The sequence below is a fragment of the Castor canadensis genome, chromosome 10, assembly GCF_047511655.1.
Source record: "Castor canadensis chromosome 10, mCasCan1.hap1v2, whole genome shotgun sequence".
NCBI lineage: Eukaryota > Metazoa > Chordata > Mammalia > Rodentia > Castoridae > Castor > Castor canadensis.
The window spans coordinates 27,005,078-27,077,166 of NC_133395.1; positions in this window are offsets into that span (position 1 = coordinate 27,005,078).

Below are 72,089 nucleotides of genomic sequence, written 5' to 3' on the forward strand. Positions count from 1 at the left end.
CCAGTTTTTCCAGCAGTTTTTGTTGAAGAGGCTGCTATTTCTCCATCGTATATTTTTAGCTCCTTTGTCAAAGATAAGTTGCTTATAGTTGTGTGGCTTCATATCTGGGTCCTCTATTCTGTTCCACTGGTCTTCATGTCTGTTTTTGTGCCAGTACCATGCTGTTTTTATTGTTATTGCTTTGTAATATAGTTTGAAGTCAGGTATTGTGATACCTCCTGCATTGTTCTTTTGACTGAGTATTGCCTTGGCTATTCGTGGCCTCTTGTGTTTCCATATAAATTTAACAGTAGATTTTTCAATCTCTTTAATGAATGTCATTGGAATTTTGATGGGAATTGCATTAAACATGTAGATTACTTTGGGGAGTATCGACATTTTTACTATGTTGATTCTACCAATCCATGAGCATGGGAGATCTCTCCACTTTCTATAGTCTTCCTCAATCTCTTTCTTAAAAAGTGTATAGTTTTCCTTGTAGAGGTCTTTCACATCTTTTGTTAGGTTTACACCTAGGTATTTGATTTTTTTTGAGGCTATTGTAAATGGAATTGTTTCCATACATTCTTTTTCAGTTTGCTCATTGTTAGGGTATAGAAATGCTAATGATTTTTCTATGTTGATTTTATATCCTGCTACCATGCTATAGCTATTGATGATGTCTAGAAGCTTCTGAGTAGAGTTTTTTGGGTCTTTAAGGTATAGGATCATGTCGTCTGCAAATAGGGATATTTTGACAGTTTCTTTACCTATTTGTATTCCTTTTATTCCTTCTTCTTGCTTAATTGCTCTGGCTAGGAATTCCAGTACTATGTTGAATAGGAGTGGAGATAGTGGGCATCCTTGTCTAGTTCCTGATTTTAGAGGGAATGGTTTTAGTTTTTCTCCGTTAAGTATAATGCTGGCTGTAGGTTTGTCATATATAGCTTTTATAATGTTGAGGAACTTTCCTTCTATTCCTAGTTTTCTTAGAGCTTTTATCATGAAATGATGTTGGATCTTATCAAAGGCTTTTTCTGCATCTATTGAGATGATCAAGTGGTTTTGTCTTTGCTTCTGTTAAAGTGGTTTATTACGTTTATTGATTTTCGTATGTTGAACCACCCCTGCATTCCTGGGATGAAGCCTACTTGGTCGTGGTGAATAATCTTTTTGATGTGTTGCTGAATTCGGTTTGCCATTATTTTATTGAGGATTTTTGCATCAATGTTCATTAAGGAGATTGGCCTATAGTTCTCATTTTTGGAGGTATCTTTGCCTGGTTTTGGGATAAGTGTAATACTGGCTTCATAAAATGTGTTTGGCAGTTTTCCTTCCCTTTCTATTTCGTGGAACAGTTTAAGGAGGGTTGGTATCAGTTCTTCTTTAAAGGTCTGATAGAATTCAGCAGAGAATCCATCAGGTCCTGGACTTTTCTTTTTGGGGAGACTTGATTGCTGCTTCAATTTCATTTTGTGTGATAGGTCTATTCAGGTGATTAATTTCCTCTTGGTTCAGTTTTGGATGATCATATGTATCTAGAAATCTGTCCATTTCTTTTAGATTTTCAAATTTATTTGAATATAGGTTCTCAAAGTAGTCTCTGATGATTTCCTGGACTTCCATGGTGTTAGTTGTTATCTCCTCTTTTGCATTCCTAATTCTACTAATTTGGGTTTTTTCTCTCCTCATTTTAGTCAGGTTTGCCAGGGGTCTATCGATCTTCTTTATTTTTTCAAAGAACCAACTTTTTGTTTCATTAATTCTTTGTATGGTTTTTTTGGTTTCTATTTCATTGATTTCAGCTCTTATTTTTATTATTTCTCTCCTTCTATTTGTTTTGGGATTTGCTTGTTCTTGTTTTTCTAGGAGTTTGAGATGTATCATTAGGTCATTGATTTGGGATCTTTCAATCTTTTTAATATATGCACTCATGGCTATAAACTTTCCTCTCAAGACTGCCTTTGCTGTGTCCCATAGGTTCCGGTAGGTTGTATTTTCATTTTCATTGACTTCCAGGAACTTTTTAATTTCCTCTTTTATTTCATCGATGATCCATTCTTCATTAAGTAATGAGTTATTTACTTTCCAGCTGTTTGCATGTTTTTTGTCTTTACTTTTGTTGTTGAGTTCTACTTTTACTGCATTGTGGTCAGATAGTATGCATGGTATTATTTCTATTTTCTTATATTTGCTGAGGCTTGCTTTGTGCCCTAGGATATGATCTATTTTGGAGAAGGTTCCATGGGCTGCTGAGAAGAATGTATATTGTGTACAGGTTGGATGAAATGTTCTGTAGACATCTACTAGGTCCATTTGATCTATTGCATATTTTAGATCTTGGATTTCTTTATTGATTTTTTGTTTGGATGACCTATCTATTGATGATAATGGGGTATTAAAGTCTCCGACAACCACTGTGTTGGCGTTTATATATGCTTTTAGGTCTTTCAGGGTATGTTTGATGAAATTGGGTGCGTTGACATTGGGTGCGTACAGATTGATGATTATTATTTCCTTTTGGTCTATTTCCCCTTTTATTAGTATGGAATGTCCTTCTTTATCTCATTTGATCAATGTAGGTTTGAAGTCTACTTTGTCAGAGATAAGTATTGCTACTCCTGCCTGTTTTCAGGGGCCATTGGCTTGGTAAATCTTCTTCTAGCCTTTCATCCTAAGCATATTGCATCACTATTATAACCAGGGAAGTTGAACATTTCTTCTTGTATTTAATGATGATTTGTACCTCTTCCTTTGAGAATTCCCGGTATAATTCATGTGACCATTTTTTCATTGATATATTGGTTCTTTGGTAGTTGAATTTTTGTGTTCCCTGTAGATTCTGGATATTAGTCTCTTACCCAGTGAGTAGCTGGCAAAGATTTTCTTCCATTGTTTCAGCTCTTTCTTGAGTCTGGTGACGGTTTCCTTTGCTGTGCAGAAGCAATTTAGTTTGATGCAGTCCCATTTGTGCAATCTTTCTCTTAGATGCTAAATCTTTTTAGTTCTGTTTAAGTCATTCCCAATTACCTACCTGTTCCAGTGTATTCCCTACTGATTCCTGAAGTTGTTTCAATGTTTCAGACCTAATATTAAAGTCTTTGATCCACTTTTAGCTGATTTTGATACAAGGAAAAAGACAGAGATCTAGTTTCACTCTTCTACATGTGGATATCCAATTTACCCAGCAGCATTTGTTGAAGAGGACTTCTTCCTCCACTATGTGTTTTGGACTCCTTTGTTAAGGATCAGTTGGCTGAAATGCATGGGTTTATGTCTTTGTCTGTGTCTTCTAATCAGATCCATTGATCTTCCTATGTGTTTTTGTGCCAATACCATGCTTTTTTTCTTTTTTTGGAGGGGCTTGGTAGTATATTTTAAAGTCAGGTATTTTGATGCCTCCAGCATTGGACATTTTTCTCAGGATTTCTTTTGTTATTTGAAGTCTTTTTTTGTTTCTATATGTATTTCAAGAATGATTTTTCTATTTCTGTGCAGAATATCATTGAATTTTAATAGGGATTTTGTCAAATGTGTAGATTGCTTTTGGTACTATGGCAATTTTCATAATATTGATTCTACCAATCCAGGAGCGTAGAGGGTCTTCCATCTTCTGATGTCTTCTTTAATTTCTCTCTTCAGTGGTTTACAGCTTTCAATAAAAATGCCTTTGGCTTCTTTTGTTATATTTATTTCAAGGTACTTTATTGTTTTTGAGGATTTTGTAAATGAGACTGTTTCCCTGATTTCTTTCTTAGTCTATTTGTTGTTGGTATATAGTAAGCCTACTCATTTCTGTATGTTAACTTTGTATACTGCTACTTTGCTGAAAGAGTTTATGATTTGTAATAGTTTCTTTTGATAGAGTTTTTAAGGTCTCATAGGTATAGGATCATGTCATCTGCAAATAGGGATAGTTTTACTTCTTCTTTCCCTATTTGAGTTCCTTTTATTTATTGCTCTTGCTAAACATTCCAAAACTATATTGAATAGGAGTGGAGAAAGTGGTCACCCCTGTCTCATTCCTGACTTTGACAGGAACAGCTTCAGTTGTTCTCCATTTAGTATGATGTTGGCTATAGGTTTGTTGTATATAGCCTTTAATATGTTGAGGAACATTCTTTCTATTCCTAGCTTCTTCAGACATTTTATCATGAAAAGGTGTTGGATTTTGTCACAGGCTTTTTCTATATCTATTGAGAGGATCATGTGGTTTTTGTCTTTGCTCCTATTTATATGTTGTATTATGTTTGTGGATTTATGTATGTTGACCCATCCTTGCATTCCTGGAATGAAAATGACTTGATCATGGTGTATGATCTTTTTGGTATGTTATTGAATTCTGTTTGTCAGCATTTTGTTGAGAATATTTGCATCAATATTCATTAAACATATTGGTCTGTAAAGCTCCTTTTTGGTTGCATCTCTTTTGAGTTTTGGAATGAGTATAATGCTTGGTTAATAGAATGATTTTTGTATTGCTCATTCCCTTTCTATTTCCTGGAAATTTTTGAAGAGTATTCGTGTTAGTTCTTTAAAGGTTTGGTAAAATTCATCTGAGAATGCATCAGGTACTGGGATTTTCTTTGTAAGGAGGCTCTTTACTATTGCTTCAATTTCATTGCTTATAATAGGACCATTATGGTGTTTAATATCTTCTTGGTTCAGTTTTGGTTGGTTATATGAATCTAGGAATTTTTTAGTTAAATATAAGTTTTCAAAGTACTGTCTTATGATTACCTGGATTTTGTTAGCATTTGTGGTTATGTCCCCTTTTTCATCTTTGATTTTATTAATTTGTGTCTTCTCCCTTCATTTTGTCATGCTGATTAAGGGTTTTTCAGTCTGTTAATCTTTTCAAGGAACCAACTTTTTGTTTCATTGATTCTTTATATATATTTTTTGGTCTTGATCTCATTGATCTTTGTTCTAATCTTTATTATTTCTCTTTGGTGTTTTTTGCTTTGGTTTTTTTCTTGTTTTTCTAAGAGCTTAAGAAGCATCGTTAGGTCTCATGGTTTTTTAAATGTAGGTATTTATAGCTATATAACTATAAAATTCTAACTTACTACAGCCTTTGCTGTGTCCCATAGATTTATATAGGTTGTATTTTAATTTTTATTGAATTCTAGGAACTTTTTGATTTCTTCCCTTATTTCTTCAGTTACCCACTGATCTTTCAGCAGTGTGTTGTTCATTCCCTACATTTTTGAAAGATTTCCATGATTTACTTTGTTTTTTAGGTCTAATTTTTTTCCATTGTGATCTGATATGATGCAGGGTGTTATTTCAATCTTGTTGAATTTGTTGAGACTTGCTTTGTGTCCTAATGTATGATCTATTGTATAGAAATTTCCATGAGCTGCATAAAAGAATATATACTGCCTGGCTATTGGGTGAAACACTCTGTAGAGATCTACCATGTCTATTTGGTGTAATTTGGGCTTTTTTTTTGTATTGATAGTGAGAATTTTCATAAGATATCCAAGTTTTTATTTTGGTGATTTTTTGCTATGTTTTTTACACTGATCATGTGGTGGTCTTATGTCAAACTAAGGAATAAACTTTGGAAAGGAAAGGAGGCAAGAGTTGCTGTAGAATAGAAATACTTTGTGAGTGGTAGGATTTGTGAACTAGAAATTGTCATGTGATTAAAAACAGAGCTATTGAGCAGAAAAAAAAATAAGAAGTGGTTGGCAGAAAAATGGTTGAAGCCAGCATGTTTTGTACAATTCACACACCACTAATATGTCTAAAAAATGTTCACGATGTGGCCACTGTACCCAGAATGGAGGGAAAATATTTTAATTTCTGACAAAGAATTTAATAGAGATAAATGTATCCATGGGGTAGGTTATCAATATGATGATAATAAACAGTATAAAAAAGTACACTCAAAGAAAGGTAAATGGCATTAATTTGGGGTGAAGATAAAGAAAGGAACAATGACTGGAAGTCAATAAATGGATGTGAGGAGGATTGATAACAGTATCTTCAGACACTGAGGTATCCTTACTTAAACTTGTGAACTAAGAAGGAGCTCCAGTGTTTTGAACACATTGAAGGAGAAGACATTGGTTCTATTCCTAAGTGAAGTATTGTTGGGTCAGCATGGATAACATGTTTAAAGACAAAGCAAAAGTTGAAGGGAAATTAGAGAAGTGGTTGAGACATTGAAGAGTCCTGTTAATCATAAGGTGGTATTGTACTAGACTGTGAAGGCTAAGGGGATTCAAATGGATGAGGAATGACACCGTTATTTGGTGTCTTGTGTAATGAGAGAGAATGCTGTTATTAAGGACTCTGAAACAAACAGGGAGATTAGGCATGGTGGGAATAATAAAATTATTCTCTAAAATAAGCACATTAATCAATTCAAATTATACAATAGGGAATATAGCCCAAAGTGGGTTATATTATCTGAAATAACATGTGAAAAAACAGTGCAAAGCAACGTTTGTGTGCATATGTGTGCAATATGTGTGCAATTTTCTCCATGTTTGTGCAAATTAGAAACAGTTTGCTCCAATAAGTAATGTGATAGGGCTAAAAAATATATAGATCAAGTGCTAGTAATTAATTTTTCAATTATTTTTTAATTTGTTTTGATGAGCCTCTGCCTCCACCTCTGGTATGCTGGAATTACAGATGGGTATCACCACACATGGCTACTTTATGTTAATCATTTTAAAAAGGCTATTAGGCTTGGAATGTAACTCCGTGGCAGAGCACTTTCCTACCTTGACCAAGGTTCTGGGTTCAATCCTCAGCATCAAAATATTGTATGTCATCTGGCAGCAACTACCTTTTTTTTTTTTCAAATTAAGCCTTTATTTTATTTTTTCTACTTTTATTATATCATTTTTACATTTACTTACATGTGTATACATTGTTTGTGCCTTCTCCCTCCCACCCCCCAGCCCCCCATTTCCTGCTTATATGAGTGATCAAGAAAAGATTACAAAAAAATTCTTTCTAAAAAAATCAGAAAATATTCATTAAGGACTATAATTTCAAGTACTGAATGTTATTTAATTTCATAACACACTTATGAATCAAATCCAATGGCATACATATTAAACCAATTAATTAATTAAGCATCATTATGGTCCTTACAGAAATTATTTATTATAAGTTATAAATATTAATCATTGTAAGTATAATTACATCATTTGATTATGTATAATCAAAAAAATGTGGTAAGAGGATAAAATGCTTACTTTTGAAATAGAATCATATGTTGAATTTTCAGAAATTTAGTATTTTAAAATAAAACAAAGATTAAATATTATTTATGAAATAATAAATGCTAGTTCCTAACTCTAATGTGTTCAGAAAATTAAAATATAAAAATTGAGTTTAGTGATGAGTTAGAAGTGTGACTCAAGCTGTAGAGTGCCTCTTTGTGAGTGCAAAGCCATGAGTTCAACAAAAAAATTAAGTTGATTAAGAAATTAAGAAAGATATTCTTATTTCTTATTTTTCCTTCATTTCCTTTCTAAAATATGAATTTAAGGACTTAATTTATGTATCCTACTTCATATTCTGTTCTTTTCATATTAGGCTCACAGCACAATCAAGAATTACAAGATCCTCCAAATCTCTAATAAGGAAATATATATAAAATCACGTTTTTTTCATTGTATTACTTCTCTTACTCCACAAAGGAGATGTGCTGGACATCGGGGATGTAATATAATAAAGACATATATATTAAACAGCATGTATATATTAAATAGGTAAATAAAATGATTCAAAACAAATGTTGACTTCAAGTAGAAATACAATTATTTGACACCCACCACTGTTAGATCTAGGGCCCTATTTTTATTTCAACACTTCATGTAGTTTTGCAAATTTAAGTGGTCCAAATAAGGGAAATTCCTAGGAAATTAAAACTCATTATGCAGCAGATCACGTGTTTATAAGTCAGGTAGGCTGGTTTGGTTAAGGACTGCTCAACCCTGTTTATTTGCCTTTTCTGTTCTTCAACATCAGCAGTGCATATGAAGATACAGATTAAATTCTCTTCAGATGATGATGATGTCAATTTATGGTTGCTGATAATCAGTACTACTACAGTCACAGGCACATTTAGCCATACTTTGTCATATAATGTAGGATGATAAAGGTTAAAAATAACTTAAAACCAAAGAAAAATTAGGCTACCAATAAAACAGTATTTTCCTCACTTACCTAGCTAGTATAGAATTTAAATAATGCACGATTTGCTGTTGTCAAGGCACAGCAACATTTTCATCACCTTGCTGTACAATCTTAGCATGTGTATAGATTCTGTTTTTAGTATGTTAGCATGTTATTTCACTATATAGAGAAGAGGAAGGACATTCCTGGGGTCATCTTCCATTTTTTTTTTTAGTACAAAAATAAGTGATTTCTTAGAAACTTCCCTATAGAGATTCCTTCGGTCCTCATAAATTGCTGGTGCTAGACCAAATGAAAAATAGCAATAGATAAGATAATGACTATGATTCTTAACAAATTATGTTGAAGGTTTGAAGTTAGAGAGGGTTTAACCCCTGGAGAGCATGGCCAATGATTTGACAGAGAAACACAGGAAGAATAGAATAATCACACTGGGTCATCCATAAATCAATAAATAATAACTTCTGTGGTTAAAAAGAATAAGGAGAACTCTCATGGTTGGTGAGGATATCTTATCAGTTATCGCAGACACGTGCATTTTACACTCTAGGAGTCATCCTGATCACAGGTGATGGAAGTTCATATTGACATATTTTGCCTGATTCTTCACAGAATTGGAAAAAAATGTTATAGCCATCTACATTCCTACCAATTTAGAAATGGTATCAAAATTATATTCACTCCTAGCCATTTGTATTTGGGAATTGTAGAAATGGAAGAAATTATTTCAAAGAAGGAGTGAGCTTTGGTTGAATTTACCTCGATATGTGATAACAGAAATCAAAGAGGTACATCAACTTGTTTTCATCATAATCAGTAAGTACCAATAGTTATCAACAAGGTAAGAGAGAGTCTTGGTGTTAGGATGAGAAAGAAAAATGAATAGGATATATCTCTTGACATGGAGACAAGTTAGTATTATATTTCATCAATTTTATTAATCATATCTGTCACTTTTCTTTGTGAAAAGTTCATGATGAGCAGTTTGGTGAGATGTACCAAAAATATTACTAGACAATTGTGCCATTGTGGGTAGTTAAGTAGAAAGTCTTTATATAAACATAAGAACAAAGTGATATGATTGAATGTTATTTAACTGCTATTTGAAATTCGTTTCATCTGTCTTCATCATGCCCCCAATTTGCCACTTGCTCTTTTCCCTTTCTCTTTGATTGATGATTACTTTGCATAAACAGATTTATTGAACTGTAAAGACCCAATTTTATGTTTGAGTATATATTAAACTGGACAATTATCTTTTCTACCAAGATAATATGCACACCCATTATTCCAAAAGCTATATTCATATTGATTTTCCTTATTGTCTCCATGGTGTCATTTGTTTTCTATCATATAGGACTTCAAACCATCAGTGTTAAATGTTTTACTGAATCACAGAACCTTTGGAGTGGGATACCAACACTGTAGGCAGCACACATTCATTAAATGTCCAATAAATTTAAATAGTTGAACTTGTTATTCAAAGGTGTCATGTTTCATGGAATCACCACAAATTACAACTAAGTGAATATTAAATATTTGCTCATAGAGTAAACGTGCATATACGTACACACACATCAGCTGCATAGATTATGAAATTCTAAAAGAATCATAATAGAGAATGTATTTTCTCTGTTTTAGGAAAAGACAGAAAAGTTAGCATGAATAAATTGAACAGATCTATTGCTTAGCAGAATGACTACAGTTAATAATATGTTGTATACTAGAAAAATGCTAATCCGTCTGTGAATTGCTCTCATCACAAAAATGAAAATGATGTGAGTTAATTCACACGTTCCTTAGCTAGACTTAATCACTATATAGTACATATATAAGTGTATACTTTAAAATTTCATGCTGGGAGTGGGGGCAAAAGGGAAGGGGTGGAGGGAAAAGGAGGGGCCAGGGGGAAGCAGAGAGTAATGACCCAATCATTGCATGCACATATGAATAAAAGAAATAAAAAAAGATATTATTCTGAGATAATTTCAGACATAAAGAATAGTTGAAAAAACAGAACCGAGTTTCTATATACCCTCTATGCAAATCTTCATAATGTCAACATCATATACAATAGTAGTAAAATGATCAGTATTAAGAAATTAATACTGATAAAATAAAATTAACAGAAAACTTAAAAAAAAAGTCATCAATTGATTTAAATTAAATTAATAAATAAAAGAGGGATAAAGTTCACAAAAAATTTTAATTAGAAAGTAATACACCAATAAAGGAATTCATAAATAATGGCGATAGACTGTATTTATAGAAGATCAATGATGCGATATTAATTAAATGTATTTTAAAGGAAATGTCTACAATTCATAGCATTAACACTGCAACAAGTTTTCTGTGGAGGTCCTCATCCCCAGGTTGATTACATAGGAACTTTTATTTCATTACAGCTAACCAAATTGAGTTTGTGTTTGTTATACTCTTTAATTTAATAATTATATAACTTACTATTATAAGTGCCATTATGAAAACAGGCCTATTGTTAGGCACAGTCCCTAGCCTAGTCCTTACTTCTGCTCTTCATGTACTGATTTTAATTATAGAAAATAATGATGGTAATATTTTAAAAGTTGAGGAAACTGAATAATCATTATATCCATTGATTTTGAACTCAAGGTAGTGACAAATAGCCCTGTACAAATTAAAATATATACATTCCCATTTATTTAATTGCATGTAAATTAATAAAAATGAATACATTTAATGAGTTAACATTGTTACATTGATATAAATTTTGCCACACATTTTAAATCAACCTGTAGCTGTGAGAGATAACAGTTAATACCTGAGGTGAAACATTTTTGATTTACATTACCATAGATTCATTTTAATTTCATTAAATAGAAAAGTGATGGGACACATCAAATTCTATATATAAAATCGGAAAAATAACTATATTTAATCTAGTGTTAACTATATTTAATCTAATATAAATAATTATATTTAATCACCTTTTTTAGTTGTGCCCCAAGTTGTTAGGGCAATAAAAATAAAACCTCCATAAAGGAGCAAAGATATCCTTAAATGTTCAAACACTCTGCTGACCTGCACTTCTGTGTTCTTATATTTCTTGATTTCCCTTCAATAACTAACACAGTATACTAATCTATTGTAATATACTTTTTTCTTTCAAGAAATTGCAACAATTCTTTTTTCTTTTATTTATTTTTTTTTCTAGCTCTAAATTATCACAGAATAACCAGGGACCTTAGTCTGATGCTTTTATTCTTCATTTTCTGAACATTGTCCTTCATAGATTTCAGTGTGTCATATTTTAAATGACAATTAGGCATTGACAAATCTTGTGCTCACCAGTATAACCTAATCCTCTTCAATAGACACCTACAGTTGTTTCAAAAAAGTGTAAGTTTACTTTTCACTCACATTACAGTCACAAATTAGTTAGCATTTCATAGAGAATTTGCTAAAAAAGAAAACACAGCTTCAACGCAGACAGAAGGAACACTTTGTAACTTACCTTGTTATCAATGCCAGAAAAGGACCCTAGGAAGAAAAGAACATTATTTTTTATTTCTTTTATTCATATGCACATACAATGTTTGGGTCATTTTTGCCTCCTTCTCCCTGCCCCCTCCCTCTCCCCCCACCCCCTCGTTTCCAAGAAGGAACTGTTTTTCCCTTATCTCTAATTTCTTGAAGAGAGAATACAAACATTAATAAGGAGGACAAAGGATTTTTGCTAGTTGAGGTAAGGATAGCTATACAGGGAGATTCCTCACATTGCTGTCCTGTACATGTGTGTTCCATTCTAAATTGATTCTTCTCAAACTAACCTATTCTCTAGTACCTGGTCCCCTTCTCCTATTGGACTCTGTTATTTTAACGTTTCTGTATTAGTTCCTTTGCATTGAGGACATCAAATGTTATCATGTTTTTTTGGTTTCTTACCTATCCTCATACCTCCCTTGTGTACTCTCACCTTATCATATGATCAAAGTCCAATTCTCTTGTTGTGTTTACCCTTGATCTGAAGTCCGCATATGAGGGAGAACATACGATTTTTGGTCTTCTGGGCCTGGTTAACCTCTCTCAGGATGATGTTTTCCAGTTACATCCATTTACTTGCAAATAAGATTTCATTCTTCTTCTTGGCTGAGTAAAATTCCACTGTGTACAAATACCACATTTCCTTAATCCATTCGTCAGTAGAGGGGCATCTTGGCTGTTTCCATATCTTGGCTATTGTGAATAGTGTTGCAATAAACATGGGTGTGCAAGTGTCTCTGGAGTAACCTGTGTCATACTTTTTTGGATATATCCCCAAGAGTGGTATTGATGTATCATATGGTAGATCTATTTTCAGATTTTTCAGAAGCCTCCAAATTTTTTTCCAGAGTTGGACTAATTTGCATTCCCATTAGTAGTGTAAGAGGGTTCCTTTTTCCCCACATCCTCGCCAACACGTATTGTTGGTGGTGTTTCTAATGATGGCTATTCTAACAGGGGTGAGGTGGAATCTTAGTGTGGCTTTGATTTGCATTTCCCTTATGGCTAGAGATGGTGAACATTTTTTCATGTGTTTTTTGGCAATTTGAATTTCTTCCTTTGAGAAAGTTCTGTTCAGTTCAGTTGCCCATTTCTTTATCGGTTCATTAATTTTGGGAGACTTTAGTTTTTTGAGTTCACTGTATATTCTGGTTATCAGTCCTTTGTCTGATGTGTAGCTGGCAAATATTTTCTCCCACTCTGTGGGTGGTCTCTTTAGTTTAGAATGCATTAATTTTGTTGAGCAGAAACTTTTTAATTTTATGAAGTCTCATTTGTCTATACTTTCTCTTAGTTGCTGAGCTGCTGGGGTTCCATTGAGGAAGTCCTTGCCTATACCTATTAGTTCCAAAGTATTTCCTATTTTTTCCTATACAAACTTTAGAGTTTGGGGTCCGATATTAAGGTCCTTTATCCATTTTGAGTTAATACTAGTACAGGGTAACAAACATGGATCTAGTTTCAGTTTTTTGCAGACTGTTAACCAGTTTTCGCAACAGTTTTTGTTGAAGAAGCTGTCTTTTCTCCATCATATATTTTTAGCACCTTTGTCAAAAATAAGTTAGGTAAAGTTCTGTGGGTTCATATCTGGGTCCTCTATTCTGTTTCACTGGTCTTCATGTCTATAAAAAAAAGAACATTGTTGACAGATATCCTTTATAAACACAGATGAAAACATCATAACAGAATACTTAAATCTCAATCCAACAACGTAGTAAAGAACTGATGCACCATGATTAGGTTAGATTTATCACAGGAACGTAAGATGAAAAATAAGCAAATAATCAATTTAAAACACGTCATTAGTATACTAATGGAAAAAAGAAAAACTCAATTGATGCACTCAAGTATTTGACAAAATCTAAGGCCCTTTGATGATAAAATAATCTGAAAACTGGAAATAGAAGTAGCATCTCAAAATGATATAGATGTTTATGAAAAACTGACAGCTTCCATCACGTTCAATGACAAATTCTTATCATTATCTTATCTTTTCCAAAATAGACAAGAATAATATAAGAAAGCCTAAGACTTACCTTAGTATCTATTATTGTACTAGAAATTCTAAAATTCTGGAGAAATTATAGGAGTAAATTTTCATGTCATTGCAATTTTAAATGAATTTTAGACATGGCACCAAAAGCACAAGTAAGAGAAACAACAGAAAAAAAGAAAAAGAAAAAAATTATCTTCATCAAAATTGAAGAATTTTGCCTCTCAAGGACTTTTCAAAGACATTTAAATGACAAATTACAGAATGGGAAAAATATATTCAAGCTGCAGTGCATCTGCCAAGTCTAGCATTCAGACTATGGCAGTACTCACACAGACCATCAGATTGAGAAAAGGAATGGAATTTACACTCAACATTTAGACATTCTGTCACCTAAGTCCCTTGGGAATTTTCTGTAGAAACCAAGCCCAACAAACATTAGAACAAATCTACCACCATGTTCAGAATTTGTAACAGGACCAAAGTGTCCATGGGTCTGGCCAGTTTAGAGGCTTATTACATCAGGAAAGTGAGGCAGGTGGCTGGTGAATTGAGTGATTTGGGAGAATTGCATAAATTATACTCAATATGCTTTTATTTCTTAACCACAAAGATCTGTGCATAAATTCTTATGATATGTTTCTCTATCAGTATAAAATTGGCTCTCCATTAATTGTGATATTAATGATAATAACTGTTCTCTATTTATAGATTTTTCTTCATAGTTGAATTTAATCACAATAACCTTATCTTTCCATTGATTTATGTAATTATTAATTTACATCAGTATGGACTCATGGACATTTGTTTTATGGTATAGTCTGTAATGTATCATTATGATTATTTGACTTGCTGCTTACATAGTCATATTTAGCCTTGGAGGCCTTTTATATTGGCTATGACCATTTGACGTTCTCCATTGTTTTTGTAACACAGTCATAATTTCTGTCAAAGTTAAATGTGATATGTTTTGCCTCTACTTTTCTTCCTGCACACAGTAATTTTACAAGCATACCGTCCTCTTTTTTTTTTTGAGAATTCTATGTAGAAACCAGTGACTGGATGTTGCAGGTCCCTATGGTTCTGTTTTACCATTACTTCAAGGTTCCCTCAGTGAAAACAGCAAACATATGTCACATACATATGTACATGTGCATATATGCTTATGGTGTGTGTGTATATAAAGTGAAATACACATGATAATAATTTTTATTTCATTCCAACTTCAGAGTTTTCATTTTAGCTTCCCCTTTTAACTTACATATAAACATTTTCTTAGAAAAATGATAATTCTTTATCATTACTCATAATATAATTACTTTTGTTTCAGAGCCATAAAATACACATGAATTCATGACAGAATTGGTCATCTACATTCTCTGGGGAAAATTTACTACTAAAGTAAAATATTTATATACAACTTTCTTTGTTCCTAGACTTAGAATATGTACTCAAATACCATTTTCTAAAATATTTATTTTATTTTTGTTCCCCAACTCTCTCATGAGACCACTGTTTTGTTTTGCTTTTTCAGTTTTAATAAAATTGTCCCATTCTCTCAGTTAACATTTTATTTAAATACTTCCTTACAACCTGGTTAATTTTGTTTATATTTTATTTTGTGAGCAAGTGAAACAACATATTTCACAAGTTAAAAATATACTAAGAATCATGTCATTATATTTTTATTCACTTTACCAACTTACTAGATGCTCATTTTTCCTCTAGTTACCATCAAAGCCTGGAGATATGTAATTTAACTTCATTAATTTTCAGTTTGTTATTCCCAAGTTTCTATTTTCATATTTGAACAGATAAATGTATAATTCTTCTTTTTTTATGTCCAATGTAGTACACTCTATTAACTCTTTTTTATTTTGCTTATTGTCACTTAAAAAAGTATCCTGAGCACCACTTTACATCAATATACCAAGATACTTCTCTTTTCTTGGATGTAATCATACAAATTTACAGCAGCTTATTCAATCACTATTCTATGTGACATGCTTCCATTATTTTGCAGTGCAAATAATGTCACAATAAATAACCTTAGGCAGACATATCACTGTACTTCCATAAGGAAAATTAATATGTTATTACATATAATTTTTAATTTGCATATATTAATTGTACAAACAAGTTACCCCACAGTATTTCACACATCTATATATTATACATTGATCAGATTAACCCCCTATTTTGCTCTTTTTACCATCCTCCAAGATCCCTATTTTCAACAGCTTTCATTGAGTTGCCTTGTGCCACCTTCTTACCTAGACACAAACTGTTTCAACAGTGTTCCCCTTTTCATCATTCTTTTTCCCTCTTCCTCCTCACCTGTGGCCCTCAAACAGTCCCTTGATTACATCATGGTTTTGTATATATAATAGATAAATGTGTATATATCTATACATATTTCAGGTCTAGATTCTTCATGTGAGACAGAACATTCAACCTTTGTCCTTATGAACCCAGCTTACTTTGTTTATTATTATTTTATTACCAATATCATCATCATTATTATTGTTATTCTGGAGTTTGAACTAAGGGCCTCATGTTTTCTTGGCAGGCATTCAACTACTTGATCCACTCCACCAACCCCTTTGCCTATTAGTTCTTAAATTAGCTAATAAAATATACAGACTAGATGTGCAAAAAATATAATATGTGTGTATTGCAGAATGATTAAATCAAGTTGTATATATATATATATATATATATATATATATGTAGCACATTAAGTAAATTTTATTGTAAGAAAAACATGTTAAATTTATACTCTTATCAAACTTTGAAATATGTAGTACATTACCATTCACTGTAGTCACCATTCTGTGTGAGACACATCAAACTTTTATTCTGTCTACCTAATGAAAATTTGTACATTTTGACCAACATCTGATTATACTCTGTCCCTATCTCCAGCCTCTAGTAATCACTATTGAACTTTCTACTTCCTCTATTAAAATTATTAGCATGAAAATGGACATCTTGTTGATATTAATTCATTCTATTTAATAATAAGGAATATTTTCCATTTGTTCAAACTATTTTGTCTTTTAGAAATGTTTTAAAATTTCCATATATAACTGTCTGCATCTATCTGTCCATCTATCTATCTAATCTATTGTCATCAATATCACTCCTTGTTAACTTCGTACTTAATTGTTGTTTCTTCTTGCAACTGATAAAGCATTTCTCTTTTACTATCTTTTATAAGCAAGTGAGGGGATGGGCTAGTGAATTTGTGTGTTACTTTATATTCTTTTAACTTAGTCAATGTCTCTCTTGTTTTAAGAAAGTGTATCATTAATATTCTGGGGATTTCAAAGAATGCTACATATAATTCATTTGTTTTATATTTATTATGCTGTTGATTGATTTTTCAGTCTAATAACAGTGGGTAATACCTTGTAAGATTTTCTAACATCCCTAATATCGTTGCAAATATCAAATAATGATGAAGATATTTGCCAACACTGTATGTTTGATTTCAGCAGCAATGCCTTGCTGTTTCTCCAATAATTATGATATTATCATTCAGAAACTATCTATTAAGTGACAAACCTGTCATAGATTATTTGCAGATCTTATCTTATTTTCTTCCTTATAAAAAGTTTACATGGCAGCGATATTCGTATTTTAGAAATAAGGAGACTAAAAAGTAGATGTTATCAATTATTTATTTATATTCATTATACATAAAGAGTTACTAGAGATTTGCTACTTCTACATATAATTCACTAAATTGCAAGGTGCACATAGTTTCATTTAGATTATATATAGCTAGGGCATGACTGTACTTTCCCAAAGACTCTTTGTTCACCAAACTACATAGCTTGAAATTGGTATAAACAGCATGAACAATAATTTTAAAAAACAGGGGTACTAACATAGCAATAAAACTCTGCCCTATTGTCATGTCCTTTTCAGGTTTGTATAGATGTTTGAGTGGTTTAGAAAATAATCTATAACAGGAAATACTTATAATAAACCTCCCATCAGCCAGATATTCCTCAAACTATCTATAATTATATTACTGGAGAAAAAGGAGGGATGGGACAGAATATCTGAAGAGGTGTTAGCTGTGAATATTCATAGATTGATGAAGGTATAAATCTACAAATTTAAAGGAAGTTTAGTAAATAGAAAACAAAAAAATTAAAACAAAACCACATCTATTTAAACTCAGTAAAACTGGTAGGAAGCAAAAAGAAGGAAACAATCTTAAGGAACCTGCAGAAATGTTCCTGATGCTTATATTTCTTCTCAAACTTCTCCAAAGAGAAAATAACTACTAGAAATAAAGTAACATATTCCTTTTTCCAAATTTAAATATTAGTTTCCATATCAGGTGAAAATATTCCTCAAAATTCAGATAAAATAGACATGATTAAACAAAAAACAGGAGAATTTGTAACAGAGATGATTTTAAAAGTGATTCCTTTCAGATAGAAGAATCATACAATAAGCAAAACTGGGATTTCTGAGAGGAGGATAATATCAAGTAATCTCATTGAAAATATGAGTAAAATACACTCTACAAAACTGTAGTTGAAATAATTTAAATGTAGTCTATGTAATATAAATCCAGAGGAAAAATAAAATTAAGCCTAATTTCTTTTATTTTATGAACATGTAAAATATTAATTGATGTCAAACTTATTTTATAATGTGTAAAATAATTAATAACAGAGGTATATATATATAATATATATTAATCCATATTAATATTATGTGCAGCCATTACCACTTCTTTTTTGGTAACACTTCTTAGAGTATAACTGGTTTTCCTAGCACAAAAAGTTTTGCTCTGAATTATAAGTGCTCAGTACACTAATACAAAAAATGCTTTAGTACTTTAAAAACTCATGTTATACATAAAAGCATACCAAAACTCCCATGTATTATTAGAATTGATTCTAAGTTAAATATTAGTAGAGCACATGTATATGTCATGCATATGTCATCTTTCTTCCTTAGTCCCTCTATGTTAAAAAGTAAAACACATTCTATCAAATTTTTAGATGCTTGCAAGTCTATCACTTTTTTATAACTAATATGTAAGAATGTAAAAGTTGTACATTATTAATTTGGTAACATATGGTTTTTCAATACATAGCATTGAATCAATGCTTAAACCAAATTAAACATATCTGCTTCTTCAGTTTTCTTTTTGTTATAGTAAAAACATTCAGAAGCCTTTCTCTTAACTTAAGGAAATATACTGTGAATAATGGTTACCTATGACTCACTCAACTGTGCCAGCAGCACAGTGAACTTTACTCCTGTCTAACTGTAACTTAGTATCCATTGATCAAACTTTCTCCATCTCTCCCTCGCCCTACTCTCTCCAGCCTCTGGTAATCCCAACTGTACTGTCTGCTTCTATGAGATCAATATTTCAGTGTTTCACATACCGTGACATCATAGGTACTTCTCTTTCTGCTCTGGTTTACTTGATCTCCAAGCCCAAATGGTTGAATTCTATTTTTTTAAGCTAAGTAGACTCTCTTGTGTAGATGTACCAACTTTTCATCATCAGTGACTGAACATTTAGGTTGTTTCTATTTCTTGGCTACTGTGAATGGGCTGAAATAAATACGGTAGTGCAGATGTCTCTTTGACATGCTGATTGAAGTTCCTTTGGATATATACCCAATAGTGTGATTGCTGGAACCTATTGTATCTCTACTTTTAAGTTTTTGTGGAGCCTCCACTCTGTTGTCCACATTTGCTATACTGATTTACATTCCAACCAACAAAGTAGTCTAAAAGCATTCCTTTTTCTCCAAATTCTTGCCAGAGTTACACCATTTTTATTGAGACATGAAAAACTGTTCTAAGACATGTGTCTGGTAATAAGTCTAGTCATGTAGCATACATCTTACAATTTATTAGCTGTGGTGATACCAAACAATCAATATGGTTTCTCTCAGATTCCACAAGAATGAGGTTAAATATAGTACCTACTTCACAGAATTTTTAAGGATTTACCAGGCTACCAAAGTGCTGATCAGAGAATAAGTCCTCAAAAATTTGTTAATTATTATTATTTAAATAACTTCTAATTATCAAAATTTTCTCATGTCAGTAGAGATCCAAATATGTACAGCTTCATTTTTATATTATTAAACTTTAATTCCATTTATAATTTTGTTTAATTTAGGTATGATTGCATAAAATTTATTGCAATTTTATTAAATTTAAGAGTGACTACAAAAAAATCATTACTTATAGGCCTCGACCTAACGTATTTACCAATAAATTGAGAGAATGTTTTAAGAGGTTAAAAAAAAAAAAATCTAAAGTATCTACTTACAATGGTCAGTGACTGGATATTTCAGACTAATTTTCCTGAAAATTTTTATCCTGTTACAGTTATAAAAAAAATGAAATCTTATGTGTTTGTGGCTTAGAGTCATTTTATCTCAGCTAAGATTTTTAATCTGTTTCAGTGCTAAAACTGGATATGCCTCTACCAAAGCTGAAAATAAACATGTTTTGCAGAAAAAATAAATTATAAAATCATAATTGTATCTGTGACATTTCTGGTTGTATTTTATACTGCAAGGTACTTATGACTTGACATATTGTGTTCGCTATCAGGCAATACTTAATTTTATTATTTATTTATTTATTTATTTATAGTACAGTGGATAAATAAATCCACAGTGGATAGAACTCAGGGTCTTGCTTTTGGCTAGTGCTCTACCACTTTAGGCACAACCTCAATGTCAGGAAATACTTAATTGAATTGTATTTTTCTCATGTTAGTTTACTTAAGAAAAGCACCAGATGAACTCTATGACAAGTTTCTGGCTTTCTACTTCAATTCCTTGTTTTCATTACTGTTCTTGGTGGTGGTACATTTGTGTGTTTAAAAGTATTCATATTTCAATATATTAAATTCATTGCATTTTCACATTGAAAATATTCAAAGGAAGATAGCAATAGCAAGTAAAATTTTATATGTCTATCATGAGTCAATAGTTTTTAGTAGTTGTTGGCTTTGGATTTCAAATTTTTATTTAATTTTACCAATCACAAAAAGACATATAGCTTGTTAATAATATATTAAAATAAACATATTTAATTACATGAAAATTCCGTATTAGTGCTAGAGTCTAGCAATATGCATTTTTTCCATTAAATTAATAAAGAATTTACAGGATCTCCATACTTTACTATGTAAACCAATCAGGAATGGGATTGTTATTTATAATAGTTGGAAAAATGATTCATGCTAAAAACAAATTTCAGCTCTAGTCATTTGGACAAACTACATAGATGTACTTCAAATATTTCAAATAGTCAAAAACTCTATATTCCATAGATGAATATAAATAACATTGGTGAAGGGCAATAGATAAAAGAAAGTTTTTAAATGAAATAATAGTATATTACACATTGATGTGGCATTATGTTGAGAATAATTCAGTTTTCTCAATTTCTGTCTGAGAGTAAAAACAGTAAGTATTTGAAACTAATTTGTTTTATTTTTTTGTATCAATAGGCTACATATTCGACTTTTAGTTTGCTCTTACTTACCCATCTGTATGCTCCATGAGTGATAAAGTGTCTGCTGTGGAGCACACACATGAAATAATCTCTGTAAGGACCACTACGGCTTTTACTCCAACCACTCCTCCAAAGTTCTGATTTCCTTCAAGATTCCACCTTCCCATACCAAACAGGGAATTGAATGCTTTCCTCAAACCAAACAGGACGTGCAGTGTCTCCACTGTCTGCACTACTGATAAACCTCTAAATAGTTATGTTATACCTATTTTCTAATAAAATTTTTAAAAGTGGTGGAAAAGTTATGTATCATTCTTAGAGTGATAGGGGACAAAATTTGAAAACTGTGATGACAAGTGCGGAGTATGATGTAGACTTTTAAAATCTCTTTCCAGGTTAGAGATGATGCAGATCTTTGCTATAAGGGCAACATATATGAAGTAAAGAAAGGAAGGAAGTGGATTTTTTTTATTGGAGGTCCATAAGTACTATTTCAAAATGTTAAGAGAAATAAGAATTTCAAGGTTATTTAAATAAGAGTGTAAATACTATGGTGAGTGTATCATAGATCCTAAGGCAAATTTGAAAGGAGAAGTTTGGGAAAAGAAAAAGGATGGATTACGAGTATAATTTAATGATGTCTGCATAGAAAAATAAATGCCATCAGTGTTCACTGCACATATCTGTACACCTTACAGTGACAAAAATGCTAAAATTATTAAAATTCTAAAATGCTAAAATACTTTCATCACACTGCTCTACATAAAATCATCTTTTGTGTATAAATAAAATCATTTTTTAGTTTTTATTAGTGTTTATTGTTTATAGTAAAGGGCTTCATTATGACATGTGTACACATGCACACATGGTATTTTGATCACACTAACCCCTTCTATTATCTTGTTTTATCTTCCTACCTATTTTTTCATCATCCATATCCCTAATAGTCCCCTTTTACTTTCAGAAACAAAATTATTTAAAAAATACAGATGTTTTTAACATCACAAATAAATGTATTTTAACATCGTAAATATGATGTTAAATGACATCATTAACTATAAGCCATTTATTGAGCACCAGACCATTAACAGTGAAACAACCGTCAATCTTGAAAAATGAGCATACTTTAGCCAATTTCTTAGTCATAACTTTCCTTAATAATGTTTCTATTTTTATGAAGACTGATTATTTGTAACTTGTTCTTTTATACATTTTTTCCATAAAAATACTTGCCATTCTCATTGAATTTTTTGATTAATCAACATGAAATTGTTGAAAGTTCCACTTGACTTTTCTCCGTAGATCATAGTACTTTAATCTTAATTTTGAGATCTTAACTTCATACTTTAATCTTATTTTTGAGCTCTTTCATCTAAGAAAATATGAATGCTTTTAGTAATAACTCATTGTCTTTTAAGAAATACACCATAAGAAACCAAGATTACATGTAAGATGTAGTATATAATCACAACTTCATAAAATTCCCTTAACCTCAGTTATTTATAAATCCTCTCATATAACATCCCAGCAACAATTACTGTGATTTATACCTCTAAAGCATCTATCTATTCTAAAACTTAACAGGAATGTGGTAATATAGTATGAATTCTTTTCTATCTGAGTTCTTCCACGGAGTGAAGTTTTTCATCATTCATCTATGCTGGAGGAAGTAGGACACCATTCTTTTCAATATTGATGACTATTTCTATAAATTGATATAAATGTCATAATACTTACTGAAACATATTTGAACTAATGGCTAGCTTTATTTTTCTATTATGAATAAAACCACTATAAACATTTAGACAGTTTTTTATGGGCATATATTAGGGAAAGTATAGTAGGATTGGATTTTCTTTATTATATGGCAAGTACCTATTCAATTTTGTGACAAATGTCCATCTATTTTGTGAGTAGTTTCTGGATTTATACATTCTGCAGCAATGTTTGTATTAGTAATCAGTTTACTTTTAGGCATTTGACTAAAGGAAAGTGCTACCTAATTACAATTTTATTTGTATGATCAAAATGAGTAAATGATGTTGAGAAACTTTGCATAAGCTCACTGTCAAATTATTTATTTTCTTTATGTTTAGTTATTTACTTCTGTTGTCTTCCTAGAAATGAGTTTAAGCTCTTAATATTGCCTGAATATTAAATGTTTGTTAGATATTTGCATTTTACATATTTTATCCCACCCCAATTCCAGAGTTCACATCTGTTTCTTAACACCATTTTTGCAAAGCACCAGACTCATTGTTAATTAAATCATATTTACAATTTCTTCTGTCTTCTTTGGTGTTTGTGGGTGTGCTATCTAAAATCTATTGCATACAAATATTTTTCTCATGGAACGTGCAGCTTTCATATGTAGCCCTATGATTTATTTTGATATATTTTGGGGATTTTATGCGAGCTAGTGTTATAATGTTTTTTCTGTATTATTATGCTAATTATTATTCAAATTTTTTCTATGTTATTCTTAAAAATAAGAACACATTTTCAAAAAATTGAAGGACTGTTTCTAATAAATCAGTTTGTATATGTTGCTTTATCAATCTCTCTACTCACTTTTCTGGTCCATATTTCTAGGTTTACTTTATGCAAGAATTGTGAAGCTTTATTTGGTGAAGACTAGAAATATGTATCAAAATCAGTGAGTGGAAATTTAATTTGTTCTAGTTAGTAAAATTTTGTTTGTCATACATATCATACTCAGTTTGTAATATCTACAAAATGTATGATGGATTCTAATTAACTAATAAATATATAAATAAATTTCAAAGCAACAGCATTTTAAAAACAGTTTTAACCATGCATAGTGGCATATAATTGTACCCTTAATTATTTAGGGGATAGAGGTAGTAGAATAGTGTTTGAGGGTATCCTTGGCAAAGTTAGTGAGCTCCTACTCTGAAATCAAAATTTTAAAAAGTACGGAGCATAACTCCAGTGGTAGAGAACTTGACTACTTGCCTAGCCATCAGTAGGCCTGGGTTCAATCTCCAGTACATCAACAAAGATATTTAATTTTTAAAATTTCAAATCTTTGAGAATGATATATCCCTTCATTTAATTGGATCTTTTTTTGTGGTACTGGAGTTTGAACTTAGAACTTTGTACAGTACTCTATGCTTTAATTCGACCCTAGAACTTTTTTCTTTGGGTTGTTTATCTGATAGGGTGTCACACTTTTGCACATGATAACCTTGGACTGAACTTCTACATCTGCCTCCTAAGTAGCTGGGATTACAGCTATTAGCTTTCATTTGGTAATGTTTAATAGCTTCATTATGGAAGACTATTTTGTGAAATTGATTCAAAAAGGTTTCATATTTTAGCTGCTGTGTAAAATAACATCATTTGGTAACTTTATTTAGATAATAGAAATTATAAAGCCCTTTATTTAAATTAGGAAATTAACAAATATAACCACATTTATGTTCCTGAAAATTGTTTTGTTAAGACTGCTTTCCATTTTTCAAAAAATAATATCTGAGATATGAAATGTTTTTATTTTGGCTTAGTTTTGGAGATTTTAATTTACAATCAATTGGCCTGTCACTTCAGTCCTATGAAGTGCAGAATAATGTAGCAGAAGAGTAGTGCAGAACAAAACTGCTCATCTCATGGGTAGGAAGTGACCAAAGAAGAGAGGAAGGAGCTGAGTTCAAGCTATGCTTTTGTAGGTTTTTTTTTTTTTCTTTTTTTCTTCTACAATATCAGAGAACAAGAGCGTGGAACAAGTCTTGCCCAGGGGAAGGGAGATAATGGTACCACACAGTGGCAGGGGAGAAGTGGTCGGGAAAGGAGATAGAAGGGTGAATATAGTGCAAAAACTGTGTACACATTTATATAAATACAAAAATGATACCTGTTGAAACTGTCCCAGGAATGGAGGGAAAGGGGACTAAAGGAAAGGAGTATGATATATTTGATACATTATAAGAACTATTGCAAATGTCACAATGTAACCCTGCCCAGCACAACAATTTTTAAAAAAGAAAAAACACCTTTCATTAAGTCTCACATTTTAAAGTTTCTAACATCTCCCAATAGCACCATTGTTGAGCAAGACTTTATGACATAGAACTTTGGGGGATATTTAATATCCAAATTTTAGCTTTTAAGCACATAATGTCTTTAAATTTAATTTAAAACTCATAATGATTACATAAGACTGATTCTATTATGAGTCTCAATTTCTTTTACTACAAGAAAACTGAGACCCTGAGAAAGCAGGTTCTGGGCGAACATTTTCAAGCTACTAGACACAGCCTCACCTAAATTTTATATCTCCAGATTATTCTTTCAAAAAAATTTCTTTCACTTTTGTTTGCTTCTATCAATGTAACTAAATTTTCTCTTACACAAAACTTAGAAGAATCATAATACACTAAAAGAGAAAAATTTCTCAAAGTCATATAGCCAGTAAATAAGCCAGATCTGGATGCCTGGAACTAATATAACTGATTTGATATTATGGCAAAAGTAAATATAGAAATGAATCTGTCAGAACAATATGCTTTTTAATTAACTGCATCTTACTGCCTTTCTTCTATATTTTGGTAGATATAATGAGATCCTCATTTTCTATATTAATTTGATAATATAAGATAATTACTATAGAAATTTAGAATAGAATTTGTCATTTTGTATCTGATAAATTAATAATAAATAATATGGGGGCCTGAGGCATGGCTCAGGAGTTAGAGCATGTGCTAGCAAACATAAGGTCCTGAGTTCAAACCCCAGAACAGCCAAATAAATAACATGAAATCACCTTAAAAATCAGACTTATCCATACATAAGATCTTAAGGAGTACCTTTGCACCATCATTTGTTCTCATAAAACAGTACTGTGGTATAAAAATCAGTTTCCTTATTATTGTTTAATCATGCTATGCTTCAACTCTATAAAGCATTTTCTTTTTAACATTTTTAGTTTTATAAGGCATTGTCCAAGTCAGCTACACCCCAGGGATGCAGGGGTGGTTCAACATATGCAAATCTATAAATGTAATACAGCACATCAATAGAAGCAAAGACAAAATCCACTTGATCATCTCAATAGATACAGAAAAAGCCTTAGACAAGATCCAACACGACTTCATGATAAAAGTTCTAAGAAAACTAGGAATAGAAGGAATGTACCTCAACATTGTAAAGGCTATATATGACAAACCTACAGCCAACACTATACTTAATGGAGAAAAACAAACCATTTCCCCTAAAATCAGGAATGAGACAAGGATGCCCACTATCCCCACTCCTATTCAACTTAGTACTGGAATTCCTAGCCAGAGCAATTAGGCAAGAAGAAGAAATAAAAGGAATACAAATAGGTAAAGAAACTGTCAAAATATCCTTATTTGCTATACCTTAAAGACCCAAAAAACTCTACCCAAAAACTCTTAGACAACATAAACAGCCATAGCAAATTGACAGGATACAAAATCAATTTACAGAAATCATTAGCTTTTCTATACACCAACAACGAACAGAGAAGGAATATATAGAAACAAGTCCATTCACAATAGTCTCAAAAAAAGTCAAATACCTAGGAGTAAATTTAACAAAGGATGTGAAGGACCTCTCCAAGGAGAATTACAAACTCCTGAAGAAAGAGATTAAGGAAGATTACGGAAGATGGAAAGATCTCCCATGCTCATGGATTGGTAGAATCAACATAGTAAAAATGGCTACACTACCAATAGCAATCTACATGTTTAATGTAATTCCCATCAAGATCCCAATGACATTTATCACAGAGATTGAAATATCTACCTTAAAGTTCTTTTCTATTTTTAAATATAGAGGATGTAAGGTCAGAAATATCTTCAGCTTTGTATCTTAACTCCAAATTTGTTAAAATTAAATATAATTTGAAATTAAGCTTTTAATATTTACGTATGGCATATCCTTAAATTTTAACTCAAACATTTGTAGAATGTAGTATATTCAGTTTCTATAAATGTCACTTTACTAATACATTATGTGCTCTAGGAAACATAACTCTAACATAAGCTAGACAAGTTTATCAATGTGCAATTTAGTAAATCTTTTCCTAACACAAAATTTGGCCTCTATGTACCTTATTCCCAACTTTGATCACTAGTATACAGGGTCCTGTATCTTTTGACTTCTATGCCATTTTGTACCATCTCCTCTGTCATTCCATCATAATTATCTATTTCTCCTCCCCAAGACTTTTTGAATATGTCCCCCTTCCTAGCAGGCCTTTCCACATTCTCCATTCTCTGTCACAGAAATTTTTTAAATTATACAACTTCTAGAATAAAAATTTTCCCAACTTAAACTTATAACTTTCCCTCTTTTTGTTTCAAATTGTACTCTTAGAAGTTTTTTTCATTCCTTAAACTATGAAGTCTGTTTTTAGTCACCTGTTACTTTTGAATGTCTTGTGTTTGCTGCATTAATATTTGTTTACTAAACTAACAACTCCATTGATTATTAACACAATATTTCACTCATAATTGTTCCCTTATAAATATGTTTAGTAAAGAGGCACATGCAATTCAAGACTAAAATTACTAATGAATACAAAATATTGCACAATTGTTTTGTGTCAGAAATCTGGAATCATTGACATATTTTTTCCAGCACAACTAAACTCTTTTAAGTGTTGTTGATAATAACTCCAAGATATTTAAAACAGTAAATCTCTATTCATTACACATTCAAGACACCTAAAAAATTAGCTAGCATTTGTTGCCCTTAACGCAGAGAAACTAAAGCAGATACCTTAAATGCAACTGAGGCCAATAGGAAAAGGGGAACAGGTACTAGAGAAAAGGTTAGATCAAAAAGAATTAACCTAGAAGGTAACACCCACACACAGGAAATCAATGTGAGTCAATACCCTGTATAGCTATCCTTATCTCAACCAGCAAAAACCCTTGTCCCTCCTGTTATTGCTTATACTCTCTCTACAACAAAATTAGAAATAAGGGCAAAATAGTTTCTCCTGGGTATTGAGGGGGTGGGGGGGAGAGGGAGGGGGCGGAGTGGGTGGCAAGGAAGGGGGTGGGGGCAGAAGGGACAAATGAACCAAGCCTTGTATGCACATATGAATAATAAAAGAAAAAAAAATAAAATAAAAAGAAGTTGTCTCAAAAATAAATAAATAAATAAAAACTAAGGCATTGTTGGGAGAAAAAAAAATCTCTATTCATTACACATTGGAATAGTCTGACATCATCTTTCATTTGGACCATTGTTATTCCTTCCTAATTCTTCTTGTCACATTTTCTGTGTGACCCTAAAATACATTCTCCATAGGAAAATTAACATTAGTCTTTGAAAACAAAGTGGTTTATATCTTCTTACTTCTTCAGTACCTTAGATTTAATTAACAATGGTTCATTATTTCTTAAAATGTTTAATAGCTTTTCATCCTTGTCTTAAAATTCTAAACATGGAATTGATGCCAACAATTTTAAATTATTCTCCCATACACCAATTTGATCCTTTTTTCTGTCCCTTGATGTTATCAAATTTCTACTTAATTCAAAACATTAAGACATTGTATTCTCTTTGCCATAAACGCGTATCTCCCTCTTTCTTCCTCTACTACTCTCAGGCCACTCTCAAACCACTATTCACATCTGACTTCTCAAACTACATGAAATCTGACTTTTAAGTGAATACCTATCACTTTTTTCTGAAACCGTTTTTGTCTCCTAAAATAGCCATGCTCCATAGATGCTACAGTCCTTGTTTGTTTCATTCACCATTATTTGAAAATATTTAACTGCTCACATTTTGTAGATGATAATTATAAGACCTGAAACTTTGAAGCTAGTGCAAGAAAGAGCAGAGAATACAATGGAATTAATAGGCAGAGGCTTTAAAGTATCTGCTTCAGTTTCTCTGCATTGAGGGTGACCAGGAACTAGAGAAAAGGTTAGTTTGAGAAGAATTAATTTAGAAGGTAACACACATGTACAGGAAAACAATGCTTGTCAACTCCCTGTATAGCTATCCTTATCTCAACTAGCAAAAACCCTTGGTCCTTCCTATTATTGCTTATACTCTCTTTTCAACAAAATTAGAGATAAGGACAGAATAGTTTCTGCCTGGTAGCAAGGGGTAAGGTGGGGTGAGGGAGGGAGCAGGGGGTAAGGGTAAGAGAGGGGGTGAGTGGAAAGGGGGAGAAATGACGCAAACATAATCACATATGAATAAAATAAAAATAAAAAAAAATAGGCAGAGGCAATGACTTCCTAATCAGAACTCAAATGGATCAGCAACTAAGAGGCAGGATTGGAAAATGGGGCTACATGAAATTTAAAAGTTTCTGTACAAAAAACAAGTAGTCACTAAATTGAAGAGGCTGCCCACAGAATGGGAGAAAATCTTTGCCAGCTGTACAGCTGACAAAGAATTAATAACTAGAATATACAGGGAGCTTAAAAAACTAAACTCCTAAAAAACAATGATCCAATAAAGACATGGGCAAATTAACTGAACAGAAATTTTCCAAAGGAAGAAATCCAAATGGCCAAAAAACACATGAAAAATTGCTAACCATCCCTGGCCATAAAGGAAATGCAAGTAAAACCACATTAAGATTCCACCTCACTCCAGTTAGAATGGCTACCATCAAGAACACCAAATAATAACAAATGTTGGCAAGCATGTGGGGGAAAAGAACCCTTTATACATTGTTGGTAGGAATGTAAATTAGTACAACTTCTGTGTAAAACAGTATGGAGGCTCCTCAAAAAACTAAAAATGGAACTACCATATGATCCAGCAGTTCCACTTGTAGGGACATAATAGAAGGAATGTGAGTCAGGTTACAACAAAGGCACCTGCACACCAATGTTTATTGCAGTATTACTCACAATAGGTAAGATACGGAAACAGCCAAGATGCTCTGCTACTGAAGAATGGATCAAGAAAATGTTGTATTTATATACAATGGAATTTTATTTAGCCACAAAGAAGAATGAAACTGTCGTTTGCAGGTAAATGGATGGAACTGGAAAACATCTTCTTAGATGAAGTTAGCTAGGTTCAGAAGGACAAAAGCTTCATATTTTCTCTCATATGTGGAATATAGACCTAATACAAATACAGAAATATTATGAAAAACATGACACCCTAAGCTGAGATCACATAAAAGAGACAGAGGGTAAAAGAAGGAAATTAAGAAGGTGAATATGGTCCATGCATTCTTTATACAAGAATGAATATAGACTTTTTCAAACTCTTGAAATCACCATAAGGGGACTAAAGTTGAAAGAAGAAAAACAGAGGATATGAATCAATTTGGGTTCTAATACATATATACATGGAAATGTCACATGGAAACTTCCTGTATAGCTGTCTTAAACAAATAACACTATCATTTTTTTCTACAAAATCAGAAAACAGAAGGATATACCAGGTCCTGTCTGGGAGTGTTGGTACCAGTGGGAGTGAGTAGGAGGTGGGGAAAGGGCAAGGGATGGTGAATATGGTACAAATACTGTGGACATGTGTATGTAAATGGAAAAATGAGACCTATTGAAACTATTCCAGGAATGGGGTTGGAGGGTGAAATAAAGAAGAATAATGGAGAGATGAATTCAAGAATGACATATTTGATATATTTTTGAAATACACTTTTATAACTTTTGTAAATGCCACAATGTACCCCCAGAACAACAATTAAATTTTAAAAAAAATTATTTACTTTAAAGGAATTCATACAATATTGACAAATATTATTTAGCAGTCTTTCTTGAACAAAGTACCCAGAAAATTAATGTGCTCTTTACACTCTGAATTAATTCATCTGATTCATTTTTGTTACATTCATTCATTATTAACAATGGAAGTACAATGGTAGTATACACATATGGATTAAGATCCAGACATACCACTAGCATTGTGACTGAAGCAGGAGGATTGCTAGTTTATGACCAGTCTGGACTTTGAGGTTAGTCTCTCTACTCTGAACATAAGCTAACGAAAAGGTAATGACAGTTTTGCCAGCATTCAAAATGAAATTTCAAAATTTTTTTAACAAAAGTATTTTTCTTCTATCTCAGAAAAATAAATAATAATAATAATCTCTCTATTAAAATTGTTAATAATGCACTTAGATTAAGTTTATTTGATCAATTCTATGAACATGGAAGTTGGATTTGATATAGTGATGAGGCTGTAACAATCATATTTTACCTACTAATGTCAAAAGTCTTATCTTTAGGAGCAGATGAAGCAAACCTTGCCTGTATGTTATGCAGTTCAAAGAATGTTAAGAATATTTTCAAGATTGTTCGTACTATCTTGACTTGTGATATTTAATGAATTTGATGTATACAAAATGACTATAATTTTTTATAAATTCTAACAGCCAATGAATTATCTATGCTGATGAACATAATTTCCTTCTATAAAACTTATGAATAGCCATTGTTCTTAAGATATTTGTCGCTCATAATTATCTGGGATAGCAATTTTTTTATCAAATAAATTTCTCCTTGATCTAGAAGTTTGGAGTCAATTGTGTTGTCAGATAATGAGCCTTTCATAATATCATGAAATCCCCACTCCCTGTATTTAACTATTTACATATTCTCGAGGGCTAAATTTCTTAGATAGAACTCCTGAATCTACACTAGTTCATTTCCTACGCTACCCCCTTTAATCTTAGCAATTGATATTAATTACTAAAAAAATTTAAAGGCTATTCTTTGACTTATTTGCTAATTATTAACATTTCCACTAACTGCCTCTGAAACTTTACCTTACAATCAAATAGTAAGGCTGCTTTCTCTGATCTTGAAATTTAAAAAGTGATAGAGAATATTACATTTTGTATAAATGCTTGTCCTTTCTTTGGGCATCCATCTAAGAAAGGTTGCATTATCTTTCTTCTGTTAAACTTTTAGGCATCAAGAATCATTCCAACTTTGTTATGTTCTTATGTTAATTTCTTTACAAAAACATTGAGGTAATTACACAATATATCTATAATTCCTGAAATTGTGACTATGTTAGTTTACATGGCAAAGAGTACTATGAGAAAGTGATTCGGATTAAGGGGTTTTTTAATGGAGTCATTGTCCTAGCTTATTCTTGTTGGTCTTCTTAATTACAAGAGTTTTAAAAACAGCGAAACTATCCTGCTGAAATGAGGGTCTGTGAAGATGTGACCAAGGAAAGACAGAGACATTCAACTTTTCTGTCACTGAACATAAAGAAAGAAGAACATGAGTCACAGTGTGCAGATGACTTCTGGTAAAAAGTTCTTCATGGAGCAGAAGTATATTTTATTGAGAAGCAGAAATCTGTATAAACAAAAAAACCACACCAGAGAAGGAATTAATAAAGGCAAAATAATCTTACTGTTTTTATTGTAAATTACTATAATCTATAACCATTTAAATCAATAATATCAACAATGACTTCTGTGATCATACTATATGATTGAAATGAAAGATCAAAATGTCATAAGGGTTAAAAGGAAGTAATTTTTGAATAGCAATGTACTTGCATTACACATAGAGAAGCATAGTGTTATTTGAAGGAAATGTTAGCCTAATTAAGATTATTCATTAAAAATCTAAAGCAAATGCTGACTTTATAGAGATATATAGTTCATATACAAATGGAGAAAATAGAATGGAATAATAGAAATACCAAGCTAAAATAGCAAAGAAGTATGCTATAGAGGCAATCTATAGCACACAGTCATAAATGTGGAATATATTAATTCAATTATAAAAATAACCTCTTTAATAAGAATGCACCAAAGAAAAGATAAAGGTTGTCAGAAAAATAGTAAGAAAATTATTCAACAATACCATCTATAATTAACCCACTTTAAGTTTAAAGATGCAGGTAGATCAAAAGGAAAGGGATACAAAAAATATATATACTGATTATAGTAAACAAAAGAAATTGAGGGTAGTTGTATTGATATCAGGCAAAGCTGAGTTCAGAACAATGCAAATTGTCAAGAACAATGAGAGTTAATGAATCTAGATAAATACATCAATTTCTCAAAAAGGATATAGCATAAACTTGCATTCACTTTACAAGAAACCATGAAAAATTTGATTCAATGACTGATAGAACTGGTAAGATAAATAGACAAGTCTACTAGTATAGTTAGGGACTTCAGTACTCTTCTTTCAGTAACTGACAAATTGAGCAGGCAGGAAATCCATAGAGATAGAGTTAGCCTGAATTGCACTATCAATGAGCTTGATGTACTTGACATAAAATTGATACTATAACCAACAATCAGCAGACTATTCACTGTTCTGGAGGTTATATGGAGCCTTCACCGTGTTAAACCATGTTCTTTGTTATAAACTCCACCTTAAGTAGCAAAGAATAGAGATTGTAAAATGTATAGTCTCAGACTACAATAAAATCAAGTAGACAATCATAACAGAAAGCTGGAAAACCATCAAGTAGCCAAAATTTGAACTGCATACTTCAAAGTGAAATATTGGCTGACGAATGAGTCCAGAAGGAATTAAAATGTTTTGAATTACATAAAAATTAAATAGAAATTTGGGGATTCAGTTACCATGTTGATGAGAAGGAAATTTGTGGCATTAGGTATACACATAAAGAAAGACACTTCTAAAATCACTAAGATAAGCTTTTAACATTAAGCAAATAGAATAAGGAGAATAATTTAAGTCTGAAGCAAGAGAAAGAAAATAAATCCTGGAGCAAAAGTCATTGAAATTAAAACAACTAGAAAATAATTGAGAAAAATCAATGGTATGTAAAACCAGAGCTTCAAAATGATCAGCAACAAAATGGTCTGCATATTGCCCAACTAAAAAAGAGTGAGAAATTACCAACATACAAAATGAAAGGAGGATTATGACTAATACTTTCATTTTCATTGAATTGATAATAAAATATTGTTACAAAAATTCTCTTAACAAATTCATAAATTGAATGAATTGAACCAATTAGACCCAAAGTGAACAAAATTAGGCAGATAAAGATTCATAAAATGAAATTCTAGTAAACATCATATGTTTTAAACCTAAATGAGCTATGTGTTGACCAGACAAGAGTGTGGTCAATATGCTTTTTTTAAGAGGTGGAAAGTGCATGTGGCTTTGTGTCTGGCAATGTATTTTTAGATGCAATAATCAGAGTACAGCACATGAAAAACTTAATCAATTAGACTTCAATAAAAGCAAAAATTTTGCTGTATGAAAGACATGGTTGTGAAGTGAAGATTTCTGAAGAAGCACAGTTGTACTCAAGAGCCAGACAACTGTTTGACCTTGGGGTCTTTCCATGTACCACATACTGGCCTCAAACTGGAGATCTTCCCATCTTTTCCTTCCTAGTGCTGTGAATATAGGCATGTATCACCATGCCTAGCCTAATAAAGTCTTTTATTTGAGGGGGAAAAAAAGAGGTTGTGATTTGAATGAATTAATGGTTTCTTGCCACTGATAACCACTAGAGACAAACAAATTAGAGTCAATAAAATTCAAATTGTGAAAATATCCTAAAAAAATTGCAGGTTAACAGAAGAGTATACAAGAGGAGATCAAAGAATCAGAAAACAGAGCCATGTGTTGCACGAGGAACATAACATTGAGTGAGAAGGAGTACTAGGAACTAGATTTTTGCTAGCATTTAAAATCAGCTGCTGGCAATAATGTATGTGATTGGGGCTAGTTACTTGTCTTACAGAATCTAGAATGATGTGACCAAATATGCCACAAGTTAGAGCTTGTAGAAAAGAGTGGTGATTTAATAGAGCTACAGTTACAGTATATTTTTGATAGGTTGACAGATTCTGAAACTAGTTAGATGGGATTGCTGATGAAGAAATATTCACACCCAGGCTACTGCCATCTGAAATTTTGAGAACAAGTAACAATTTTATCAGAAAGAATGTTAACAGGAGTAAAACAGTGTATCAAGCAATTAAAAAAAACAAAAACCTAAAGTGGTAATGGAGTCTCTGGACAAAGAACAGCCCATTTTGAGTGGATTCATTGCTGAATTCTTCCTGACCTTTAACAAAGTACTAAATACAATACTGTGGAAATGAATACTACCACACCCATTCTATGCAGCCAGTATTACCCTGATACCAAAACTGGATAATGATCAAACAACATGAAAGAAAACTTTAGACCAATGTCTTTGATGAACATAGATCCAAAAATTTTCAATAAAATACTTGCAAATCAAATTGCACAGCATATTAAAAAGAACACATGCCATGATAAAGTTGGTTTCATCCCAGCAATGCCAGGATGGTTCAACATATGCAAATCAACGACCACAATTCAGGACAGAGACAGAATAAAGGCCTCAAATTACATGATCATCTCAACAGATTCAGAAAATTTTTTTGACAAAATTCAATACCCCTTTATGTTAAAAAGCCATAAAGAAATTATTATGAAGGGTAGGGTGCCTCAAGTGGTAGAGTACCTGCTTTGCAAGCATGAAGCACTGAGCTAAAACTCCAGTCCCACCAAAAAAGAAATAAAAGAAGTTAATAATAGAAGATACATGCTTCAGCATAAGTGCTATATGCAATAAACCTATGTAACGTCATACTAAATAGGCAAAAACTGAAAGCATTTCCTCTAATGTCAGGAATGAGTCAAAAGTGTTCCCTCTCTTCACTTTTATTCAATATAGCACTAAAATCCTTGTGCAATAAGACAAGACATGGAAATTCTAACATTTTTCTATTTTATGCAAAATATAAAAGGAATAAATAAAGTGATCCTTACTTGCAGAAGATATAATTCTATATGAAAAAGACCTTGAAGACTCCATCATAGTATTTTTGGTTTATCTCATACCTGACAGTCACGTTCAACAAAATAAGAGGATAAAAAAAATCAAAACACAAAAATCAAAGGTTTTTGTATATACCTATAATGAAGAGATTGAGATAGAAATCAGGAAAAAATCTGATTTCACAAGAGCCTTCAAAAATTAAATACCTAGAAATAAATGTAAGTAAGGAAGTAAAAAATCTCTATGGTAGATATTATAAAACTTTTAATAAAGAAATCGAAGAAGACTTTAGAAGGTGGAAAGGCCTCCCATGTTCATGGATCAACAGGATTAATATTGTGAAAATGACTATATTACTGAAAGAAATCTACAGATCAATGTAATTTCCATGAAAATTCCAAAGTCAGTTTTCAGAGAAACAGAAAAACAAATCGTAAAATTCTTTGGGAAACACAAAAAACACTGAATAGCCAAAGAAATCCTAAGCAAAAAGAGCAAGGTGGAATTATCACACTACTGGACTTGAAATTTTACTACAGTGCCACAATACTTGAAACAACAAAGCATTGTCAGTAAAAGACACGAAGAACACACAAAGAACAATGGAACAGAATAGGCAATCCAGAAATAAATTCCCACAGATACACAGAAATAAGTGTTTGATTTTCAAGAAAGTGCCAAAAACATGCATGAGAGAAAAAAGAGCCTTTTCAACAAATGATGATGGAAAGTCAGGATATCTACCTGTGTAAGACTGAAACTGGATCCCCATCATCTGCACAAAAATAATCATTCAAAGTAGATCAAAGATATTAGTGAAAGGCCTACCTGAAACTTTGAAATTGTTGGAGGAAAAGAAAGGGAAAACCCTTTAGGTACAGGCATAGGTAACGCCTTTCTGAACAGGGCTCCAGAAGCTCAGGAACTATGAACAAAAATTAGCAAATGGGATTTCAATCAAATTGAAAAGCTTCAGCACATCAAAGGAAGCAATTACCCAGAATGCAGAGATAACTCACAGGATGAGAGAAAATCTTCACCAAATATTCATTGGATAAATAATTAATATCCAGAATATCTAAAGATCTCCAAAAATAAACAAATCAAAAAAAGAGCCAACAATCTAATTTGTAAATGGGCAAATTAATTAGATGGTTCTCAGAAGAAGTAGAAATGGCTGACAGATTGCCAAATGAACTGAATTGATAGCTCTTTGGGAAGAAGTGCAAATAACCAATAAACTTGTACAGATATATTCAGCATAGAGGAAATGCAAATCAAAACAACACTGAAATTTCATCTCACCCCAGTTAGAAGGCAATTACCAAGAAATCAAGCAAGTGCCAGTGAAGATGAAGAGTAAAATGTTCCCTTATGCACTGTTGGAGGGAATGTGAATTATTGCTGCTATTATGGAAATCAGTGTGGAGATTCCTCAAGAAACTAAAAATAGAACTGCCATGTGATCCTGCCATACCACACTGGATGCATATCCAAAGTACTGTAAATCAGCATTCAATGAAAATTAATGTGCATCCATGTTCAGAGCAGCACTATCTACAATAGCCAAACTATGATATTCATATATTTATATGTATATATTTATATATGTATCACCTTTGTGTATATATATATATATATGTATGTGTGTGTATATATATATATACAATGGAGTATTATATAGCCATAAAGAAGAATGAGATTATGTCATTTGTAGGAAAACTGAAGGAACTGGAGATCATCATGTTAATCAAATTAAGCCAGGCTGAAAAAGACATATACTATTTATTCCCTCACACATGTAGAGTTTATATCTTAAAACGTGAATGAAGAGTATTAAATGGGAATTTTGGGGGGATGGCAAGAGTGGGAAGACAGAGGGCGAAAGGGGACTGAGTATTATCAAGTACTTTATATACATGTATGAAAATACAATAATGAAATCCAGTAAGAATTGTTTAAAAGGGTGGATGGGGATACAAAAAAGTAATGGATGGGCTGAGTTTGATCAAAGTACACTATGTGCAGGGATGAGAATTTCAGAAAGAAATCACTTTACATAATTATTAAACACATAAAAATTTCACAAGATAGAAGAGATTATCAAGACAAAGTCTCAGATACAGAGAGGAGAAAAAATTCATTACTACAAATTTGTAGTAGATTAATTTTTCCTTAAATTTTCCTTTGGTAAATGTAAAACTATTCTACATGCAAACATGGAATTAAATGAAAAGAGTAAATTCAATGATTCTTAGCTGTGTGAAGAAATGCAATGAAGAAATCGGAGCATAATTATAATATAAAATAATCCTGCATTTACTCACATTCATTGACCTGGATATCATTCCATTGGTTTTTACATATAATGTGAAACACTGTATAAAATTCATGTTGGAAAAATAACAAATAACTACATATGGTCTATTATAGTGTAATTGTTAAAAAATGTTATTTTGGTGAAAGAGTAATATGTGTGAGTAATTGATAAATTCTTTTCTTCTTATATAGAATACTTTAATTCCCATTTTATTGTTTCTCACAATCCTATCTCTACAGTCATCCACAATAAGACACATGATCACTAATACGTAAAACAATCAAGCAGAAAGCATGACAGTGAATTAAAAATGGAATGAGATAAATTATAAAACTCCCAATAGTTAGCCATAATGGTCCAAATACTCCAAGAAACAATGATAGAAATATTAAAATGTATCTGGAACATAACAACACAGTCTGTGCTTTTCTTAAGTTTGCCCACACTTCACATAAGACCCTCTAATATGCTTCTTACATCCCTAGATTTTGCTTTGAGACTCTGTTTAAGAAGGAGGAGCACATGACACTGTTTTTCACTATTTCTCACAGTTTCTTATATCTAAAGTTTCCTCCCTTACATTCATCATTTTTGTTTTCAGGACTATTTCCTTTCCTTGCTTGGTAGAAAAGGGTATCTATGAAATAGCTTTTAATTCTTTGTTACAAATTTCTTACTCTTTGTGCCAATGTTTAAACATGCCTTCCTATCTCCTATTGAGAATTATGAATTACCTTAATTTATGACCAAAAACATATGGTCCTTGCCAACTTGTCTCTGGGAACAATTGAGGGCTCAAATCAAATCTGTAGATTGGGGAGGTCTGATATGTTTGCAGTTTAGGAAAGAGCTCAATATCTCAAATGATCAACCCACCACAAATTAATACTCCAAAAGTATATTGTTAAACCTGCTTTCTAAATTTAGACATTATAATCAGTACTTATCTAACTCTTTTAAGTGTCAGTGATTCTGTCCCCAACCTCAACAACAGCAGATTCTGTCCTGAACATCTGCTTACTCTGAAACTTTAATGAATTTATACTTTGCCAAATGTCTTGGCAATTTCTGTTCCTCCAAATAAGCATAGAGTTTTAAAAATTTAAAAATCCAATACTTAAGATAAAATTTGCAGATGTCATTCTCTCTCTCAAGGAAAGAATACAATACAGATAGCTATGTTTTATACAAAGAACTCTTTTTATTTATTCTTGCCAATCTTCATCCATAGTTCTTATTTCCACAAAATTTATATACCAAAGTATCCATCAATTCCTCATTTTAGTAAAATGTCATTTTTTTCTTTTAATTTGATTTCTTTTAATTATTTATTATCTCTTTATTTTTTAAGCTTTCTTCTTTTGTCCATTCTTTATTCTATATATATATTAACCTATGATTTATTTAGAAGTATGTATCTTAATTCTCTACCAAAGAGAACTTTGTGTTTGTTTTTAATGTGGTTTCATTACAATGTGTTCAAAAAATATGGTCTTCAAAATTTCAGTTTTTGGATTTGCTGATATTTGTTTATGGTCCAATGTTGTAGGTTTTTCTTTTATGCTTGATAAGACAGCACATTATTCAGTATTTAAAAGAAGTGAACTGTGCAGGTCTCTTTGCTCATGTTTATTAATGGGATTGTCGAAAGTCCCAATATTTTTATTACATTTTGTTGTTTTTATTTTAGTTCATGAAATAATGTTTTGAAATATCCCACTATCATTACACATTTGATTGTATTACCTCAATATTTATCAATTATTCCTCATATATTTTGGAGTGCTCTTATTAGGATAAAGTACCAATTTATTTTTTAAAAATAAATCACAGAATTATGTGGTTGGCACATACATTTCTTATTCAGCCAGACAGTGTAAGGAACATATTTTTATCACATGCCACTCAACAGGGATATAAAAATAACTTATTTTATTACCTAGATCAACTAATTTATTTCCAGTAAACTCAGTTCTACAGAAAAATCCATGTGCAAGATCACATAAGCTAGCACACTTGTGCTTCTCTTTCTGTACGTGAATGTGTATTTGTATTCTACATGTTTAGGTTTTCTTCTTTATTATCAGTGGGTATCAATTCACCACATGGAAATAAAAATTGGACATAAATCAATTTAAATGATTTTATAAATAATTTAAGAAAGACAATGGATTTGACTTTGCTTTAAAATAAGTTAAAAGTTTCTAAAGAACCTGTTATGAAGTACAAAATGAGGCAAATTATAAAAATACTAAATGCTCCTTAAAACTTAGAAAACATTTCAAAGAAATTCATAAAAATATAACATGCTTTCAAATATCAAATCATTAGGGCAAACTTATTACTGCTAAATATTAAACAAAACATTAGTTAATTGCAAATCAAAGTCAGATATTTGGCTATACTAATATTGAGGAATACTCTAATTATACCTATTGTGATTTTTAGTAATTATAAGATTTTTAATTCACAAATATGATTCATACCTCCAATTTCTAAAGAAAAGGTGACAAAATCTTTTAGATTCTTTTACATGTAATACATGTCACAAGAAGAGCTGTGCAAACCATGGTCAACCAAGGAAAGGAAAAATGACATATGGTTACAATCAAAAAAAGTTGTGGCAATATTGCTCTCCTCCTCAGAAACTTAACCAGCTTTGTGGTAAGTAATTTATTTTAACCTTAAGAGGTTTGTTTTAACTGTAAAAATGTCAAAAACTTGTGGTTACTTGATGGCATATCAAAAGCACTATCTTCATAGGATTCTTTGAGAAATGGTAGGTCTCTGAGACTATGAATCATAAAGAAGGAGTGTGAATACCAGCCATGTACCATAGGGGTTCTGAGGGCTGGATTTTGGCTGAGAGGACATGGAGAACCATTCATAATACTCCATGAGCCAAGGATTATCTTGAAGGTAATTAGTGTTCCTCCAAGGAAAGAAAGGAGGTCTCTGGAATACGTGTATGGAATACATGTATGTATGTATTCCAGTGAAAAGGCTTTCTTTTTTTTTTATTCATTTATTCACATATGCATGCATTGTTTGGGCCATTTCTGCCCCATATCCCCTGCCCCTTTCCTCTCCCCCTCCCCACCTCACTTCCAGGCAGAATCTGTTCTGCCCTTATCTTCAATTTTGTTGAAAAGAAAGTATAAGCAATAATAAGAAAGACAAAGCATTTTTGCTAGTTGAGATAAGGATAGCTACACAGACAGATTCCTACCATTTCTTTTCCATGTACAAATGTGTTACATCCCAAGTCGATTCATCTCTAACTGACCTTTTCACTAGTTCCTGATCCCCTTCTCATGTTGACCTCTGTCGCTTTAAGATTTCTGTTTTAGTGCCTCTGAAGTGGGAACATCAAATACTATCAGGTTTTGGGTTTCCTACCTATCCCCATACCTCCTGTATTTGCTTTCCCCTTAGCATGTGATTCAAGTCCAAAAACATTGCTGTATTTGCCCTAGATCTAAAGTCTGAATATGAGGGAGAACATACGATTTTTGGTCTTCTGAGCCTGGCTAACCTTGCTCAGAATGATGTTCTCCAGTTCCATCAATTTACTGAAGAATGATAAGATTTCATTCTTCTTCATGGCTGGGTAAATTCCATTGTGCATAAATACCACATTATCTTAATCCATTCATCTGAAGTGGGGCATCTCGGCTTTTTCCATAACTTGGTTATTGTGAATAGTGCTGCAATAAACATGGGTGTGCAGGTGCCTCTGGAGTAACCCATGTCACATTACTTTGGGGATATCCCCAGGAGTGGGATTACTGGCTCATATGGCAAATCTAAGTTTAGGTTTTTAAGAAGCATGAGAATGCTTTCATAACAGTAAAGAAGAGCTAATGATGAATCAGAACTATGATAGTTCCTTTTGCAAAAGCATGAAGCAGCCAGAATTGACAAATGAGTGTGATGTACCATGATCTGTATTTTTTGACAGGAAGATAATGAAAAAATAAAAATGAAGGTACAAGTAAGTCATTTCCATGTTTCGTACTTGGGCAACAGAAGTTCTCATGGTACTGTGATGTCATATTAGGTAATTAATTTGTGATTAAATGGGTTTGTAATGAATAAAAGATAATTTTATCTTTAGAAGTTTTATGTGATGTTTTAATAGTAATTTTTAGCAGATTGTAAAGAAAATTGAATATTTATTAACATTAATCTTATAAATCTCTGTCAGAATCTGTATCTACTTTCACATCTAAATTAATACCTCAGAATAGATCTTTGTGGCTCATTTAATTTAAAAATGTAGTTATCATTTAGATGATTCATAGATATTATGTGTAAAAAGAACATATGTAATTCAAGTGGTAGAAGAGATAATTAGCTTTCCTCTTTATGTCAAATAGTTTTCCAATGTTTTGATTATGCATTGAATCTCATAATTACATATAAAATTCAAATCAATTGCTCCTCAATGGGTAAAAATGACTGAAAACTGAGCCATTAAATGTAATTTAACAAGGACAGTAAGCTTGCATAGATGACAAATCATATACTTGCCTAAGACCAGTCCTTCAGAAAATTATTGCCAATACAAATATCTCAATATGTTATGAAACCATAATTGTCTGCAATTTTAGTTCATCTTCTATAATAAAATCAGTGCAAGGGACTAAAAGATCAGAACAGATAATATTGAACCTGAAAAGAAGACATAGTTTTGAAAAATGTAGATAGCGGTGATGACTGATGAGAGGTTAAGAACTTAGAAAACATTCAGGAATGGGAAAACAGTCTCTCTGGAAAAGATATAACAACACATGTCCAGTCATTGCATATGCTTAACAACCTAAAGCAAAATTTAGTAAAATGAAGAACCATTTATCTCACTCATATTTTGTAGGTAATGAAAATTTGACTTGTGTTATGGAGGATAATGCTATGACTTGGCACTACACTCTAGTTCCTCTCTGTCTGGGAAATTCCATACTATTTTTCTAGAGAGATTGTTTTGGGCTTCTCACATCATTACTCTAAGTTCTCAAGGTGAGCCTATTAAGAAAAAAAGAGATGGAGAAAGAGATGTATGTAGATGTAAACATAGTGAGAGAGATGGAGAGGCAACAGGAGAGAAAGAGAAAAAAGACAAAGACTGTAGTGTGGGAGATGTATTCTTTCCATTCAGAAAGCTTAGAAGATATTCTAGGATCACTTCTACTATGTTCTACGTTTTGAAGGAGTTACACACTCCTACTCAGATGCAAATTGAAATAACATAAGCCCTTTATCTTAACAGTAGGAATGACTATTGTATATACTAGAATTGTCTTTGGAAAATGTAATCTTCAATAGTCCCCTGTAGTATTAATACATTTAGAATTGTTGAAGGATTGTGTCCACAAGGTGAGGATTGTGATATAAGACAGGAAAGGTATTGGTTTTACTCTAAGAGTTATAATAAGATATTGTTTAATTTTATGTAAGAAAATATTAGTAGTAGATTATTACTTTACAAAGATATCTTTGTATATTTGTTTTATAAGTAAGGAGTAAGTCTAAATAGCTGCTTTTTTGAAAAAAATATAACAGAATCTGAGAAATTGAGAAAAAGAATAAAACATATATTTTTTATCTAAAATGGGAAATATCTGTGATTAAATGTATGTGAGAAATTGGAGAGAAAAACAAGCCAAGATGACAAAATTATTTCTCACTTAAGCAATTTTTAATCATATTAAAGAAATAAATGGAAATATATTTAAAGGAAAAAATATGAGAGTGATTTGCACACTAGGCTTGATGTATTGCATACTTTGGACTTGACTCATAAGACAAATTAGAACTGAAAACATAGGTTTGAGTAACTGTCAGTGTATAAAGACCAACTGAAATCATGGTAGCACAAGAGATGACTTTGTAGAAGCACATAGAAAAATAGTGCATGGTGCATTTGTGTGATTCATCAATATTTCATCGCTTATGATAACTCAGATGTGTTAGCATTGGCAGCTATTATTTTCTAATCAATCTTCTAATTGCTTTTTCCAAATTCTAATAAGTACATGACATAGGTGTTATTTTTACTCTCATTTGATAAATATAAAAGCAAAATATAGAGAGGCTAAGTGTTATTGCATGGATCCCAAATCACACATTTAAAGTTCAAAGCTTGTATAGTTCTAGAGCACTGTGATTTGCTGTTCAGAGAAGGAATTGAGTAAGAGAAGCTGAAAAGAACAGGACAAATGCCAGAGGGAAGGAAAGAAAACCTATTCCACTGCTATTCACATGTATTTAATCCTCAAATGTGAAGCAGCTATTTATTTCACAATGAAAATCAATAATTTGCAAAACTATTATTCTTCAAATGCTTAGATGAATAACTGCACTCAGAGGGCTGAGCATATCAGTGCAATATCTGATTACACTGGAAACTTATTTGTGTTCATATATTGATTTCAATACTTTCGGGAGATTTTAGCTTGTTATTATGTTATCATGCTGGTTTAAATTTGAATTGTAGTAAGATAGTCCTCAGATGCCCCTGCTAAATGCCAGCATCAACTGGGCTCCACCTCTCTCTCAACAACCAAGAAATCATCTACATTTTTCATCTTATTTTCTTCCAGATCCTTTCAACCTCCATTTCTTCCTTTATTCCCACCAACTGTATGGGTAGTGACTGCATCCTGACTTAATTCCTTGGTCTTTCAAGTTTCCCTTTTTGTACTTTCCAACTACAGTGTAATCAGTTTTTTATACCACATGTTCTCTTTCTTAATACCTACTGCTTCCTTTTTTTAAAATTAATTTTTATTATTGTTGGGCTGCAGGTACATTATAACATTTACAAAAGTTCTCATAATATACCAAAAATATCACACTTGATATCACCCCTACTATCATTCTCTCTAATTGGCTGGACTTAAACAGAAAATATTAAATAGCATTTACTGATGTGTTTTTCTATTACCTACTTAAGAGTTCAATGACAACCCAACAATAAAGGATTAATGTCACTTATGTGCCTTAGAAGTAATATGTAAATATAATAAAAATTTCAGCTAGAATTTAAAAAATTTCTGAAATGAATTTGTTACAAACATATTATTATCATCCATTATTAAAAATAGCAAGCTAACCTTCAACATAAACTTAATTTATTTACTCCTTGGATATGCCACAGTGAGCCTATACTTATAATCCAGTCTTTCTTGATTGCTGCCTTAAATTAGTTGCCTTAATTAAGTGGACAAAATACAAATGACAATAAGTCAGATGATGGTCTTACCATTAAATCAGCAAAATATTCTACTATAATTTTATTGAGAAAACTATTTCCATTTTGTTGAAAATTTGTTGATGACCTTTCAGCATTTTCCTATTCAATGTTAGGCTATGTTCAAAATACTATGTAGAAGATGCATGAGTATATATTAATGTTTTATGTATATATATATATATATATATATATAAAACATTAAATATATATATATTATACACATATAAATATATATATACACATAAATATATGTATATATACACCTTTATTTTCTCATTTTATCCCATTGTGATCACCCAATTGTACATGACCTGATCCCTTATAAAAATTATACTTTACTCTCATAATTAGGTCAGCAAAGCATCCCACTGATTCTTTGAGATCAGAGTCCACCAATTAGTAATATTTATGGAAGTAGAAGGTAGTTTGGAAAAAAGAATTAATTAAAGAATATTTCTTAACTATACTATACTTCAGAGATAAAGTATTGCAAAATTATTGAAGGAATCCTTTGAACTTAGAAGCTACATTGAGAGACTATTCTTATACTGATAGCTTATTAAATATATTAATTCACATTTGACATTTTAAAGAAAATGAAAAGTAAGAGCTTCCTATTATCTGTTCTGAAGAGCTTTAATGATATAATACTTTTATTTCTAAAATTGTAATTAAAACTGCCTTTCAAAAGTCAAATCTTTTCAAAGAAACTCTAAATTACTGTGTGTGCAAAGATTCTGGAAAGTTTATCTGGTGTTCTTATGAAAAATTCTCTTGACCTTTGGTTTGACATTGAAGAGTTTTTTAAGCAATGCTTTTGTTCTATTCTTTTAACAATAGTGGAATGCTAACAAAAAACTAACAGAAAATATTTGATATAATATAAAATTAAAACTTTCTTCTGTATCTCTTTATTCTATGTGTACATGTTCACACAATATAATTAAAAATATACTTAAATGGTTTGTTCAAAATTAGAAACTAAAATATTTAAATGAAAAATATTATCTTTATTTGCTTTAGCTTACATATGTCGTTACAAGGAAAGTTTCTAGGCTATGGTTTGTTTTAGATGACTGAATATGAGGTACCTGCAGATTCTAAATTATAATATTATAAAATTTAAACTAAAGCTCTATAACTATACTAGCAGAATGCACTTTAAAATAGGCTGTTTTAGGGCCAGATATGGGATTTCATGCCTATAATTCTAGCTACACAAGAGGCAGAGATGAAAGAATCAGTTTGAGGCCAGTGTAGGCAAAAAAAAAAAAAATTGTTAGGAAGACCCAATAACTAAGCTGCTCACTGTATTACATGACTGCCAACCCAGCCATGCCAGAGGTTGGGGTAGCAGGGATCATAGGCCAAGTCAGACTCAGGCAAAAAGTACAAGATCCCCTCTGAGAAACAAAATAAAGCAAAACAGTCTGAGTGTGACTGAAATAATAGATTAAATGCAAGGATCTGAGTTCAAACACCACTACCTCCTAACCAGCTAAACAACTAAATAAATAAAAATTGGCTCTTTTATTTGTAGAAGAGGTACAATGGTACAGACTACACTAGGATCTCAACATCTCTGATCTGGCAACAAAGGACTAAGGGCTGGATGCTGGCATATCTGTTATAGTATCACATATTGGCCATATTAGTGTATTTTCTTTCTCAACCAGAACTGACAGTAAGTCTAATAAATGAAACAAAAAGACAATGGAGGAGAAAATATGATCAGAGGAGTGCTGTAGGAAAACCTTGTAAATACAGAAAATCAAAGAACAGGGCATGGATGAAAACAGAAATCATTGTGTCATACAGCCCTTGAGCTTTTCAAAATTTAGAGATATTTAGAATTGGGCACATAGCTAAAAACTAGTTCTGAAAGTCAAGAATTGTCCTTTGTCCTCTATGAAAGGAGGTACTGATCATTTGTGAAACTATTACAAAAGATACTCTAGGTTCGAGGACACAAGCACAATAGAAGAAACCTGTGGAGACTACACATGGCCCAAGCTTAATCACAGTTTCCCTTCTCGTTCATTATTTTGCACAGATTCTGTAAAAGGGTAAAGATTATCTTCCAACCTTACAGTATATGTCAAATCTTCTTGGAAGAAGAAACTGTTGGAGGGAACTACTGAACTCATGAAAATACTGGGAAAGTGCTCTTTAGAGGTTTTATAATAAAAGGCATGAGATTTTCTTTTACTGAAAATTGTAATTTAAACCATGGCTTGTTATTCTAAAATTGTAGTTATGAAAAGAGAAAGTCCAATACAATTTTGGGACGATTGACTTACAAGAGAACATAGCTAAAACCAAATATGCTAAAATGTCATGTTTTTCATTTTATCTTTTCCTTTTTTTCTGCTACACAATCAGAGAACAGGAAGGTAGAACAAGTCTTGTCTAGGGGGAAGGGCTGGCACCAGTGTGGGGGGTGCTGGAAAAAGGGGGTAGGAGGGTGAATATGGTTCAAAAAATGTGTACACATGTATGTTAAATGCAAAAAATGAAACCTGTTGAAACCACTTCAGGCATGGGGGAAGGGAAAGAAGGAAAATGGTTGTGGAGTTGAACTCAAGAATGATATATTTGATACATTGTAAGAACCTGTGCAAATGCCACAATGTACCCACACCCATCACAACAATAAAGGAAAAAAGAATTAAAAAAAGAAAAATAAATACTTAATATTAGTTTTGCTAGGAAGTAGACAGGGCACGTTTATTTAATGATAATCATATAGCCTCTCAGTGTTTCAACTCCTGAGGAGTAGGTGTTCAAAATTTAGGGCTACAATGTATTAAGAGACCATTTTAAAGGCAGATATAGAGAGTATTAGAATTGATCTTCATGAATTTTGTCTTTTTTACTTCCTTAAAATCATCTGCAGGAACCTGATCCAGTAGGAAGATGTCCTTAGCATTATTCTTATTTCATGGTTGTTATTACTGGCATACTTCTCAAAGTCCAGATTCAGCAAAGGAAGCCTGAAGGCCTGGATATAAAGGCTCTTTGGGCCATTTAGAGGAATTATCACAGAAAAAAATCAAGTAAGAGTGCTAAGAGTGCTGTCCTGAGGCTAGATTTCTTGATCTGGCAATCTGGTATCGGTTGGCCATTCCACATTACAAAGAATGGAACCCAAGGGGAAGTCTACAGGAATTGATGACATACTCTTACTGAAAGAAAGGAAGAGAGACAATTGTTATTATCTAGGCAGGGCATTTCTTCCTGGAGTGATGGTCTGAAGCCTTTTAGCAATAGGTAGAAAAAAATTCATAAGGTAGGAATAGAGAATAAGCTTCAATCTTCAGCCACATGCCAGTGTGAGTCACTTAGGAAGCTAAGAAAATTGATTATTGCTACTGGACTTCTCTTCCTTTCCCTTTCTCCTCACCAATCTTTGCCTCTGTTGTCCTCACTAAAATGGTCAATCCAGGATAGGAGACAGAGGCAGGCTTGGAGTAGGGAAGTTGAAGGAAATTTCCACTATGGCTAACACAGTCTAGGTTGTGGGATGGGTGTCCCCCTGGCCCATGAGCTAGGTGAACTTTTGGGGTCACATTCAAAGCATTTTTCTAGAAACCAGGAAATAAGTATAGTTCCTTCTTCCTAATTTTCTCACTCTCATGCTTCTTTTTCTGCCAATGTCTATTTTTCCCTGTGATCTGTCTCAAGGAACAGTCCTTCCTTATCTATAAGGGTCTCTATGGCAAGGGAATTTCATATAATGAGTTCAAGATAGCACAAAGGGACCCCTTGTAAACATTGGGCAGTTGGCCAGCAATAAAGAAAATGCCTAAATAATAGTAGAAAAACAGACTTGGAATAAGTTTTTCTCTCAGGGTCTAAAAGGGAGATGCGAGTTCCATCCAATATTGGAGAAATAGGGGCATAGAGAGGAAGGTACTGGTCCATAATGGTAAAATAAAGCCTGATAGTCAGAAAAAGCAGACTAGAGATCCAAGTGAGCAACCACTAGAAAAAGGAAGCAGCTGGCACTTAGAAACCATGTAGGAATGACAAAGGCAGCACCTGGAAGAAATCCTAAACCCCTGCAGATACAATGGGTAAGAAAGAGAAAGTCAGAATCCAGATAGCAGAAAAGTACTTTAAAGTGGAGCAAAAATGCATGTCCTCAACCCAGAGAGTGGCAAAAAGACTATTCTTACCTCTTGCTGAAATAGACATGTTAGAAAGGGGATCTGAGTCAAGATATATTAGATCCAAGTTTGGAGTTATGGCACGAAAAATGTTACTGGAGAGTCATCACTGGTACATACCTTCGTTCTTGCATGTGGCAAGAGAATTCAGTCAAGACGTGAAAATAATAGTAAAGTTTATTCGGGAAGAAATTTAGTATAGCAGAATAAAAATGGGGAGGAATGAGGAAAAAAGTGAGAAATATTTCCTGATCCCCATGAAAGAAATGGGGGTAAAGATCTTTTTTTTATTGTTGTGCTGGATAGGGGTACATTGTAATATTTAGGCAGGTTCTTAAGATATAACAAATATATCATACTTTGAATTTACCCACCTTACTAATCTTCTTTACTCCCCAATTCCAGGAACAGTTTCAACAGGTATCATTTTTGCATTTACATACATGCATATACATTATTTGCACTTTATTCATCCATCTATCCCCTTTTCCCCCCCACTACTCACCCACTCACTGGTGCTAACCCTTCCCTCTCCCCGCCACAGGATGTGTTCCATCCTTCTGTTCTACGATTTTGTAGAAGAAAAAGGATAAAAAAAAAAACACAGTATTTTTGCTAGCTTGAGACAAAGGTAGCTACACAGGGAGTTTCCATGTGATATTTCCATGCATGTATGTTTAACAGTCTCAATTGTTTCATCTTCTCTAATCCTCTTTACTCCTCCCTAGTGCTTTTCCCATAGTGGCCCTAGCCACTATAAGGCTTTTATATTCATTTCTGTACAGAAAGCATATCAATCACATTCAAATTTTTAGCTTACTTCCCTTGCCTTATCCTTCCCATGCACAACCTCACCTTAGTGTGGCCAGCGTCCCATAATATTGCTGCACTGGTTTTAGGTCTGTAGTCCACATATGAGAGAGAACGTGTAGTTTTTGGCCTTCTGAGCCAAATGTTCTCCAGTTCCATCCATTTACCTGCAAATGACAAAATTTCATTTTTCTTTGTGCCTGAGTAGAATTCCATTGTGTAAAAACACCACCTTTTCTTAATCCATTCATCGGTAGTGTGGCATCTTGCCTGTTTCCATAGCTTAGCTATTGTGAATAGTGCTGCAATAAACGTGGGTGTGCAGGTGCCTTTATTGTAACCTGACTTACATTCCTTCAGGTATATCCCTAGGAGTGGTATTGTGGATCAAATGGCAGATATATTTTTAGTTTTTTAAAGGGCCTCCATACTATTTCCCATAGTGGTTATGTAGCTTACATCCCATTAGCAGTGTATATAAGGATCCCTTTTTCCCCACATCCTCACCAACATTTGTGCCATATTCTTGCATACAAAGAAAAACAAAATGAGGTTGGTAAAAAAGTGATTAAAATATTGTTAATGAAAGAAAATTAAGTAAGTGTTACCATTTCATTTACCTATCTACTAGAAATGTATTGATCTGGGCGCTGGAGGCTCATTACTATAATAATCCTGGCTACTCAGGAGTCAAAGATCTGGAGGATTGCAGTTCAAAGCCAGCCCGGGCAAATAGTTTGCAAGACCCTATCTCAAAAAATTCCATCACAAAAAAGAGCTGGTGGAGTGGCTCAAAGTGTAGGCCCTGAGTTCAAGCCTCAGTACCAAAAAAAAAAAAAAAAAAAGAAATGTATTGGAAAGCAGAATATCTGAGACCAAGTAAGTTACATTTAACTGAGTTTTATTTTCTCATGGTTTTGGAGGCTAAGAAGCCCAAAATCAAGGTGATGGCATGTGATGTAGGCCTTCTTGATGCATCATAAAATAGTAGAAGGAAAAACACAGAGTCCATTCCCACAGCCCTTTGACTCAATGCATTAATCTCACTTAAGGCCAAAGCCCAAATGACCTAATCACCCTGTGAAGGCTTTACTTCTCAATAACGTTACATTGGTAATTAAGTTTTGTCATGAGTTTTGGAATTGACAAGTATTCAAACAATAGCAAATCATAACCACAATCAAAAGGATAAAGCTTGTAGAAATAACTATACATCAGGCAGCTGCATGCATTTTGGCATGAAAGAATTATTTCCGTCATTTGGGCTTTCTCTTCTCTCTTCTTTAATATCTCATTACAAGAAAGTGAACAGTTATCATTGCCTTTATTTTGAAAATGAGAATTCACAAGCCCAAAAGATTATTAACTTGTCACTTTGTCAATCTGTTAATGACAAATTTAACTGAAAAATCCAAAGTACTTTTTTGTTTTGTTTATTTTGTTTTATCTTATTGTGACACTTTCTTATGTGCTCTTTGTCTCTTACAGTATTTTTCATAAGACCTAAAATACCTCATATAAAAAGTGATAGCTGTTTTGTCAGTCTTCACAACTATCTGCTCAAATGCTAGTAATTCATTTATGGCTCACAAAAGACAGACAGGAAAAAATTTCAAAGGCAGTAATTTGTCTGATAGAGCTACAACAGCTACTGTTAAAACATGAGAGACTCCAAGTTTAGAAACTTTGCTTTTAATGCAATAAAAAAGATGCTCATTTAAAAAAATGGATATCACAAGATGGACAAATGGATCAAAATAGGCCAACAAAAACTTGACTGCACCATGGTAGTTACCTACAAAATACTTCCTACACTACTGTCCCTATTTGTTTTGTGTTGAATTATCAACAATCATGTGAATTAGAGGGATTTTTAAAGACTCCAGATTGTTCATATGAATATAAAACATAGAATAACTCAAAGCAGATTATAGTAATAAGTTATAGCTCCTTGGAATTCTTTGTAAGCTACTCTTAAGAACTATTAAGTGGTCCTTGGCCACTTTTTCCAGTAAAATAGTATGGTTTGTATTTCACAGAACTAATGCTTGGAAAAGGTAAGAGATTATGACTCTATGGTATATGTGATGTATGATGATTTGAATCTTGCCTTCTTAAAATGTCAAAATTCAGGTAGTAATGAAGTCCCTCATAATACACCTAACTATCACTTGTGGGATAACAGAGCACGTGGTTTGGAAAGACAGAAGTCATTTTATATCTATTATTGTCCAGGAGTATGCAAACATTTGCAAATTCCTAGAGTCCTGAGTGATCTAAATAAGTGGAGAAAATGAATCAAACTCTAAAAATTCATTGCCTACTTTCCTGAATCTAGTGCATTAAGATGGCTGGAATTTCACCACTGGCTTGGTTTAAAAATTCAATCTGCATAGGACATGGCATCAAACTCAAATTTATGGTCCTGACAAACATACATTTAAAGAGGCAGATTATCTTCTTGCTTGAAAGTGTCACTCTAATTTATTAATATTCTGTTATCTGTTATAATATTATAACTATCGATGTAGGTCAATATAAATACAAAAAAATATATGAAATAAAAGAAAATAACACAGATTTCTCTTCTAGACTGAAAACAATTGTTAATATATTCATTAGACATTGGAAATTTTTCAGTATCTTTCAAATGAGTATAGTAATATTTTGGATTTTCCATGTCCCACAAAGGCTCATGTATTTAATGTTTGATTTCTGGTTTGTGGCCCTATTAATATGTGGTGAAACTTTTAGGATTTGAAGCTTGCGGTAAGGAAGTTAGATCACTGGGGTCATGCTCTCAAAGGATATATATGATGATAGAGGGAGTACCAGGGGACCCCCTTTATCTCTGTTTCCCCATCCCCATTATGTGAGCAATATGCTCTCTGCACAATGATATTCAACCTAGCCCAAAACAATGGAGTTAAGTGACCATAGACAGAAACCCATGAAATTGTGACACAAAATAAAACTGCTTTTATTTTTTTTCCTTTAGGTTGGTTTTCACAGGTTTTTGTCACTGCGATGGAAAGCTGACTAACACAAGGACATTAATATAAGACTTACTAGATGATGAACATGAATTTCTTTGCATTTCACATCTTTCTGAAAAGACAGCACAGTTACCAAAGAGTTTAGATTGTCATGGAAATGTGATGACATGTGATTGGCTTAAACATAGAAGACATTCATTGGGCTTTGTAGGACAAATGGTTAAGTAAAAATTTAAAATACATCCAGGGTCTGGTGGCTCACACCTGCAATCTTATCTGCTTCGGAGGCTGAAATCAGGAGGATCTTGGTTCAAGGACAGCTCAGGCAAAAATGTTCCCAGGACCCATCTCAACCAATAGCTGGGCACAGTGTTGCTCGCCTGCTAATCATCCCAAGTTATACTGGAGGCTGAGATCTGAAGGGTTACAGTTCCAAGCCAGCCCAAAACTGCAAGACACTATCTCAATGGAAAAAGCTGTGAAAAGAGGCATGTGCCCATGCCAGCAGTGCCTGGAAGTGTAAAATAGAAGGATTACGGTCCAGGCGGGCTTGAGCAAACAGTGACACCCCATCTCCCAAATAACCAGAACAAAAGGACTGGAGGAGTAGAGTACATGCTTAGCAAGCATTAGTCACTGAGTTCAAACCCCAGTACCACCAAAACAATTTTTAGATTATTAAACTACAGAGCTTGGATGGTATAAAATTTCCAAACTAACTAACAATATATTTACAATGTTAATTATTTAAAAATCAGTACAGTAGAAACAACATGAAAATTTGCAAAATTAATGTATGATTAAGGAAAAGGTTATATATTGAAAATCAATAATTTGATTTAATTTCTCATCATTTTGTAGTATATAAACTGTCTATTCTCTCCAAAGCAAACACTGTGTTTCTTTTTAAAAATTCAGTAATTACTTTACTCTGTCATAATTCTTATAATCCAGAGAATCATTACCAAGTACTTTGAAAACATATTCAAGTAAACTGGAAAATCCAGGATAAATGGATAAATTCCTAGACACATGTAACCAACTAAAATTGAACCAAGAAGATAATAACCACCTACAAAATACTGGCAAACAGAATACAACATCATGTCAAAAAGACAGAAATTAAACACTCAAAAAAAAAAAGATCATACTCCATGATCAAGGCAATTTCATTCCAGAGATGAAGAAAGGGTCAACATATATAAATGCACAAACATAATACACCATATAAACAGGAGCAAAGACAAAAACCACATGATCCTCTCAATAAATGTAGAAAAAGCCTTTGCCAAAATCCAACACCCTTTCATGATAAAATCTCTGAAGAAACTAGAAATAGAAGGAATGTTCCTCAACATATTAAAGGCTACATACGACAAGCCTATAACCCACATCATACTAAATGGAGAACAACTGAAAACTGCTCCTGTCAAAGTCAGGAAGAAGATGGGGCTGTCCACTTTCTCTATTATAATTCAATATAATTTTGGAATTGTTAGCGAGAGCAATAAAACAAGAGCAAAAAATAAAAGGAATTCAAAAGGGAAAGAAGTTAAACCGTCCCTATACAGATGACTTGATCCTATACCTAAGAGACACAATAAAGGCTATATATGACCAACCTAGAACAAACATCATACTAAATTGATTTTTATTGTACTATGGGCATTTTGGATATTTAGAAAACAGAAACTTAAGTCCAAAGAAAGGCAGAAAGTATTTGAAAACTGCAATGTGATTTTTTTTTCATGATTATACAATATGGGTTTTAAGGTTAAGTACAAATAAAAAATAGCAGGCTTACTTTTCCTTATAGAAAATTCTTCCCTTTACTTAGAGCATTTACTTTAGAAAATTTGTAATTTTAGGTTCATTTTTCATTTCTGTGAAATATATGCAAATCTTTCTAAAGCTAAATAAGCTATATTCAGTTTGAAGTCTTGTGTTTCTCAAAGGCCCAGGAACCATCTCTTTAATATGCAATCTTTGAGGAAGGGAGCATTCCTATTTCCCAGAGGCTGTGGAAGGCAGGATCCTAACTTTAGCAGCACCTCATACTATGTGGAAACAATATAATCTTGTCAGAAAAGATGGGGGAAATTCACTTGCCTGTGGAATTAGTCAAAGTACTAACAAAGGTAGTTACCTCAACTTCTGTGAATTATGTCTGACAAATAATGCTGTCAAATCCTTCTTATGCAGGAGTAAGTATGTTCATCTGAAAAACGTGTGCAATGGTAGATTAGCTAGGGTTCTCCACAGACACAGCACCGATTTATAAACAGATTTATTATGAAGAATTGGTTTGTGTGATATGTGTACTAGTAAGAGGCAAGTTCTGTAGGTAGTAAGCTAGAAACACAATGGGGACAATGATTTAGATATAGTTTGAAACTCAAGTTTGGAGAAATAGAAGATGATGTCCCAATATGAGGTCTGATAGACTACAGGAACAAGTCAGAGCTGATGTTCCAGTTCCTGTCAGAAAGCAGAAAAGAAAAACAAACAAAAAATTATGTTTCAACTCAAAGGTAGTGAGGCAGGACTCAAGGGAGGACTGATCATTTTGTTTAATTCAGTCTTCTATTTGTATGTTGGGTACCGCCCACATGAGGAAGGATATATTACACATTCTTCTAACACAGATATTAATCTCATCCAAGAACTGTGTCATAAACATACCTGGAATTGTGTTTTGCTAAATATTTGGGTGCTTCAGGATGCAGTCACATTGGCACATAAAGTTAACTATAAAACATGGGTTGCATCTTTTTGACTATATAAAAGTAATTTTTTTCAGCATATGGCTTTTCTTACTGGTTTGTGTATGATATACATCTACATCAAATTTGGTTTAATGGTTATTCAATAATAAAATTATTTCTCTTTATTCTACCTTTGTGGAAAGTTTTTCTGGGTTTGGAGGATATTTGGTTTAATTATATTTCCCTACTCTCTACATGTGAGATTGTTTTTGACATTATTTTTATTAGTATCTACCAATTTATAATTGTGTATTGGCTTAATTACTATAGTATACTAATATGTCATAGATCTATTAGAGCAAGTTCTTCTGATTTGTTCTTTAAAAATGAACAAATAAAAATGCCTCTAGGGAATATTGTTGTAATAGCATATCTTCAGATTAATTGGTCAAAATTGACTTTTTTTTCATAAAATGCTTCTTCTAATCCACAAATATCTCATAATCTCTGATAATTATATTTTGATACTATTATTTTACTACTAGAGGTATGTTGTTACTGTTTTACATACTTTGTTACCTTTATACTCTGTTTTGTTACTCATAATTCTCCAGGAAACAGAACTAATAAGATATATAAATATATGTATAATTTGTATGTAATAATTTGCCTATATATTATTATAATAATAATAGAGACTGAGGATTACCACCATATGCAATATAGAGAAACATAAAATCCAATGACGCAATACAGACTGAGTCCAAATGTCTATGATCCTGAGCACACAAGGCTGGTAGGACACAACTTGAGTCTGAAGGCCTGAAAACTGAAGGCACTGATGCCTCTGGGCAAGAGAGCATAAATGTTCTACCTCGAATAGAGTGAATTCAGCCTTCCTCTCTCTTTTTATTCTGTTTCAGTCCTTAACTGATAGGCTGATTCCTATGAGAAAGGCAATCTTCTTTACTGATTCAGCCATAGAAATGCTAATTTCTTCCACAGACACCCTCATAGACACAACCAAGAAATAATGTTTTGTCAGGTCTCTAGGCTTCTCTTAGCCCAGTCATATTGCTATAAAATTTATAAAATTAAAAATTTGTATCCACTCTTTGTCAACATGTAACTCATATATTTTCTTAAGTAATAGTTAATCTTCAAAAGAAGATAATGACAAAATCCTAATTCCATCTAACTTGATACAACTATCCTTCATGCAACTGGAAATGCATGAATCCCTTCCATGTGAGAGAAAGTAGTCCTTGAGTAATGCCTACTCTTCTGATAGCTATAACTTAAATACTATGACTTAAAATCAATAATTACTAAATAGTCTGTTTCATGCTAATAAAAATAAGACAGGAAAGGCATCAAAGATATTGACTTAGTATATGGATATGTATACATAAGTGTGTTTAAAAAAACAAAAATAAGGAGAAAATACTTTTAATAATTAATGTCCTCATTCTGTAATAGGTCACATAGTCATGGCTTGTACAACCATTTCCTACCAAACATTTTACATTTCCTTTTGCTCTCAGTAAACACCTCATTTGGGCATGGTCCATGGTCTGACAAGGTGAAAATAGTCATCATTCTTGAAGGGTGTGGGCCATTGTACACTTGTCTGGATTTGCTTGCTGTAATTGTCCATTGACTGTCATCATAGAGCATGGTAATACTCTATGATGAGATGCCCAAAGGGATCTAACACATTTTGAACATGCCTTTCCTTATCTCCATTGTGGAATAGTAGTCCACATTCCCTTGGTATTTGGGATCAGTCATCTCAATCAGAACCATAAATCCTTCCTTTGCCTGATGACCTGGAGCTATAAGTATTCCAAAATGGCTAAATAGCAGTCCTAAACTTTACATTAATGAAAGTGTTGTATCTGCTGGGTGGAAGTAAGATCTCTTTGAAAGTAAGATTACTAAGCCAGCAGAACATAAAGTCATTTGGAAAGGAAGTAACCAATTTGCTAGTAGGTCACAAAGTGTAATCCTAAGGAGTCTTCTGTTCATTTCTACTCTTAATTCCTTGACTCATGAGAACTGGAAATCAGAAAATTATTACTATATATTGAACACTGATTCATAGCCTATCCAGTCTTCTGGAGAACTTTGTTCCAGTACAACAAGGTATTGTTACCTAGTTGGTGAAGTACTTTAGTCTTCAAAGAGACATCAATGTTCCATCCAGGTGCTTCAGTGTGGAGAAAATATGGTAAGACCAATGAATTCCATGAGCATGTGTACCTTCCTAGATTATTTAGCTCTCAAGTGAATCTGGTGCTCAGAAAATAATGCTGTATGGAATATCATGATAGTGGATATGGTGTTCTCCTGTTTATAGATCATAGTTTGCAGAAGCATTGCAAGTGAAAATAGTTTAACATAGTGAAGATGCCCTCAGGTAGCTGGCTGATCATCTACAAGATGTTTTCATATCTATCATCATTGGTGTTTGCTGCTCTGGATGGAAACCTTAGTGGAGTCTGAAATCAAATTTGCCTCAGTAAGTAAATATCCATGATGGTAAACAAATGCATCACTATAATCTCTGATATCATGGCTTCTTTGCTCCCATTGAATGATGACAGAGTTGGTTGAAGAAAGACTGATTGGTATTCACAGAATGACATCCCATCTACTTCATTATTGAAATCTCCCTAGACTAATGTCATCCTTTGGTGAGTATTCACTTGGAACACAAATACCTTTCATGTTGTTTGCACATTCACATACCTCTCTCTTGGATTTTGTCACCAATAATTTCTCAATAATATCCTTTCAGTGTGGATCAGTTGGTATATAATCACATATTGGGCCATTTCCCTTTTCAAGCAAAGTGCAGACCTAGGTGCCCAAGGTTTACCCCAATGGGAAGAAATTCTTCCACTTATGTCACTTAGAGTTATACTAGAAAGGAGTTATCGTGCTGCATCTGTCCACTTTGAGGTGGACCCTGGATAATGTGCAAATCCATCTGTAAAATGGTCCCCACACATCTCTTTCTCTGTCAATTCATTGTAAAGAACTGCCAATGTAGTCATAAGTGTAGCCCAGGAAACAGAAGATAATATAAGATTAGGAGAAATCATAAGCGTTTTTGGCCACTTCCTCATTACTTATTTGTACCTTTGGAGTTTTTTAAGGACCAATTTTATGTTTCTACTTCTGTTTTTGATGGAATGTTGATATGTGTGCCCAACTTTATATCTTGTTGGGGCAGATAACACAGAGTTCATGATTGGAAGCGCAGGTTGCAGAGTAACGGAGCAGTCCCTGGTCAAGGGCTCAGATTCTATTTAAGACCAGGTAATAGGTCAATAGCTGTCAATTAAAAATTAAAACCAAATCAGAATTCCTATAGAGAAAATTATTAATTTATTTTTTATATTTTTTATTTTATTATTTTTGCATTTACTTACATGCGTATACATTATTTGCACCACTGCCTCCCACTCCCCCATCCCCACAGAACCTGTTCAGCCCTCTTGTTCTCTGATTTTGTAGAAGAAAAAATATTTACAAAGGTTCTTACAATGTATCAAATATACCATACTTGAATTCACTCCCTCCCCTGATTTCTGGAACAGTTTCAACAGGTATCATTTTTGTATTTACATACATGTTTACACATATTTGCACCATATTCACCTTCTTCCTATCCATTTCCCCACCTCCTCCCCACAGGTGCCACCCCCCCAGGAGAACCTGTTCCACCCAATTTGTAGAGAAAAATCATAAAAGATAATAAGAAAAACATGGTGTTTTTTGCTAGTTTGAAGTAAACACAGCTACACAGGGAGATTCCTTGTGTTGTTTCCATGCATATGTGTATTACAACCACATTGGTTCATCTCTACTATTTCTCTTCACTCCTCCCTAGTTCCCTACCCATGGAGGCCTTGGCCAGTTTAAGATTACTATGTTCATTTCTATACTGTGAGTACATCAACCACACTCACGTTTTTGTTTTCCTTCCCTTTTCCTATTCCTCTGGTGTGTGGTCTTCCCTTTTGTGTGTGACCCATGTCTAATAATATTACTGCATTTGTTTTAGGTCTACAATCCAAATACTAGGTAGAACATGAAATTTTTGGCCTAAAGAAGATTATTTAAATAACACATCTTTAGATGAATTGGGAAAAATTTGACTTATTGAACATATAATTTAAGCCAATTCATAAAGATCTCCTACATGATTTTTAAGTTACATTTTAAAATAATATTTTGATATTGTCCTAGATTTTATAAAGATAACTCTTTTACATGTTGTTTTATCTTCTATACCTATTTTATTTTTACATTTTAAGCATATTTTAAGAAATAAAACAGGTGTGATGCCACACTGCTATTATCCCACCTACACTAGAAACAGAGATTGAGAATATGACCTGAGAAAAAAGTTAGTGAGCATGTATCTGAAGAAATAAGCTGGATGTGGTGGTGCCTGCTTATTTGCCTGTGATCCTAGCTGCAAGGGAGGCTTTAAGTAGGATAACAGCAGTCTAGGTCCACCCCCAGGAAAAAATATGAGATCATATCTAAAAAATAACCTAAAGAAAAATAAAATAGGGTGTGGCTCAAATGTCAGGGTGCTTGCCTGGCAAGTGCAAGATCCTGAAACTCCAGCACAAGCAAGAAATAAGGAAATAAAATTAGGTATTTGAAGATTTTTAACATGAACACTTTAAAATATACAGTGTAAAAATTTAGAAACTCAATATTAGAAGAACCATAAATCCCATATTATTTTCTTCAAACTATTAGTGTATGATTTGGTCAGTTTGGGCTTCTGCAATAAAGTACCATAGACAGGTATCTTCAAACCAGAGTTTATTTCTCACAATTCTGGAGGCTAAAAGTCTGATATTATTGCACCAGAATGGTAGGATTCTTTGTGAGTGAATTCTTCCTGGTTTATGTATGACTGCTTCCCATTTTTTTTTACCATATGATGAAAGAAAGATGAAAGAGAGAGAGGAGAGAGAGAGACAGAGAGTGAGAGAGAGAGAAAGAGAGAGAGAGAGAGAGAGAGATCTGATGGTTTCATTCATAACCCTTGTAATATTATTAATTCTATGCATGTTCCATCTTCATGACCTAATTATCTCCCAAAGGCCCTCCCTCTAAAGAACATTACATTGGGGATTTTAGCTTCAATATGTGAGAATACAGACTTTCAGTCCATAGCAATTTCCTTCATAGATAACACTATTATCCTTACTTTAAAATATCATAGACTTTTTCTGCCTTTCTTTTGTTTTACAAAAACCTACAATATAATCTGTTTAGTGTCAGGACTCTTTGATCAATATTAAGTTTATGAACTTGATTTATGATATTACTTGTAGGAGAACTTTGTTTATTCCCAGTGCTGTGTGTTAACCCACAATTTATTTATGCAATCTAAAATTTAAAGAATATTTTCTTCCAGTTTGTGGCTTGTGAAATAATAGCAATATACACAGTGGCCTAGGCACTCTGAACCTGGCACAGAGCTTATAACTTCCTGAGTAATAGAAGTTGTTAAATACTTTGTTTTAATGTTTAGTCATTGCCGACTTACTAAGGCAGAGCCCCTAATACACTTTCTGATAGGGGTGATAGGAGACTCTTTAGTTCTAATAATTATTCTTTAACATCAGTTCCTGAGAAAGCACTCCTAAATCCCTTTGAATTCCTTGAATGATAGTTATATTCCTTGCTCCAAAGAGGGAAAACATTCTAGATAACTTCAAAGCTTCAAATGAAGGCTGTTTTACCAGGGGAACCACCCATATTATATTACAGGGTTAGAAATTTCCCCACCACCACCCCACCAGAGTGAGACTAAAAGTTGAAATAATCACCAATAGCCAAAAATGTAATTAATCATGTCTGAATAATCAAGCGTCCATAAGACAACAACCTAAGTGGGTTCAGGTAACTTTCCAAATAACTGAACACATGGATCTTCCTTGAGGGTGGCAGTGAAAATATGAAAACTGTGACATTCCATATTCCTTTCCTTGTGTCACATTTCATCTGCCAATTAATTGATATGATTTACCATAACTTTTACTAACATGATAGCAAACATAAGGGAAGCATCCCAAAGTTCTGTGAGCTGCTCTAGCAATTTAGTTGACCCAAAGTATGAGATCATGAGATCCTCATTTTATAGGGGTTCTGACTCCATGGTGAGAAGCCTATGTCACAACTGACATCTGAAGTGGGGGACATCTTTGGCAGTGAGTCCTTAATCTTTGCAATCTGAAACTACCTCCATGTACTGTCAAAATTGAGTTTAATTAGAGAATATTCAGATGACATCCATTGAGGGATTTACTAGAGACTTGTCTCATGTATGATGGTCGTGGGGAACCCTATACATCTGGTGTCAGAAATGGTGATAGTGTGTTCACTAATATGTAATTATGAATAAGTATGTCAGTGAAGAAAGAGGAAAAACACCTTTTTCCCTAATTTCTCAGAGGGTTATAACAAGTAGTAACACTACTAATACTCTTGTATTTGTCATTTTGCAAGCATGGAGGAGGTTATACACCTAAGAGTGGAAACCCTGAATAATAATATATTTAAGCCTTAGTAGTAACCATCAACTACTCTATCAAAATATATTGTGCCAACAAATAATTAGTAAAAGTACCAGTTGCTTCACACACCTTATAACACTGCACTATTTTTAATCACTATACAAGATACATTGAGGCTATCAATGTGAGAATTATTAGGTTATTTTTGTCAATATTGAGTATCTTTATTTCAGTTAATGGGTTTGAGGGCAAACTCACTCAGGCATTAAGGATTCAAGGAACAAAATTATAAATTTATAATCAATTGCATCAAAATTTATGTATGAAATTAGTGCAATCCCAATTAATGTCTGAATTATTTTTGCACAATTTTACCAGTTGTTCACTAAACATAGATACACAGATATCACAGATCTTAAATGAGATATGAATATATGTCAGCATTGTATAGATGTTATTTTAATATTGAAATAAGGAGGAATGCCTTCATTCTTGAAAATATATTTTTAAATATTCAGGAATGGTGATGCCTTATGTGACTATATACAAAAGGCTCTTAGGCAAACATATTATGTTAAACTTACAATTTTTCTGTAAATTAAGGTTGTTTTTATGTTTTATCTAAATAAATGAAATATAGAAGAATATCTTCAACACCCTGACATAGTTTTAAATTTTGCAAATAGGTACTGAAACTATTTCTTCTAATTGTAATATTTATATATCTGCTTAACAAAAGATTCCAAATACAGTAGAACTGGTAATTAAAATTAAAACCAAAATAAATTATTACCACATATACATGAGAAATATTAAATGCTCTTTATAAAAAGCAAAAATGTAGGTGATTTTGTTTTCAAAAGGGTTGCAACGGGATTTATTCTACATGCTTTTTCTACAGCATGGTATCTTATTAAGAAGCAGATATGTGTGTCCCGTCCTTGGATCTGTACAGAACTGACTATTGTGGAGTTCCATTGTGTGATTTCTATGGGGTACTCTATTTTAGAACTCAATCATCATATATTAGAAAGCCCAGAACACATTCAGAGCCCATTTGTAGGCAATCTGATAATCCCAGGTATTTGCCCTGCAAAAATTCAGCATCAATTACCAGATATCTGACTGTGGCAGCCTTCAACATGACTCTTGAAGTCAGTCACAGCCTCACAGCAAATACATGGGATAACTCACATGAGAAGTGCTAGCTCATGTAAATTTGTCATACCTCAAATGACAAAGGATTCAACCTCAAGAACTCTTCTACATAACAATAAAATGATTTTTATTTTGGATACTGTATTTGGCACTAATTTATTATGTAGCAAGGAATAACTGGAATTCTCAGTTCTTAGAAAATGTAGAACAAACAAAATCCCTATAGATTACTGGTAAAATATAAATTGACTCTACCAATTTTCAAAATAGTTAGCATTCTCCCTCTCTCTCTCTCTCTCTCTCTCTCTCTCTCTCTCTCTCTCTCTCTCTCTCTCTTTGTCTCTCATCTCTCTAGCTCTACCTATGGTTCCATATTCCATTGCATGTGATATGTTCTAAAGAAATTATGAACATGTGACTTATATATATATATATATATACAAGCATTATCAACTTTGAATAAAAATGCAAACCTTAAATTCACATTAACACTGGAATAGTTACAGTATTTGTAGAATAACAGTGAAATTTATAAAGACAAATAGATTAATCACAATAATAGATAAGCCTTTTAAATAATATTAGCAGAAGAGAGGATTCAAAGAGGTATTCAGTTCAATTTCATTCACATAATTGTTAAAACTAGCAACTCTAAAGAATATAAATTAGAGTAACTGAACTTACTTGCCAATATAACAATTATTTTATTTTGAAATAATATAGAGTAAAAAGCCTAATTTCTTATGAAGTTAAAGGAACAAAGAGTCATATGCTTACAAAAATTATTGTCACATTTCTTTGTCACAAACATATATGCTCTCTTCACTTTAATAGATTATAAATAAATCAAGTGTAATTTAGATATATCATTATCTCATTCCAAATATTAATGATATTAAGATATTCTTAAAACATTAATGACATTAAGATGATAATATGGTATTAAGATATTGGATCATAAATTCACTATGCCTAAGGCAGAGACATCTTGTTCTCCAAAGACCTATGTTTCCTCATTCTTTTGGCAAATAAAAAATTAACTACAAGGTAAGAAACTTAAAATAGCAGATATTATTTCACAAGTTCTGTAGGGCAGAAAGATGGATAATTCTTGAAATATTTTGTCTGTGAGTCACTCAGAAGTCTTGCTGGTTGTAGCAGTTGTTTCAAGGCTTAGAAAGGGGGAGTTTTCTTGGAAGCTCTCATATTATTGGTATGATTCAATTGCTCCTGGGATGTTGTCTAGAAGAAAGCTGAGTTACTTGCCATGTAGATCATTCAACAGGACAGAGAAAACAAGAGAGAGTGCAGGACAGAAGACAAGGAAGACAGAGCCATAGTCTGCTATTTAATAGTCTCTGAAGTATTATCTTGTCACCTTTGCAACATTCTATTCATTAGAAACAATTATCTGAATTCACACAGCAGAAAAAATTACATAGTAATCACCAAGTGGCAGGGGTCATTTGGCCTCATCTAGGAAGCTGACAACCATACCTATCTTAAAGATAAATCGTATGTCTCAGTTCTCCCTGCACTGAGAGTTCCATATGATTGAGTTGTCTAAAATGAACAATAAGGTAGTATGAATATATGCACTGGGCTTTTCCAGGAAAAAGCAGATATTTTTCCACAGTCTTTTTCTGCCTAAAATACCTGAAAATAATATTTTCATCATGTGGGTGAAAGAATAAGCACATAGGAACTGCCTTCTGCATACATTGTGCCGTAAAGAATGGATGGCTTATGTTATTACATGATTTAGAATGCACTTCCATTGAGCTGTCGTTATCAAACACATATGTGATCACTTATTACTACGGTCAGGTCTATCCTTGGTCTATCCTTGGTAATATAAAACTTATTACTTTCAACGTGATGCTTAAATAGCAGTAACAAAATATATGACGCCACTTTAACAGCTCAGTGGTGGTGAATGAAGAAACAGATCAATGAAGCAGAAAAGAGGAAGGAAGTGCATGTCCTGGCAACTACATGATAAAATGATATGTTGTTTGTGACAACACATAATATTAGAAAACAGAATGAAAGCTAGTTTGCCTGTAACTCCAGATTTGAAAATAACAGGAATATTACTGGGTAATGGCTACTGTGTACTTCTTAATTTAGAACAGCAATATGGAAGAGAAGACTGAAGAACTGAAAGAATTGACTTTCAAATGAGCAATAATGAATTATAAAAGGAAAATTTCTTTGTGGGGTCATTAAAATATCTCATTATGGCACACACAGAGACAGCAGACACTCACCCCTAGACACACACATACAATCACAAAGCCCCACGTTTTACAAAACATGAGTTGCCTGCTCCAGTTTCCTCAGAAAAGGGAAAACATCCTAAGAATTTGTGATAATTAGAAATTTGTAATACTGGAAATTGTTGTAGTTATACTTCAGAACATGATTTTTTTCTGTTTTGGATTGTGTGATTTTTCTCTACCAGGAGGAATTGTAACTATGTATTAAATATTAAATATTAGGTCTGGGAGGCCAAGATCCAGTTTAATAAAAGGAGAACCAGATATACTTTTGTAGCATTGGTCTTATAATCATATCAGAAAACTGCAGTTGATCTTTCTCCTTCATCTATTTTGATACTGAGAAATAAAACTATTTTGATCATCTTTGGTTTAGTGACATATATATAGTTTGAGGATGTCCCTCTTATTACACAATTTTCTGGCACTTTCTGGCACTGTGACAATTCACAATAATGTAGACATAAGTCTATTTGTAATGCAACTGACTATCCTTCAAATTCTTCCCCTCTTTTCCCTCCCGAAGAATAAATGACAAACAAAGCAAAATTAAATTTGTTTTTGAATAAAATATAGATGCCCCTTAAAAGAACTTGGCATGACAAGCATGAACAATTTATTACCAGTTTTGGAAGAGGGAAATATTTATGGTGACAATGTACAGGATAACAGAAGCACAATGAAAACACAGACAAAAGAAATGCTTGGTTACCATAGTTAATGGGATAAAGAGATTGTGAGAGCAGTAGGCACAAGATCAGAGTCTCCACACTGCCTCAGGCAGTGGCTATGGTTGTGCTGGGGTATCCCTTTATCAAGGAATTCTCTAAAGGAAATAATTGGAAGTAAGCAAAAAATGCCCTAGGGATTTATTGTTTATTCTCCTTTTGAATCTCATATTACCTATAATTTCTAATTTTCAATGTAACTAGAAAGCTGATTCTGTTCCACAATGTTTCAAGGTACTAATTAGTTCTGAAATTTCCAAGTGAGAAATCACAAATAAAACTTATAGGTGGTGCTCATTAAATGTGGACTGAAATAGATTCTTGGCAACTTCAAGGCATCATGGTGCACAGTTTATTGCAGTGCACGATGGGTGAGCATCCTAGAGCTTTATAGTTTCTCACACCTATTTAAAAAAAAACAACTAAAATAATTCCACAAATATACAACATGTAAAAAGCAAAATAATAAGCCCATTCCAAAACAAACATCAAAGATCTTTAAATATGCTAGCAATAAAGTATTTTCTAAGTGGTAGATTATTATACTGAGCACACAGAGAATTTTGACTTTGAAAGTCTTCTGTGAATTCTGTTCAAAGAAAATCTGTTTATCTTACAAAACAATGGCATGGTGATTCATCTGAACACATGATTGTGAATAAGCAATATCACAGAACTTATCCACCTATTTGTGAATTGAACTTGAGAAAACTCCCATTGTTCATTAGCTTCTTCATAAATTTTAATATTATCATGAATATTTTCATAGAGCTCCATTATTTTTGGTGGTACTTAGGATCACATGCTTCCTAGGCAGGTTCTCTACCACTTGAAATAAATCCTAGAACTTTTTGTTTTAGTTAGCTTTCAAATAAGGGCTCACATTTTTTCCGTGACTGGCTTGGACTATGATGCTCCTATTCACACCTCCCACATGTCTAGGTTTTTAAATTTTTATTGTCATGTTATTGTTGTACTGTAGTTATATTGTGACATTTACAAAAGTGCAGAGCTGCTTCGACAGATATGTGCCGCCATGCCTAGCTCACTGTTTGAGATGAGGTTTCACTCATTTTTTGCCTTAGATGGCTTTGAATGGTGATATTCCTGCTCTTTGCCTTCCAAGTAGCTGAAATAGTAGGTGTGAGTCAAGATAGCCAGACTGAATTTCCACTTTTGAAGGTTTACATGCATATATTTTAAGGTATAATGATTCTTACCCATTGAAATTGGCTAAGCACATAGTGTAAGTATAATTTTGAATGTAGGAACTTCTAGAAAGTTCTACATTGTCTCATTAAGTTTCAGATTGGAACAGAGAATAATCTTATATTTAAGGTCATTCTTATCATTGTTATTGACAAACAAGACATTTTGAGGAATATTCGAAAGGACTCAAGCACCAGTGGTGATAGGCTGTAATTGAACGAGTGGCTTGAGCTTGATGTATTTTTCTTTGTTCATTTTTTTATGTTACTATTTTCAACTATTTAAAAATACTGTTTATTATTTCTTTCTCAGACACTGATAACCTCAATGTTTTTCTTTGTGTGTATTAACTATACAATGTAATGGGCTTCAATTTGGCATTTCCATATGGGTTTCCTATGTACTTTGATCATATCCATCTATTACCCTATCTTATCTCCTCTCCTATTTTCATTTTCATGTCTTTAATAGTCCCTCTTTTACAATGATGTCCCTTTTTTTCTCCTAAATTTCCACGTATGACAGAAAACATGTGACATTGGTCTTTGTTTGACTTACTAACTTTATTTAACCCGATGATATCCAGCTCCGTTCATTTTCACGAAAGCAGCATCATTTTGTTTTCCTTTATGGCTGAATACATCTCCATTGTGTGTGTGTGTGTGTGTGTGTGTGTGTGTGTGTGTGTGTGTCCATTCATCTGTTGATAGGCACCTAACCTGATTAAATAACTTGTATATTCTGAATAGTTCAGTAATAAACATGGTATGCTGATATCTGTATAATAAGCTCATTTTGATTCTTTTGAATAACTACTCAAGAAGTATAGCAAGATCATATTGAATTTCTAGTTTTGATTTTTTGAAGAACCTGTATTCAGATTTCCAAGGTGGCTACACTAATTCACATTCCCAGCAACAGTGAGAACATTTTTTGCATTTCCTTACGATCATTAGGCATTTTTTCCTTGCTGGTAGCCATTCTGACTGGGGTGAGATGAAACCTTACAAAAGTTTTGAATTGCATTTCTTTGATTGATAAAGATGTTGAAAACTTTTCATATTATTGATTGCATTATTTGCTCCTTTGGTGTTTAAATTTTTAATTCTTTGTATATTCTAAATATTACTTTCCTGTTCAATGAATGTTTGGCTGAGATTTTTTTTCCAATATAGATTTTGCCACTTCAACCTGTTGACAATTTTGCTGAACAGAAGTCTTTTAATTTAGCATCATACCAAAAGAGGAGGAGGTAGACCAGTGGCAATGCACTTGCCTAGCATGTACAAGGCCCTGGGTTCAATCCTCAGTGTGAAATAAGTGTATGTGTGTGTGTATGTATGCTTGTGTGTATTTATATTAATATATATATATATATATGCATGTGTGTGATCTGTATATACAAATACATATATGTGTCTTAATAAGTATATATATAAATATACTTATATTGATGCAATTCTGTATGCCAATTCTTGCTATTATTTCCTGAGCTACTGGAGTCCTATTCAAAAAACTATCACATGTAGCTGAAGTATATTTTATTGTACTTGTTTGAAAGTTTCAAGTCTTTCATTAAGGTCTTTCATCCATTTTGAGTTGTTTTTTGTACTGGATTAATGATAAGAATTTAGTTTCAGTCTTCTACATATGGATGTCCACTTTTCCCAGCAGCACTTGTTAAAGAGGCTGTCTATTTTTCAATGTATATTATTAGTACTTTTGTCAAGAATCGTATGGCTTAAGCTATGTGGGCTTATTTCTGGGTCTTTTATACCAATTATTGATTTTCATGTGTGTTTTCTGCAAGCACCATGCTATTTTTCACACTGTGTCTCTGTAATATACTTTGAAATCATATACCTCCAGCATTTCTCTTTTTGCTCAAGATTCCTTTAATAATTCATGGTCTTTTTTGTTTCCAAATGAATCTTATTATTACTTTTTCGTCCTATGAAAAAATGTCATTGGAATTTTAATGGAGTTTGCATTTTATCTCTATGTATTATTTTTAATAATGTGGAGATTTAAAACTACCAATTCCACCAACCTGTGAGCAGGGGAGTTCTTTTCATATTTTAATGTCTCCATAATTTCTTTCTCAGTGCTTCCTAGGTTTAATTGTTGAGGTACTTAACATCTTTGGTTAAGTTTAGGTCTTACAATTCTTTTAAGTTACTGTGAATGAATTGTTTCCTGAGTTTTTTTTATTGAGTTTATTTATTTTTAGTGAGAAGCTGATTTTTGTATGTTGATTCTGTTAATTAATTGAAAATGTGTCACATCATCGATTCTTCTGGTAAAATTGTTCCTTTTACTTATAAGGTTATATCATCTGCAAATAGGAATAATTTGTATAAGTCTTCTTGATGGTGTGCTCCACTTATTAGTATAAGTAATACCTACTGATTAACTTTAGTTTGAAGTCTACTTAGTCATAGACATATAATTGTAGATACTCCAGCTTGCTTTGGAAAATATTTGCTTTGTCTATTATTAATTCTTTCACTGGAGTGTGTATCTTTGTCAGTGAGAAGTGTTTCTTACATTAGATCTTAATTTTTATTCCATTTAGCCAGACTCCTTTTAATTGGAGATGTAAGACCATTTACATTTATGATTATTGTTGAGAGGCATGTGCTGATTCCTGTAATTTTGCTGTTTTTATTTTCCCAATTAATTTGTGCTCTATTTATTCTTTCCTTAATTCATCTATTGGTTTCCTGATTGATTACGTTAAGAACATTTCCTTCCTAATCCTCATTTCCTCATGAAGCCTTCCAGTGAAATGTGTTCTTTTCTGAACTCTCTTTATGATGACTTTTTCTTCTTCATCTATGCGTATGAGTTTGGTTTAAATTATCTTCTGTTCTGCTGGCCATAAATTCCTGTAGTTTGTGTTTATCTTAAAAGCTATTTCTCCATTGCTTTTTAAAGAATAACTTTGCTGGATATGGCAAAGTTGGTAAACTGTTACTTTTTCTCAGGTCTTGAAATGAATCATCCCAAGCTTTCCTGCTCTTAGGGTTTCTGCTGAGATCTGATGTAATTCTGATGAGTCTAAGTTTGTAAATAATTTTGTGCTTCTGTCTTGCAGCTAATCTTTCTTCATTTTATACTATTGGAACCTTAAGCATAATGAGTGTGGAGGGGTTTATTCTGGTCATATCTCTTTGAGGTTCTAAATGATTATTGCACTTGGTTGTCTACACTTTACTCTAGATTTTGGATAATTTTCTCCTGTAATTTCATTATTAAGGTTTTCAAATCAGTTAGTTTTATAACTTGTCTCCTTCTTCTAACCTATAGGAGCTTATGTTTGATCTCTTGATCATGCCCAAGGGTCTTAAAACTTGTGAAGAAGATTGCTTTGCTTTGTTGCTGTCTACTTCTTCAATCCCTGATATTCTTTCTTCTTATTGATTTATTGTATTTGGTGATACATTACACTGGGTATTTTTTTTTGAACTTTATATTTCTATAATTACTTTCTTGTTTTGTTATATTCAGAATTTTATCTTTTCTGAATTTTCCACCCAAGTTTCTGAATTTCTTGTTGTATTTCATATGTGTATTTCAGTCTTCTTCCTGTTCACTCATCATTTTTAAAACTAGTCTTTTGAATTTTTTCAACTGACAATTCAAGCATTTCAGTATTTTTAGACTCAATTATCAAAGCATTATGAACTTTCTGAAAGTTCATATCACCTTGCTTTTCATACTTCTTTTTTATTTTTATTATCATGTTGTTGTTGCATTGGGGGTACATTGTTACATTTACAAAAGTTCTTACAATTTATCATATTTGGATTCACCCTCACCATCATTTTTCATTATCTCCCACCCCTTCTTCCCATTCTTGGAATACTTTCAACAGGTTTCTATGTTGTGATTTACAAACCTGTTTTGAGAGATGTACCTTCTGGTTTTACGTTTTGGTTATCTTGGTGGGAATCCTTACT